At 39.9% G+C, this 72089-nt stretch overlaps 2 protein-coding genes across 4 annotated transcripts; both read left to right on the plus strand.

The window, feature by feature from the left end:
* Window positions 1–10209: 10209 nt before the first annotated feature.
* LOC131223212 (ABC transporter C family member 3-like) lies at window positions 10210–54716 on the plus strand. The gene is made up of 13 exons (XM_058218531.1): window positions 10210–11658; window position 12742; window positions 17605–18608; window positions 19178–19264; window positions 19366–20022; window positions 20139–20303; window positions 20566–20860; window positions 21310–21524; window positions 21885–22190; window positions 22294–22357; window positions 22543–22782; window positions 22879–23099; window positions 54543–54716. Exons 1-12 carry the CDS (start codon window positions 10279–10281, stop codon window positions 23001–23003), a joined length of 4539 nt encoding a protein of 1512 aa, XP_058074514.1. The 5' UTR covers window positions 10210–10278; the 3' UTR covers window positions 23004–23099; window positions 54543–54716.
* On the plus strand, window positions 47109–54716 carry LOC131223209 (ABC transporter C family member 3-like). Of its 3 annotated transcripts, none has more exons than XR_009160341.1 (11): window positions 47114–49651; window positions 50222–50308; window positions 50407–51063; window positions 51178–51342; window positions 51604–51898; window positions 52332–52546; window positions 52956–53261; window positions 53365–53428; window positions 53608–53847; window positions 53942–54162; window positions 54543–54716. XR_009160341.1 is itself a non-coding variant. In XM_058218529.1 (11 exons), exons 1-11 carry the CDS (start codon window positions 47297–47299, stop codon window positions 54553–54555), a joined length of 4485 nt encoding a protein of 1494 aa, XP_058074512.1. In that variant the 5' UTR covers window positions 47114–47296; the 3' UTR covers window positions 54556–54716. The 3 variants fall into 3 exon arrangements, 2 of the variants coding, with proteins under 2 accessions (XP_058074513.1, XP_058074512.1); XM_058218529.1 differs by having other exon boundaries at window positions 53942–54029; XM_058218530.1 differs by lacking the exons at window positions 52332–52546; window positions 53365–53428; window positions 53608–53847; window positions 53942–54162; window positions 54543–54716 and having other exon boundaries at window positions 47109–49651; window positions 52956–53231.
* Window positions 54717–72089: the final 17373 nt, after the last annotated feature.

Genomic DNA, 72089 nt, shown 5'->3' on the forward strand with positions numbered 1-72089 from the left:
TGTGTTAAGTAGAGAAAACCATATGAAAATAGAAATATAAGCAAACACAATAACACACTAGATGGCTGGCCTCATCTTGAATTAAAAGCATATTAGGCCGATGCTGCTATTTGGCAATTAGTCAATCTCCAAAGCTAAAGGACTATATGCAAGGCTATTACAATTCAAGTTCCTAAAAGAAGCACAGACTGAAGAGCTTCTGGCCCTCATAAATTCAAACACACAAACTTTTTGTTCAACTCAACATCGTTTATCATATACTTTTGTTGCACATGGACACTTATCTTAATTTAACTTAGTCTAGTTTAGCCTCTCCAATACTGTCGAGTGTAATATTGTAACCTGTTCAGATTGATTAGCATAGCTTTAATTTAGTCTTCTCACTTTTGTCTGGTGCATCGTTGTAGCAAGTCGGAATTGGTTTATTTCTTTGTCCACAACCCTACCATTGAATTCTAAATTCCCAAGTCCTTGGTGATTTCATAAGCTACAACTTATTGGCGAAACCACAAGACTCTTGACCATTCAAGTTTAGACAATTGTCAACCATCCCTAGTCACTTACTCGAATTGTTGTCGATAATTGCCTGCCTTATATACTTGTTTGTCAAATGTAATACTTTCTTATTTAAGATAATAAAATCAACACTTCGTATTTAATTTCTTACTTACTTGAGTTAATTTGTTGATTAATGCTACAAGCCATCACTGTGGTAACAAAATATTCTTGTTTTCATGGCAAAATAACTCAGCCGAAGAGCTAACCATTTCTTTACAAATCACCTGATGGTGGGGTAATCAAGCCAATCTTCAGAGATTTAGTATTAATCTAACTATTTTGGTGCCTAGAGTTATAAGGCGTTTGGTTCGATTTGAGTTATATATGACTCTAGTACACTTGGTACATACAAACAAACATGCAATTGTATCTCGATCGATTATTACACGTGTGGTAGAGTGCTGTCTAAACAGAAGCACAACAAAAGGATTTCATATGATGAACTGAGTGGATTTTTTAAAGACATGATAGTGGACTTGACATAGATGGCTATATAAAAGGCTTATTTTATAAAGGTTGTCCAACAAGTGATTAGAAATAATCCAAAAGTGAGAAAATAATTTAAATTAGATTGGAAATGCACATTCCCACACCTTCTTACGTTTTAAACTATCATAATAAATGGAATGAGGTTTTCAAGAAACCTATTTCTTTCCCCAGGCTTTCCACAAATCCAGCATTCAAAATTTTAAAATTTTTATTAATTTATAATACTCTTTAAACATTTTTATTTTAGTCAAGAAAAGGTCAAGATATAAAAACTCCCGTCCGATCGAGATTTGTGACGGTGATTCCCCACAGCAGAATCTACTCTCGAATCTGGATGCATTAAATGATTGATACTGGAGAATCACGTGGCCTGGACCGAGTATCTCTCTCATGCTGATTCTATGTATCACGCGTATGTGGACCATCGATATTAAAACATAGGCAAGGATCAACGATCGGTGAAGATCAGTCTATTGGGTGGTCTGGATCATCCGATCAAGAGCCTGGGACCGGATGGTGATGAAATAATAAGAGGGTCTACATGCATCAGCTAACGATCGGTTGATCCAGACGGTTGAGAATAACCAAACAAAGTAAACTTAAGGTATGGGCTAATTAAGGCCCACCATCACACGGTCCGAATCTATGATTGGATCATCCGTGCATACACTGAAGAAATTTTAGTCAAGCCAACCCAAGTCAATCAACTGCAAATGATGGCATGAAAAGTCCTCCAAGATGGCCCACCACAGGCGTCGTATTTGGAAGCGGATTTTTTTGAAGTTTGACCCAGGCAGCTTAGTGATATTCCCGTGCCAGGGCTGCGTGGGGTCTAGAAGGATGTCTGTGACAAATCCACTCCGTCCATCTGTTTTGTAAGGACACAGTAGAACAGAAATTTAAAAATCAGGCAGATCCAAAATTCATGTGGACCATACCACAAGAAACAGTGGGGATTGAACTCCTGGGGTGAAATAAGTTTTGTATCTGGACAATATTTTCGCCTACAGTTTATCTTGGTTCTAATAACCATATGAATGGTTTGGATTGCATATAAACATCATGTTTAGCTCCAGGAATGTTTCAACGGTGGAAGCTTCCGTTCAAACTGTTTCGTTTGTTGTGGTCCATTCAGTTTTTGATATGACTGATTTTTAGGATCCTCTACTAATGTAGTCTTTCAAAACAGATGAACGGAGTAGATTTATCAATGACATATCTTTGGATCCCACAAAGCCTCGGGTGCAGGGATATTAGTCTATTACTGTGCCCGTGGTGACAGGCAATCCCTTTCGTCGTATTTTCCACAGGGAGCGGATTACGTACAGCCCCGGCCTCACCCAAGACAGTGCGTACTTACCGTGGGGCCCACAATGATGTATTTATTCTATATCCACACCGTCCATCCGTTTTTCCAGATTACGCTAAGGTATAGTCTCAAAAATGAAACCAGATCCAAATCTAAGATGGACCATGCCATAGGAAACAGTTTTGTATAAAGCTGATATTTGTTTTTTTTTTTTTTTTATAAATAAACATTAATAAAACATTACTGTGAACCCTAGGAAGTTTTTATCGGTGAGGCATTCAATCACCAGGGTCCACCTGAGATTTGAATCTGCTTGGTTTTTGAATCATTTTCTGATCTGGAAAAAAGGATGGACGGTGTGGATATAGAATACAGATATCAAGGTGGGCCCACGGTAAGGGCTGCACCGTCTTGTGTGAGCCTAGGGCCGCACCTAATAGGCTCCCATTTTCCACCAAACGGATTGGCTACTCCCCCTGGAACTAGCCTGGTGGCTGGTGTCAGTGCTCTCCGTGGACTCATCATGATGTATGTATTTCATCCATTTTGTTCATCTATTTTTATAAATTATTTTAGGCTTGATCCAAAAAAATGAGAGGGATAAAAATCTCAGGTGGACTACACCACAGGAAAACAATAGCTATTGGATATCCACCATTAAAATCCTCCTAAAGCCCACTGTACTGTTTATTTGACATTCAATCTGTTGATTAGGTCATACGGACCCAGATGAAGGGAAAAAACAAAGATTGGCTTGATCCAAAACTTTTATGGCCTCTAAAAAGTTTTTAATAGTCAACTCTCATTCAACACTGTTTCATGTAATGTGGTCTACTTGAAATTTGGATATACCTCAGTTTTTGTCTCATACCATTAAATGATCTAAAAAAAAATATATGGACGATATGGATGAAACACATACATTATGGTGGGGCCCACAGGGCACCGACCATCAGCCATTGGCTGATGGCAGGGGAGTAGGCGACTAGCCAATCCGTTTCCCACGTTTCAGCGAAAGTACGCGATCCTCTGGCAGCGTAGTGTATGATGCTTAATACGCAGGTGAGTACAGGGAAATTGTACACATGGCATAGATAAATCAAATGAAACGGCTTAAATAGTGTAAACAACTATAGCCAGATTACGATCCGAAAGTCAGATTAGTTGATACTAACCTCTGATTGATGGACCCTTTTTATTTAAATGGGAACGAGGAATTAGTTTCATATCAACCGTTAAATTAAAATGTTCACCAACCTCATCATTTAATGATCGGATAAATGCAATTTTTGTTTATGATACATCTGAGATAGGACACATAAATTGAATAGTTGAGATTGAGGTTCTTATATGCCACATGTTCAATTTCTCAGTGACTGAGTAGGTTGGGAAGCAATATTCCAATGGCATGGGACGCTCGATTGCCGATATCGTCTCATCAGGAAGCCGATTGCCTATGCCCTCGGTCACACGAAGTTCCTGTAGTAGTAAGATGTGTGGGGCCCACGTGACATGACCACTCCTATCAGTTTTTCAAGACCACAGCCAAAAAACAGACAGATCCAAAGCCCATGTGTGCAGATCCACGCATTGGGTGGTGAGCCAAGCCAATACTCGAGCTCCAAGTTGTACGAACGGTTCAAAGGAGATCAAAGTTATATGGGTCCCACGTTGATGTATTTATTATATCCACACCGTTTATACGTTTCTCGAGATCATTTTAGAGCATTATACAAAAAATAAATCATATCTAAAGATCAAATGGACCACACCACAAATAGCATCGGAGATAATGATTTCACCGTTAAAAAATTCATAGGGCCTACCATAACGTTTGTTTTCCATCCACTCTATTCATAAAGTCACGGAAACCTGGATGAAGAGGAAAAATAAATTTCATATTGATCTAAAACTTCTGTGACCCCCAAAAGGGTTTCAATGGCAGACTTTTAATCCCCCCTTGCTTTTTGCAGTTTGCTCCACTTCATCGTTAGATATGTCTTAGTTTTAGTCTCAAGCCTTACTAACCGCTCGAAAAATGTATAGACGGTTTGGATATAACACATACCTCATGATGGGACTCACAACCAGTTGATGTCAATACACAAGCTATATGGCTGTGTGTGGTACACCACCCAATTCGCTTTCAACTAGAGTTGGGCATCGAGTCAAGTTGGACCGAGTTAGGGCTGACTCGACTTGATTCGGTTTTGAAATAGGTTTGACCTGAACTCGATTCAACTCAATACCGAGTCCAGCATGCCTGATTCGAGTTCAATCTAGCCTAGACTAATTCGGACCAAGTCTGATTCGATCAGAAGTACCAAGTTGGGTCGAGTTGGCTCCAAGTCAGATCGACAGATGAGGGAAGGAGAGATTAAGAGAGTGGAGAGGAGAGAGACAAGAGAGGGAGAGACTAAGAGAGTGGAGAGGAGAGAGAAGAGGAGGAGGGTGAAGGTGGTGGGTGGTTGTCGGACTTGGAAGATGAGGAGGATGAGGGAGGGAGAGAGAGATTTTGGGATCCGATCGGAGTGGGGTGGGGCGGGTAGGGTTAGAGAGTTGGGTTTTGGATGGAGTCGGGTCTAACCGGATTAAGTTTCGGGTCGAGTCGGGTCAAGCTACTAGATAACATGAACTCGACTCGGTTTGAGTTCGGATTGTGTGAAGCCTACTCGGTTCAAATTGACTCACCCATTCGGTTTGAATTGAGTTGAATTGGAACGAGTTGGATGAGTCGAGTTAGCCGGATCAAGTTGTCCGGTACCCACCTCTACTTCCAACAGGTTGAATAAAGTCGCTCACTTACTTAAGAGACGTCACCAAGTTCTATGACCCCATTATAATATATGGGTTATGTCCACACTGTTCATCCATTTGGAGAGACCAATTTAAAGTATGATCTAAAGAATGAGTTAGATCCAAATCAATTTAAGACATGATCTAAAGAATGAGTCAGATCTAAAGCTCGAGTGGACCCTGCCATAAAAAGCAGGAGTTTGAATGCTTACCATTAAAAGCTTTTAAAGGTCATGGTCATATAAAATTTTGATCACTTGTGTATCTTTCTTTCATGTTTGTGTTAACTCATGTACCGGTTAAATCTTAAATACGAGTTACAGTTAACCTTTAAAAAAATTCAATAAAATCTACTTTAGCTTTAAATTTATCTCAATTTTCATCTCATGCCTTAAAATAATCTTTCAAAGCGAATGGACAGCATTGATACATATATACAAATTGTTGGTGCTCACATAGCAGTGACTTTTGCTCCTCAACCTGTCATGCCCATTCCTATTTAATGCAGCTCTGTAATGGAAAGCAGTTTGGCTGGTGTGTCGAGGTCACCAGGTTTCATGAGTCTATCACGAGGTATTATTTATTATTTTTTCTGTCATTTATTTATTTATTATTTTTTTTTTAAAAAAAACTTTATCAATGGTAAATAAATATAATAATAGGTCAGGCAAAGGTTTCAACAAGGGGAATCATTATGCCCACTGAAGCCGATTGCGTCTGACCTTTGCTAGTACAATAAGCCGTCCAACCCCCACTCTTGTGGGGCCCACCGTGATGTGCTTATTTATCCACACCGTTCATTTATTTTCTTAGATCAGTTTAAAAAATGAGCTCAAATTTGAGTCATATTCAAAACTCAAGGGGAGCCCACCAAATACGATTTTTGCATTTAATGTAACCTAAGCTCATTATTTGGTGTGGTCTACTTAAGATTGGATCTGCCTTATTTTTGATCTCATACCTTAAAATTAGATGAGAAAATAAATGGATGGGTTGGATGAATAGTTATATCATGGTGGGACTCATAGGAGTGCTGGTTAGACATCTTATGGAGGTCGGACGCAATCAGCTTCCTACTCCCACGACTACCAGGGTTGCGGTCCACTTCAGCTCCTTATAGTCAAATGGACAGACTGAAGGGGTAGAAAATATATACATCACGGTGGGCCAACCCAACTTGGTGACATCAACACAGTATCAAGGTTAATGGTGTCGCTACAGGACAGTACGCCGTGGGCTCCGCAATGATTATGTATTTTATCTATGCCGTCCATTCATTTTAGATCATTATTTTAGGGCATAAACCTAAAAATGAGATTGATCGATAGACCACTTCGCAAGAAAACACTAGTAATTGAACGTCCACCATTAAAAACTTTCAAAGTTAGGTTCATTGTAATGTTTATTTATCATCTAAACCTGTAACTTGTGTGACAGAGACCTGGATGAAGGAAAGTACAAGTATCATCTTGATCCAAAACTTTTGTGGTCCACATAAGTTTTTAACAGTTTGTGTTTAATCATCGTGTTGTATGATTCACCTTAGAGTTTTATCTTTCTCATTTTTAGTCTCATGGCTCACCATAAGCTAAAAAAATAAATGGACAGTGTAAATATAACAAAAATATTATTGCGTCCATAGGCAATCTGCATCTTATCCGGTAACTCAGTTAGGACATGCTAACGTGGCAATGATAAACTACTCCAAGGGCGTGTTTGTTTTTGCAGGTTGGGTGAAATCACTGTAAAATAGTAATAATTATCATTTCGCGCGTTTGACTAATAGAAGGGCGGCGTGCAGATAGCAGGGGCGAATTCACGTTACATAGTCCGGGGATTCGCTGGGAAATATCGGCGTTCCGGGCAAGATTTGCTTCACGTCTCGCAGACAGGACGGAAGGGAGAGTGGTCCTCTGATTTGCGGTACATCAGCCAATCGTGGTGGGGTAATGTTGTAGTTGGTAACATCAATTTCAGTTTGGTTGAACGATATTAACCTCTAATTTGCAGACACATACTTTCTGAATAAGGATGGTCATCTATTTTGGAGCATTATCTTTGCGTGGGGTGATGAGCTTCATCACTACACGTCCACGGTAGAGATTTGGCAAGCGCATGGCCCAGTTTATACTGAATCTAGGGTAACTGATCAAATAGGTATGAACGTGTGGTTATCTCTATACATTCGAGCTATGTGGACCCACCAAGATGTCAGTTCTACGATGAATATGAGAAGTCCTTCAAGATTGACGGTTTGGATTGTACACATGTATCACAGGTGGGCCCATACAGCAGGCATGGTAATTGATATACTGTAAACATTCTCCTTTTCCTGATCGCTCGGTATGCCAACTAATAGATTTGTCAGGCATGTGTACGGCCCACCGTAATGTGTGAGTGCCATCCATCCCACTCATCCTAGTTAGAATGGCCTCATATGAACAGTCTAGATAGCATATAAACATCATGGTGGCCACAGGGTCAGTTTCCGACTGTTTTTGCTCATCTTTAAGATCATGTAAGATAGCTTGGAAACAAATGGACAGGTGAATTTTTCTCACACATCATGGCGGGTCGACGGAGCTTGGTAACGTAAACGTGTCAGTCGTCACTCTGACCGGAGGCGTATTGACTACTTCCCCTGCCACCAGCCCCGTGGCTGATGGTCGGTGCTCTGTGGGCTCCAGATGTACGTGTTTCATCCATTTTCACGTATCATTTTAAGGCTTGATACAAAAAATGATAGGGATATAAGTCTTAGGTGTGCCACACCACAGGAAAAAAATAATGAATGAATATTGACCGTGAAAATCCTCCTTGAGGCCTACTGTACGGTTTATTGGAAATCCAATCTGTTGATTTGGTCATAAAGACAGATGAAGGGAAACAATAAATATCAGCTTGATCCAAAACTCTAATAGCCCCCAATACGTTTTTAATGGTCAAAATTCATTCAACACTGATTCCTGTAATGTGATCCACTTGATATTGAGATATACTTCATTTTTTTCTCATATTATAAAATGATATATAAAAATAGATGGACGGCATGGATGACACACATACATCATAGTGGGCCCCACAGATCACCGTGCACCAGCCAATGGCTGGTGTCAGGGGTAGTAGCCAGTCCGTTCCCACTCTGGCCATTGCGGAATTGCAATTTCTCACTTTTTGCCAATTTTTCAAACGCGTGAAATCCAAATGATGACTGCCGACGGTTCGATTCTTACTTTTTTCAATGCTAAAACGAAGGATGTTGTGAAATATATGTGGAGCCCACTGTTATGTAGGTAGATTATCTGCACCATTCATCCGTTATACCAACTAAATTTAGGATATGATCCAAAAAATGAAGCAGATTCAAAGCTCAAGTGGACCACACTCCAAGAAAAAGTGAATCGAGCACCCACCGTTGAAAACTTCTTGGGGTATTGTTTACTTTAGCATGGGTGACTTGAATGTTGGATCTACCTAATTTTTCTGCTTATGCCTTAAAATGTTTCGATAAAATAGCGATAAAATGGATGGACGAGGCGGATACATGATATACATCATGGTGGGGTCCAAAAATTTAAGCACATCATTTAAGACCCTTTTTTGAAGAATAAATACTCACCTACTTTCAAACAAGTTGAAATTGTAATAATTGGTTATTTAAAGTGAATTTGGATAATCAAACCGGCCGTAAGATTTCCGAGATTAGGGTTGCTGATTCGGTGCAGCCATCACCTAGCCAAAGACCGTACAACTCTTACCGTGTAGGCCCCGTTTTGATGGATGTATTTTATATCTATAATGTCAATCTATTTTTTTAAACCATTTAAAAGTATGAGCCAATTCTCAGGTGGACATGGATGATACGATAGGAAACATTGGGCCTTAAAAAAGTTTTTAATAATAGGGTGTTCAATCACCATTTTTTCTTGTAATATGGTCTACTTGAGGTTTGGATCTCCTTCACTTTGGGGCAGGTTCCCTAAAGTGATCTGGAAAAACGTATGGACGGAGTGGATATAGAATAACTACATCAAGGTGGGCCATTGGTAATGGTCCCACAATCTTGGGTGAGGCTGGGGCGTACCTAATCCGCTCCCAAGTTCGCATGGTGTTGCCCGCCTATTTCTCTGTCAGCCTGGCTCGTATTTTGACTTCAACCTGGTGAGTTACACCTTGATTAACGGGTTTGATTAAAGATAAACTCCATGGTGGACCCCACACATCCAATTCTCATTGTTCCCTGTGGTGTGACCCTTATGAGTTATGTATAGAGCTGATTTTTTTTTTTTTTTACATTTATTTATTTTTTTTTAATTTTTTTATGTCCAAGAATTGAGAATAAAATCTGATGGACGGAGTGGATTTTACATACATGGTGGGCCTCACAAACTTGGGTGTTGCAATTGCTGCCTAAAATAGGTGCTGTAGAGGATTTCATGTGGTGTGTCCCACTTGAATTTTGTATCTACCTTATTTTTGGGCTTACGTACTAATTTGAGCAGTAGTAACTTATGGGCAGAGTAGATGTTAACACGGACATCTCGGTGGGCCCCACACAGCTTTGGGACATGGACAAGGGGTTACACGAAACTGGAGTCCGAAGAAATGGGCGGATATGAAAATTCGGAAGAGAACGCGACTTGGCTGCGACGCAAAACCAGGGATGTGGGAGGGAACCTGACCGTGGGCCCCACCACGATGTATGCCTTGTATATCCTCGCCGTCCATACATTTTGTCAGCTTATTTTAGAGGATGGTCCCAAAAATAAAGCAGATAAAAATATCAGGTGGACCACACCACAGTGTCATTCTTTCTCCCTGGGGCCCACCTCTATGCTGTCAAAATCGGGCCTTTCTTTCTACGCATGTAATCAGGCCCGTAAACGACAAACTCTCAATCTCCGTATCACTCTCATTCATGCGTATCCCACCCTTCTCGTAAAGGCGCCACCTCCCTCTCTATTCCCTTTATTTCACTGCACCCTTTTTCTTCTCCTTCCCTTCTCTCCCTTTAGCACCACGTTATCCTGCTTGCCTTTGACTTTCTGTCCTCTTATATACATAGTTTCCATCTTCACTCCAATATTTAAATCCAAGGCCACCCATCTCAGAGAAAACCCACATCAATGGCTACTTTCAATGCTCGAAACGATGGCATATTCATGCTCTTCTCACACCCATCTCCCTACATGCATAAAGCCATAGCTTTTCTCCAAAATCCCATCTTTCTACATGGCTTTTCAGCCTCCACCCATCTTGCTTTCATTCTTCTTCTATCCATGACATGGGTCTTTAAGGGATGTAACATGGGTGGCCATGGACATTCAAAAGAGAGGTTGAAAGACGGTAGCTTTTTATATTACAAACCCGCCCTTTTCTCTTCTTTGGGTCTGTCTCTGTTTCATCTCGTTCTTTGCATTCTCAACTACTTTGTTTGGTATCAATATGGTTGGTCTGATGAAAATCTCTCCACCCAATTGGATTTGACTCTTAGAACTCTTGCCTGGTTCATGAGCTCAGCCTACTTGCATTTCAAGTTCCGCAGTTCAGAAGAGGAGAAATTCCCAATCGTTCTGAGGATTTGGTGGTTATTCTACTTCTTCATGTGTTGTTCTTTCGTCGTTCTGGACCTGGTTTACTATCAGAAACCCGGAATTCTGCCCACACATATGTGGGTTTTGGATTTTGGGTCGGTTCTGGTCGGTTTGTCCCTTTGTTACGCTGGATTATTCGGAAAGAAGAACAGAGAAGAAGAGGCGCGCCTTCTTGAAGAGCCTCTTTTGAATGGGAATACCGTTGGTGGGTCTCGCAAGAAGAGTAAGAAGGATAATGTAACTCCATATGCAAATGCTAGTCTGTTTAGTCTTCTTACTTTCTCTTGGATGAGTCCGTTGCTTAAAGTCGGTTATAAGAAGACATTAGACATCGATGATGTTCCTCAGCTTGCTGATGACGATAGCGTTAATGGGGTCTTCCCTGTTTTCAAAAATAAGCTAGAAGAAGATAGTAGTAATGGAGTAGGAACACTAAAATTGGTGAAAGCATTGTTCTTCACTGTTTGGAAAGAAGTGCTGTGGACAGCTTTGTTTGCGCTCCTATACTCAGTTTCTTCTTATGTGGGTCCATACCTTATCGATGCCTTTGTTCAATACCTCAATGGCCATAGTGAATTTGCGAATGAAGGGTATTTTTTGGTTTCCACATTCTTCATTGCGAAGATTATCGAATGCCTTTCGCAGCGGGGTTGGTTCTTTAAGCTGCAGCAGGCTGGAATCCGGGGCCGAGCAGCTTTGGTCGCAAAGATTTATAAAAAGGGCCTGTCACTGTCAAGCCAGTCAAGGCAGGGCCATACCAGTGGAGAGATCATAAATTTCATGAGCATCGATGCGGAGAGGGTGGGGGATTTCAGTTGGTGTATGCATGAACTATGGACGATTCCCGTGCAAGTTATACTGGCTTTGCTGATCTTGTACAAGAATCTTGGGCTGGCTTCGATCGCGGCCTTTGTTGCAACTAGAGCTGTACACGAGCAGACTAAGGCTCGAGTACTCGCCCGACTCGACTCGGAATACTCGACTCGTCTGAGTTAGAGCCGAGTACGAACGGGGTTTCCACGACTCGTTTAGATTACGAGTCTAGAAGTACTCGACTCGGTACTCGACTCGGTACCTGTGTATAAAACTCCGCCCGAAGAAAAAAAAAGCCCTACCCGCCCGTCATTTTCCACAGCGCCCAAACCCTACCCCCACCGCCCCACGGCCCCACCCGTCCTTTTCAAGCAGCGCCCTAAACCCTTCCCTCCCAGCCAGCGTTAAAAAAAATCTCTCTCTCTCTCTCTCTCTCTCTCTCCTCTCCCTCTCCCAGCGGCCAGCGCCCGTCCGGCCGTCCCTCTTCTTCCCTCTCTCTCTCTCTCTCTCACTCGCCAGTCGCCCCTATCCCCTGTCCGGCGGTGCTTGGTTCGAAAAAAACTCTCTCTCTCTCTCCTCTCCCTCTCCCAACGCCCGGCCGGCGGTCCCTCTTCTTCGCTCTCTCTCTCTCACTCGCCCCTATCCCCTATCTGGCGGTGCCGCTCGTCCCTGTGGCCTATCCGGTGCCCCTGTCCGGTGACGGAGCTCGTCCCTGCCACTCGTCCCGTCGTCCGTCATCGCCCTGCCCTGCACGCAGCTGCCGGTCGTCCCTCTTCTGCTCGCCCGGTAAGGTGTGGCCGTATGGGGTTTATTTTTTTAATTTTTAATTGCTAATATATGTTAGAAATTGTTAATATAGTTTGAAATTAACCTGATATTTGTGTTTTCTCTTGATATCATGGTGAATTGCTAAGTTCAGTTTCCATTTGCATACATGTTGTATCATTGAGTGAATGTAAATATTTTGTAAATATTTATATTAAGTGAATGTGATCCGAGTTGAACTGATTTGAATCGAGTCAAGTTTGAGTCAAGTTCTAAGCCTACTCAAGTTCGAGTTAAGTTCTAAGCCGAGTCGAGTTGACCGAATTAACCAAGCTAACTCAGTTCACGTACAGCTCTAGCGTACAAATATAAAAGTGGGGCATTTTAAATTGACTGAAAATGGATCACAGATCTAAGGGTTAGGATTTTCCACGATAGAAGATGCTTGTGCATCCACCATTCATGTTTTAGCCATTAGATCAATTGTCTGAATCATGAACGTGGGACTCACTCCAAAAGCTCAGACAACGATGCACGTAGAGTTCATGCATACATGTTGTATCATTGACTGTATTGGTCTCATTGTTGATTTTCCTTTTCTCCAACTATAATTTACATTACATGTACTTGGTTTTCTATGGTACGAAATATATTGCAACAACCCCAGTTCATCGCGGTAGGCGGTAGCCCACTCTTGATTATCACCGTTCATCATTGTACACAGGGCAGGGCTGTGGATTTGAAAAGGTAAATTACAGTCCTATCACTTGATGTATGTGAGAGTGCAAACCCAGGACAGTCCGGATCCATACTGATAGGAATGCAGATTAAATGGTATTGAATTTCATTAGGTAGAATTAAAATTGTATATGAGTCAAACCAAGTTGGCCATCAAAATTCCTAGCCTGCCCTCGGTCTCAAATTGGCCATGTGGGCCCAGGTCAAAATATTCAATTTGATCCTGTATGGTCAAAATATAGTTTTGGGATTAACCTGATATGTTAATATAGAAATTGTTTAACATATGTTAGAAATTGTTAATATAGAAATTTTTTAATCAAAGGTGAACATCTCACTCCTAATTATTTACTTTAGTGTGTGGCCCACCTCAATTACAACTTACAAGTCATCATTTTGTTTGTTTGTTTATTTTTAAGCCTATCGTGGGTCTTCAATTAATATCATGGTGGGCCTATCAAAGTCAGAGTAGCTTTTGTTTATAAAGATCTTTAAATGTGATCCACTTAATAAGTGGATAGGGCTAACAATTAATGAAACTGTTAGTGTTGAATGCTACCACTTTAAGATGCCTTTGGTTTTTTATTTGACATTTTGTTATTAGTTAGCTAGATGATAAATGTCAATTTCAGCATGCTCCATTGTTTGCATAGATATGAATTATTTGTATTGTTTTAGTTGTAGACTTGTAGTATAAGATAATCGGTTGCCCATTTGAGGATTTCTATGTTGCCAGACATAGATTCAGTGTGTTCTTGGATGCATAGAAATTCTCAAATTGTCCCTTTTTGGACAATTCAGGGTTAGATAGATTGTAATGTCTTCATTTATTCCAATTTAAATGCATATGCCTGTTCTGGTTTCGTTTCTTCTTTTTCTCTCTGGATATATTTCATGTATTTATTTCCGTCGTCAAATGTCCACACTTTGTGTTGATGATTGACATGGGAATCAAATACAAGATTAATATATTCTGGAGAGATAAGGGGAGATGCTGCCGGAATTTCGGCATAGCATTTAAATTGAAAAATGAAGCATTATAATCTATCTAACTTTGAATGGGTGACTGATTTAGACAGTTAAGTAATTATGCCCGTCTAGCGGTTGGTCTAGCCATCTAGGACCCTAGCCCCTAGGTATAGCCGTATAACATATCGAGAACTTTATTTTATAAATGGCTAGTCAAGACGAAAGCCCAAATACCCCTGGAATGGGTGCATCGGCCACATCTCCTCTAATAGTAGAGGGTGACACAGACACGTCAATCGCATGCAAAGGGAAGAAGAAGAGATCAGCAGTGTGGGATGATTTCGAAGATGTGACAGTTAACGGTGTACAGAAGATAAAGTGTAATCACTGCAAAGGGTTATTCAGCAAGATTCCAGGAGGATCTACGACACATCTGATTAGACATTTGAAGACGTGTCCTAAGAAAGCAAGACTTCCTCCTCCCGGCCAACAGATACTGTCATTTACGAAGTCAGAAGGGGACGACTCCCAAGGCATAGTGTCCACTCATAAGTTTGACAAGGAGAAGTTGAATGAGTGGTTTGCTAGATTAGTGATTTTGGAAAAAAAAACCTTTCAGAATGATTGAAAGTAAAGGATTTAGGGCTTTCTGTCAATTCCTTAATCCTCGGGCCGAGAATGTTTCCCGCGTCACAGTGCAGAGAGAAAGCATGAAGATGTACGCAAAGGAGAGATGAAACTGAAAGAAGTTTTGGTTTCAGTGACTAGAATAGCTTTGACTTCTGATTTATGGACGGCGTCCAATCAAAGAAAAGGATACATTTCATTAACCGCTCACTATGTTGATAAAGATTGGAAACTATGCAAGAGAATTTTGAACTTCAAACACCTTCCTCCTCCACATACTGGTTTACTTATTTCAGATTGCATCTACAGTTGTCTAGAAGGCTGGGGCATTGAGAAGTAAATTTCAGCAATAACTTTAGACAATGCTTCAGCAAATGACAGTGTCATTTCATGCTTACGTAACCAGTTCAAGGCTACAGGAAATTTATTTTTTGAAGGAAAAATATTCCAGGTCAGATGTTGTGCCTATATTGTAAATTTGATTGTACAAGAAGGGCTGAAAGCAATTGACAACACTATAGAGAACATAAGAGAAAGTGTGAAATATATAAGGGGGTCACCATCGAGACTGAGTGATGGAATGACATCATCCAACGTTTGAATGTGCCATCTAAAAAAACGTTGAAGTTGGATATCTGTACACGTTGGAACTCGACCTATGAAATGTTAGATGCGGCAATGGAATTACAGCTTGCATTTCCTGAATACGCGGCACGTGACAGAATGTATTCTTGGTTGCCGAGCACAGATGATTGGGCCAAAGCACAACAAGTTCACACATTTCTCAAAGTTTTCTACGATTGCACGAAGATTTTTTCTGGGAATCAGTTTCCAACCGCGAATCTGTTTCTTCCGTCTCTTTGGAAGATTAAGGATGCTCTACAGAAAAATGCCAGTGCGGGTCCAGATTTCATATGCCAGATGACAGTTGGTATGAAGACGAAGTTCGATAAATACTGGGACGAATGTCATCTGTTGATGTCCTTGGCAGTTGTTCTTGATCCTCGTTGTAATATGGGGTTGGTTAGCTTTATTTTCATGAAGCTTTATCCTACTGAAAGAGCGGCAGCAGAGACGTCTAAGGTTCGTCAAGCTCTTGAAGATTTGTACAAATCGTATGTTAATACTTTACTTGCAGCGGGTGTTGAAGAAATTAGAGATGCGGATATTTTTGTACCTGGTAATCCGGATGTGCTAAATGAATACATATCATACTTGGCACAAGCACGAATGGGAGTTGATACTAAAGAATCAGAGTTAGAAATGTACCTCAAGGAGCCAATCGTAGTGCGATCCGAATTTGATGTGTTGGAATGGTGGAAGATGAGGGTTAGTGAATCAAAATACCCTACATTATCTGTGATGGCACGGGACATATTATCTACACCAATTTCAACAGTGGCATCAGAATCCGCATTCAGCACAGGGAGCAGGGTTGTGAGCAAGTATCGAAGCTCACTTTCGCCAAATACAGTTGAGGCGTTGATTTGTACGCAAGATTGGTTGCGCCTAATATGGGGAGGAGATATGAATGATGATGATGATGAAGACGAGGAGATTGAGATTCGTGACGAGTCTCTACCTACAGATCAGTAATTATTTTCGGTTTTGTAATTTTTTTTGGTTGAATGTTGAATGATCTGTAATATTATTTCACTGTAATTGCAAACACGAAAGTGTTGGTCCTTTTGGAATGTGGTTTGGAAAACTTTTAATCTTTGATATTTATTTACATATGCTTGTTCATTTGCTTTTATTTTTTACTTTTGATACATTTATATTGCTTTCTTTTGTTCCTATATCAAGTTCAATTTATTTATCAATATTCTGATTTTTAAATTAAAAATTGAATGTAGATATGTCATCATCTGAGCCATCGACAAACATTTGGGACTATGCTTCTCTAGTTGAATCACCACCAAGGTCTGGAAAAATAAAGATTAAGTGTGGTTTGTGTGGCGCAAAGTTTGTAAACAAGACTAATCACTTTCGCTTACACTTGTCATGTCGAGGTGGTGATGCAAAACCATGCCCCAATGCCCCTAAGGATGTCCAAATTCTTTTTCAAGCTCTGTTAGATTCGAATAGAAAACCTTTTACTCCATCCAAACTTTCTGCTTCTGGATCTAGTACACGAATGACATCCACAGAAGATGCAGAGGAGGAAGCCAGATTAAAAGGCTTGGAGGAAGAACAATTCCAACTTGCCTTAAAACGCAGTATGGAAGATGTTTCTAGACTTCAGCGATATTCGAGTCAAAGACAACATGATGTTGAAGCAGGGTCGAGTTACTCGAGTACGACAAACAAGAAGAAAAAAAAGAGTAACAAATTCAAATTCCTGACTCGTCTCGGTGAATTTTATAGGGCATTGGGTACTACATACAATTCTTCACATAAAGTAAGTTTAAAAAATCTAGTTCAAAGTGTAAAAGAGCACGAAGGAAAAATCTCTTCACCTTCTGACTCAGAGGAAGTGAACCAATTTGTATATGAAAAAATAGATAGCAGTTCCGATGGATCAGATGACAATACAGGAAGACACTCCTTTTATGGAGGTTATTAGTTATAAATTGTCATTTTAAAGTGAACAATGTAATGTAAATATGTTAATGTAATTATCAAAGTTTTTTAATCATAAATTATGTGCATTTTATATCTTTTATTGTTTAGTTTAACTTCGAATTCCAATTGACTCGAACTCGCCTCAAAAACTCGCACTCTACTCGACTCGATTTCTACTCGTACTCGAACTCGCCTCGAAAACTCGGACTCGACTCGACTCGTTTAATACTCGTACTCGGCTCGTACTCGGGCGAGTAGAGTACGAGCAGGGAGTCCATGCTCGTTGGCCGAGTAGAGCCGAGTACGAGCAGCACTCGGGCGTTAAGAGCCGAGTACGAGTAGGGCGATACTCGACTCGACTCGACTCGTGTACAGCTCTAGTTGCAACTATGGTTGTTATGTTGATGAATGTCCCATTAGGGAAGTTGCAAGAGAATTACCAGGGCAAGTTGATGAAATCGAAAGACGTACGGATGAAGGCGACGTCTGAGATCCTTCGGAACATGAGGATCCTCAAGCTCCAAGGGTGGGAGATGAAGTTCTTGTCCAAGATAGTCGAGCTAAGGAAAGATGAAACAAGCTGGTTGAAGAAATATGTCTACACCTCGGCCATGACGACATTTGTCTTCTGGGGTGCACCCACATTCGTGTCTGTGATTACGTTTGGAGCTTGTATACTTATGGGGATACCGCTAGAATCGGGAAAGATTCTATCTGCTCTTGCGACATTCAGGAAGTTGCAGGAGCCCATTTATGTTCTCCCTGATACGATTTCCATGGTTGCGCAGACAAAGGTTTCTCTTGATAGAATTTCGTCGTTCCTTCGCCTTGAAGACCTTCAGCCCGATGTTGTAGAGAGGCTTCCGGAAGGTAGTTCTGATGTTGCAGTTGAAATAAGCGATGGGAATTTCTCTTGGGATCTCTCTTCTGCGAATCCTACTTTGAAAGATTTGAATTTCCGAGTTTTGCATGGGATGAGGGTGGCTGTTTGTGGAACAGTTGGGTCGGGAAAGTCGAGCTTGCTTTCTTGCATCTTAGGAGAAGTGCCGAAGATATCTGGGACCATTAAATTGTGTGGGACCAAGGCCTATGTTGCTCAATCACCTTGGATACAGAGTGGGAAAATCGAAGAAAATATATTGTTTGGTAAGGAAATGGATAGGGAGAAGTATGAGCATGTTCTTGAAGCGTGTTCTCTGAAGAAAGACTTGGAGATTCTATCATTTGGTGATCAGACTGTCATTGGCGAGCGAGGAATCAACTTGAGTGGTGGCCAGAAGCAAAGAATACAGATTGCACGTGCTCTATACCAGGATGCAGACATTTATCTGTTTGATGATCCTTTTAGTGCTGTTGATGCTCATACAGGAACCCATCTATTTAAGGTATTTCTTATTTTTTTTCCTCTGGATTTTGTTATATTTTCACATGTTACATCCCTGAAATTAACAACTAGTCCAATATATTTGAGAACAAACTCTTCTCATTTGTAGTAATATCAAGTGATTTTCTTTGATCACAGCTCACAAACGACATGGTAAGCTATTCAACTAGCTAGTAGCTGCGAACATTAGTTTAAAAAACTGAATATGGAGACTTCGATTTGGTTTATTGTGCACACGAATCGGGATGGCTTAAATATCAGTTGGGTTGGTTCAAAGATTCAGCTGGGTATTTAAATAAACACGCATTCCTCTATCCCTATGAAAGGTTTTCAGGATAAACCCTGTTTTCCCTATTTAAAAACTGAGTTGGAAAAGTGGCCACGCCTCAAATTCAGCTGAGTTGAGTCGACCAGACTGAGTTTTGAGTTAAATCATCGATTTTTGGGACTACAGTTGCAAATTTAAACCCCACCCAAAGGACTCCTACTTATTGTTTTGCTTCTTTGAGCATTTGGGTAATTTTCATTTTTGAAGAGCTTTAATGCATGTATCCAACCTCTGAATGGCAGGAGTGTCTGCTCGGGATTTTAGGATCAAAGATGGTGATCTATGTTACCCATCAAGTAGAGTTTTTGCCTTCTGCTGACCTTATCCTGGTGTGCACTTCTCTGTTTCTTTACTTTGCATTGGTTCCACAACCCCGGATAAGTGCATCACCAATGCATAAGAAAAAAAAAACCTTTCTCTGGCTTGGCAGGTAATGAGAGATGGGAGGATTACACAAGCCGGAAAATACAATGACATTCTCAATTCGGGAACAGATTTTATGGAACTTGTCGGTGCGCATAAGCAAGCCTTGTCAGCCCTTGATGCTGTGGAGACAGAGCCTGACTCACAAGCAAGTAATAGTGTGGAAGATGGTTCGTGTGATGCTGGAAGCAGAAAACAATCTCCACACAAAGACGCAGAGAAGAGAGAGGATCAGAATGGTAAAATGGATGAAATAATCGGGCAGAAGGGGCAGCTAGTTCAAGAAGAAGAAAGGGAGAAAGGCAAGGTTGGCCTATCAGTCTATTGGAAATACATTACAATGGCTTCCGGAGGAGCCCTCGTACCATTTGTATTGCTGGCCCAGATTCTCTTTCAGGGTCTTCAGATTGGAAGCAATTACTGGATGGCTTGGGCAGCTCCTGTCTCAAAAGATACGAGAGCTCCAGTTGAAGGCTTGGTTCTCATTCTCGTCTACGTTGCTTTGGCCATTGGAAGCTCCATTTGTGTCTTTGTAAGATCGTTGCTTCTCGTTACAGCTGGATATAAGACGGCGACTCAATTGTTCAATAAGATGCATGTGTGTATATTCCGAGCTCCCATGTCATTCTTTGATTCCACTCCAAGCGGACAAATCCTCAATAGAGTAAGAGACCTATATACTTCTTTTCAGGATTCAAGCCATGGGACCGGACTTATTTGGTATTTTGAGGCCACTATGGCTATGCATCTCTTTATGTAAGCTGCCTTTTTCTTTTACAGGCATCGACTGATCAAAGTGCAGTAGATACAAGCATTCCCTTTCAAATGGGGTCAACTGCCAATGCAATCATTGGGCTGCTGGGAATCATTGCTGTAATGTCTCAGGTTGCATGGCAGGTTCTCATCGTTTTCATCCCTGTTATTGCAACCTGCATTTGGTATCAGGTAATGCCTGTAGCTGGTTCTTCTTCTTCTTGAATTTACAAATAATTAAAGGACTAGATACGAAATACAGACAGCTTCAGACATTTCTTTTTTGTTCCCTAATTTTTAGATTTAAAAATATTTGTAATGTTTGCTAATCTTCTAAGATATATATGTACACAATCTGATCATGGATCACTTCAATCCATAGTAGAATGATGCTGTAACATGATAAATCTTCAGGTAACTTCCTCCGACGTTGCTTACGTTTGTCATTCCACAGCAATATTACATACCAACTGCACGAGAGTTAGCACGTCTTGTTGGAGTTTGCAAGGCTCCCAACATACAGCACTTTGCTGAATCTTTATCAGGATCAACGACAATCAGGAGTTTCGATCAGGAATCAAGATTCATGGATATGAACATGTCTCTGATCGATGGGTATTCACGACCCAAGTTTCATACTGCTGGCGCAATGGAGTGGCTGTGCTTCCGCTTGGATATGTTATCATCCATCACATTCGCCTTTTGTTTGGTTTTCTTGATAACCATGCCAAAGGGTGTAATAGATCCAGGTATAACTTCATTCAAGAGGAATGGCATGATATGACATGATCCTCAACCTGAGGATATTCATAGCATCCTCATGTTTTCAGTTCATATATGTAGCATCCAGGATTCAGTGATCTAGTCTGTTGATCAGATGGGCCTTGCCTAAAACCTCCAAATTGGAAGATCCTAGCTGTTCAATCATTAGCCTATTTTCATTTGGATATGGACCATTATGGTTTCTATTCCTAAAAGTCTATTTTAGGCCACCCATGGAAAGGTTAGGATTGTCCCATTGAAGAGATTTGGACTGTTTCATTCACTGTGTGCTCATAATGCAAATGGTCTGGATCGTGGAAATGTGGGCCTCACTTGTATAAACTTAGAACCCGAGGGTACTATACATACCCTCAGATTGAGGATCCTCTATCCATATATTTGTGGAAATGGAATCTTACTCTATCTTCTTTTTCAGGCATTGCGGGCTTAGCAGTAACGTACGGACTTAATTTAAACATGGCGGCATTTTGGGTTGTATGGAATCTGTGCAATCTTGAGAACAAAATCATATCTGTTGAGAGAATATTTCAATACATGAGCCTTTCTAGTGAACCCCCTCTTGTCATAGAAACTAATAGGCCGGACCCTAACTGGCCAGCAGAAGGAGAACTTGATATTCATGATTTGCAGGTAATCTCAAGTCTCTTACTGCCAAAGCTTCTTTGTAATCGATGATACCACAAACTCCCATCTTTTAAGAAATTTGTTCTGTTTGATGCATTGAAACCGCTATGGGATATTCATTTAGTTTTGAAATTTTTTTTCTTAACAATTAGTTTTTTTTTTTCCCAAAGATGATGGATCACCTACAATTGATTGTAGGCTAACTTAACGTTCAACCATTGTTAGCATGCAAGGGATTATGGGTTGTGGGTGGTTGGTTCCTCTTTTTCTACATAGTTGCTTTTTTGTATCTTCTTATATAATCACACAAGTTTCTTACTTCTCTTTTAATAATTCATAACATCTATTTGAAAATATTGGATACAGGTCCGTTATGCCCCACATATGCCTCTTGTTTTGAGAGGTCTTACATGCACTTTCCCAGCCGGGATGAAGACTGGTATCGTTGGGAGGACAGGCAGTGGAAAATCCACCCTCATACAGACACTCTTCCGCATCGTTGATCCAGTTGCCGGTAAGATTCTGATAGATGGCCTTGACATTTCTACTATAGGACTGCATGATCTGCGATCCAGATTGAGCATCATCCCGCAAGACCCAACTATGTTTCAAGGGACTCTGCGAAGTAACCTTGACCCTCTTGAAGAGTATACAGATGAACAGATTTGGGAGGTGTGTTTGTTTTACTATCTGCATTGCTAACGTATGTTCAATATTTTATTCTTGGATTCCAAAGCACAACGATTTGCTGACATGCGATTCTTTCCTATTTTAGGCTCTAGATCGGTGCCAGCTAGGGGATGAAGTAAGGAGAAAGGAAGGAAAGCTTGACTCTACAGGTTTAGTTTCTTTTTGTTTAGCTGATATTTACTTCATCTGGCCTGCTAATTTTCAGAATATGATATAAACGCACTAGGTTTTTTTTTTTTTGGAGGGGGGGTTGGTGCCTTTTGAGACCTATAGCAGTGATTGTATCTGCTATTTACAATGTAGTACAGAGTCTAATGCCTGATGTGAATGGCAGTGGTTGAAAATGGAGAGAACTGGAGTATGGGTCAGAGGCAGCTGGTGTGTCTGGTACGGGTGATATTGAAGAAGAGCAAGGTCTTGGTACTCGACGAAGCAACCGCTTCAGTCGATACTGCGACCGACAACCTAATTCAGCAAACACTAAGGCAACAGTTCTTTGGCTGTACAGTCATCATGATTGCGCATCGGATAACATCCGCTCTAGATAGCGACATAGTTTTGCTTCTTGATAATGGTTGGCAACTTACCAATCCACCTTTCTTCTTCCATCTTTTTTATCCTTGTCAAAGCATTTGATTTTTTATTTTTATTTTTTTCTTTTACTGAACAGGCCTTATTGTGGAATACGACTCTCCCAAAAAACTGTTGGAAAACAAATCATCTTCATTCTCAAGACTTGTTGCTGAGTATACCATAAGGTCAAACTCTGGTTTTGAAAACTTAGCGAATCTATGAATGGCTGGCAATACTTGGGCTGCCATTAGTTGATATACAACCTGATTGATTATGATGATAATGGGTGTGAGTCCGTGACATCTTCTCTTTTGCGCTGTAAGTACATCAGCAGCATCATTTGCTATTGAACTGAAGGTTTAAAATCCTGTTTTGTGTATCTACAAGAACATTTACTAAATGGTATCAATCCGACAAACCCGTGGTACCCAAAAGAATGTCCACAGATTGAATGGTCAGAGAACAGCCACTTGGTGCAATTTTTTACCATTGTATCATCAACTAGTGGGCCATCATTTGGTTCTGATTGAGCTGCAGATTCGTCTATCTTATTCTATTCGCTAGGAGGTTGATAATGTTTCGTAAATGATATTGGATGCACTCTGGGTCTGTCATATATATCTGATGTTTTTCTTATGCTTTTTTTTTTTCCTGCAGATATTATTAGTCTCAAAGGCGGGTTGAGAATGCAAGGCAGAAGTGATTCACAAATGCTGTAGAAAATCTCACACAGTTCTGTTTTTGTGTGATTCCAATAATACTGTAACCTGAGTTTTGGATGTCTAGGAACTAGGTGTGCTTAAATAAAGCAATACAATTTTTGAGTTATGCGTTCAGGGCACATCATTTCTTGGCTTTGTTAATGAGCTTATGACCTGTTTGGGTGTTTACATTTTTTAGGGCAGATAGGATTTGCTCTTTTCAATTTCCCATTGGTATATCTCAAGTCTGACTTAAAGCCATTTATATGGCAATGTGGAGATAAGCATGCTTTGCAATCCCGCCAGCGGCTTAGTGAGAAATTGACGAAAACCCAATTGCATGCAAGAGGTCTGTGACTGGCTTTGCAGGATCAGGCACAAACCTCTAGGAAATTGGGGACATTATTTTTGGAAATTAAGGGACAAAACCTTTTAGAGCCCATTTGGGTGCCAATTAAAAGATGAGTTCATCTCATTTTTTTAGTTAACAGTAATTATGTATTAGAGCTCATGGTTCTAATAAATTATTGGTTATCAATATTGTCTTTTATCCTTATTGTAACTTCCAATATATAATTACTGTTAACTAAAATGAGATTAACTCATTTTTAAGCGGCACCAAACAAAGGTTTAAGAAATCAAATCAATCAATTATTCGTATAAAAAATGCAGTATTTCTTAATGTAAATAAATCCTAATATAATCCTAACCTTGTTTCATTTTTAATTCTAGCCATATTTTAATTAAACATAAAACTAACTAAATTATCTTCTAATCTGGCCACATTATTATATGACTCTAGTAAATTGACCTTAACTAAAAAGGCGTCGAAATCATATAATCTAGGCTTGTTGAAAAGGTAACTTAATAAGCTTTAAAATGGGACTAATTTTACAAACCTATTGTTTGGTAACTGAAAAGTAGGTTACAAGATAAGTGATAGTAGTAAGAGATTTGAATCCTATCTAGAAAACTAAAAACTAGGAGAAAATGTCTCCTATGGTCCATTTGGCCTGCATCATACAATTGTGTAAAATAGCTTTGCCTCTGGTGTTTGACAGTAAAACTACCTATATTTGGCCACAATCTCAAAAAATTAGACCAAACCAGAGAAAACAATGGAAACATGCCTATCTAAATTTGCATGGTGGGGCCACCTATTGGAGTTGTGCCTTGAAAATCAATCTAGATGTGATATTGATGATCTTGACTATGGATCATGGCGATTGTAGGTCAACAGACGGGTTACAATGCCATGATTAATATGTGGAGTGCCTGGAATGTATAGGACGCATGGGTTAAAGGAGAGATTCATCTGCTTGTCATTAGAGGTCGATCCAATTCTCAGGCGAACCACACCATCGGAAAACAGGGGTGATTGAACGTTCACCATTAAAAAATTCCTAAGGCCCACTGTAATGCATTGTATTCCTAATGGAACTCCACACGTGTGTATAGGTCCACCCATGTGTCAACATGTGATGCGTGTGCATGATCCAGGATGTACATAAGGTGGACCATCCTATCATCTGGTAGGCCACAATCTACAAAACAAATAGATGAAAAAAAAAAAACCCTTGGCCAAAACTTACTGGAGCAGTCCATGTGCCACGTGTATGGAGCCTAGTTGTCGGGCGGCTGTAGGGGGGTGGAAGTATCATGGGTCCAGAGAGCGAGAGAGGTCAAGATGGTCCCGAAAAGCAATGGGAAGAAAACGCGTAGTTGTCGGGCGGCTGTAGGGGGGTGGAAGTATCATGGGTCCAGAGAGCGAGAGAGGTCGAGATGGTCCCGAAAGCAATGGGTAGAAAACGCGTAAGAGCAAATCGTTTTCAACTTCCAATGAGATTGAGAAAAAGCATGCATGAAATAGATTTTGGCTGGAAACCGCGTGAGAGCCAGTCATTTTCAACTTCCAATGACATTAGAAAAAAGTTCGCTCCAATCTCAATTCCAAGGGCGCGGATTAGCTGCTGACAGGTTGAGTAGCGAGAGTCGCTGATGAAGTGACGTCACCAAGTTCCGTGGGCCCCGCCACGATGTACGTTTTGTATCCACACTGTCCATCCATTTGGAGAGATAATACCAGGGCACGATCCAAAGAATGATTCATATCCAAAACTCCAGTAGACCCCACCACGGAAAACAGTAGGTTAAGGGCCACAAAAGTTTTTGATCAAGCTGATTTTATGCCTGTTATAACTTATGAACAAGTTGGATTTCAAATAACGATCATGGTGGACCTTAGGAAAGTTACAATGATGGGTTTCACTCTCACAGCTGTTTTTTTACGGTGCGGTTCACTACTACTCGGGATATATATATGAATATATATATCATGGTCAGCTTCACAAGACTTGCCGACGTCACTAGGATAGCAATATGGCTATTCAACCTGTCAGTAGCTAATCCGTGTCTGGCTGGCTTACCTTGTCTAAGCAAGTGTACGGATGCACAAAATCATTCAATGACATGGATAATTATAATGATTATATTTTCTAATACTAATCACTGATAAATTAATAATTAAAAATAAAAATAAAAACTTTTGACTATCTTATATATAAATTCCCTGCTCTTTATTTAGCTTCTACCTAATAAAAAATAAAAAATCTGGCTGATTCAAACCTTAAGTAAGCCACTATAAAATATTATTACTGAGATCTCTAAATTCACGTGGTATGGCTCATGAGGAGTGGATTAGGTATTTTTCAGGTATTACCCCAACCATGCAAGGCCCACCATGATGAATTTGTTGTATATGTAACTATGTTTGTTCATCTATTTTTCCATCTCATTTCAGGGCGCAATCCCAAAACTTAAGGAGATCCAAATTTTAGGTGGACCATACTTTTGGAAACAGTGGTGAATCACCATTAAAAACTTTTTGTGGTCCACGAATATTTTGGATCAAGCTGATCTTTGTATTCTCCCTTCATCCATATGGCTTTGGATTCATGAAAGTTAACCTGCAAGAGAGACATTAGCCCAGTTCTTACCAACTAGGTGGTATATTCATATAACAAGTGAAAATCTCATTTTTATTCAAATGAGTGAAAATAGTATTTCTCATTAGACAAAGTTCACCTCGAGTCCGTACAAGTGTGAATAGGTCTAGATTATTAATGGAATGGAGTACACAGTTTTCTTTGTAATTCAAGGAGCAAATTTCAATAATTTCATTTTGACAAGAATGGTGAAAAAGGAAATTACATTTTGATAATTTCCACATTTTGAAATCGAAAATTGCATTTCAATTTGAGAATGCATCGAAACCAACATTACTGAGCAGATTTCGGAATATAGTGTTATCTTATGGACCACACCAGCACGTCAGGTAGCTATAAAGACAGCCTTACTTAGTCAACAAAGCAGTTGATGGCGACTTTCTTGGAAGAAGAAGAGACTGCTATGTTAATCTTCCCAACAAAAAACAGTGGTGATTCATCCTCTCACATGCAGCCCGGTCACGCACAATGTTTTTATGCCATCCAACCTATTTATAAAATCACATAGACTTGCCTGAAAGGAAAGCATAAATTTCGGCTGGAACCAAAATTTCTGTGATTCCAAGAAGTTTTCAATGGTAAGCTTTCAATTCTCACTACTTTCCCTAGTGTGATATACATAAGCCTCGATTTGCTTTCTTTTTGAGCTCATGCACTAAAATGATATGTCAAAATGAATGGACGTCATGAATAAAATATATAGATCACAATGACCCCCACAAATCCCCTGACACGACCATCCATCTTTAGGTAGCCCTCGTGGGATAGTACCCAATCTGCATGGGGAAAATTTAAAGGAGCGTGCTCATATGGTACTTGTCCCACCACAACTCGCGATGGTACTGGGCTACAATGGGGCCATGTCAACGGTTCATCTAATACACCACACCTATTGTTTAGGCCATCGAGACAAAAATCATCCCAATCCATAAAGCCGCATCGCAAGGAACACTTGAGAGAGTACACCCAAAACTTAGACTGGCTGGCTTGCCTTGGCCAAGCAAGTGTTGAGATGCACAAAACCATTCGGCAAACAATTATAATGATTATATTTTCTAATACTATTCACTAATGAATCAATAATAATAAAGAATAAACACTTTTGAATACGTATAAACTTATTAGAGTTACTTTTTCTAACACAGGGAAATGACTTAACATTACCCACTCCCTCTATTAGGGTGTTGAGGGTCAAATATTGCATATTAGACCCCATTTATTATCTAGATTTACGAGTATGATACTGTTTAATGTCCTGTTTTAATCATGTTTGTGATGCAGGGTGTATTTAGGAGTCTGGACTACAAAAGGGTGCTAAAAGCATGAAATTAACACTTTGATGAAGCCAAGGCAAGGGACGGACTCCAGGGGAGCAAGATAGATGGATTTACACGCCAGAGATCTGAGAAAATCGATAAACTGAAGCTCAAGTGGCCTGAAAATCGTCTAGAATGCGAGATCACGGGGTCTTCACCATCCGTTCGGTTCAAAACTTCATACATAACCTGAGGACTATAAATTAACCATATATATCGAATTTCATCCATTGGATCCGTGTAGAAGTAGCCCAACAGGCATATCAGCCCATAAATCTCTAAACTAGGGCCCACCTGAGATCTGGATATGCTTCAAATTTGGTTTTAACCCCTTATATGAGGTGACACAACATATGGTCGGAGCGGATTTCTCCAAAACATCGCAAGCGGACCCAACTGGCGGTGCCAGTGCACAGTGCTCAAGTGCACTCAACGTGCATTAGGCTAAACCATGTGGTCAAAGTCGATTTGACCGACTTTCCAAAAGCGAGAGAGGATTTCTCTCTCTGCCGTTCGTCCGTCCGCAAGTCATCCTGCTGGGATGTGTGGCCCATCTTCATCCCCTGGACGGATGATCCGAACCATCCAATGCACTCAGAAGATAAATTCGACCGCAACTTGAGCGATTCCAGGCTTCTATGCACACGTTCAAGACTGCAGTAGTAAGGAAAACACTGCTGCGTCTATTGATGGTGTGGTCCATCTGAATCACAGATTCACTCCAAATTTGAGCCCGTGATCAGGCATGAATACAGAAGCTCGAATACTAGATTTAACGCACTATAAAGTTAGTCTAAGTGGACCCCACTGACCTCATCCATGGAAACAGAAGTTTCCATTTTCCTTCCGCGCAGCTGCTGTGCGCACGGAGCGCGTCCGCAAGTTCCGGACGATCCGGGAAGTAGTGGACCACCACCGTTGATTGGATGGCCAATCCGGACCATCCAAATGAAGCTTAAGCAAGAAACAACCCTAGTCATGGAGCTAGGCTACAATGTGAAGCCGTGCACTGTCCTAAAAATCAGGCCAACGCAACTGTCCATGCGTTTTCGCTGCGTGCGCAGTTCGGTTCCGCTGCAAACTGCGGAAATAGTGTCGGTTCTACCGACTCTTGCTGCATAACTGATTCCACTACCCCTGACACCTATAAAACAGAGAGAGAGAGAGAGAGAGAGAGAGAGAGAGAGAGAGAGAGAGAGAGCGTGAGAAGGATCTTATCTTGGCTTGGACGTGAAGCACAGAAGGGTTGGAGAGAGAGTAGAGTTGTTTCTTTTTCTTTTTATTTTTCTTTTGTTTATTTTATTTTTTGTTTAAGGGATTTAGCCTAATCATGTTGCTAGGCTAAACCTCTCAGATAGGGCTAAGAGGTGAAGCTTGTAGCGTGATTGGGGTGTTAGTTTTGCTTTGATTCATGGTTATTGAACTCTTATGGATTCTAGTTTGATTATTAAGGAATACTTTTAGTTTTTAATAGTTTATTGTGACTCAAATTACAATAGATTTGTAATAGTTTTGAGTATGTTCTTTTCATTATGAGATTGTGAACTTAGGAGGCCCTGTTGTTTGCCATAGTTTCCTAGGCATGGTTAGGTGATGGTTAGGTGACAGAATCACTTTCAAATCTTCACTAATCTTATCTGTTGATGATTAGATTCATGAGAAGTTCAAAGATCTGACAAATCTCTTGTTACCAACTGGATAAGATAAGACTCTGATTCCAGTTGTGTCCATGAATCAGTGTAAGGTAACTTCTCAATTACTACAAGTGGATCCTTGGCACCCTAGTTTCCTACCTTTGAATTTTACAAATTTTAGTTTCCTATTTCACCATTATTTCTTCAAATTACAGTCGATTTAGATTTCATCTTAGTCTAGTTCTAGTTCTACTTAATTTCAGATTACGTACAAGTTTTAGTCCCTTGGGATTCGACCTCGGTCTCACCGAGTTTATTACTACATCACAACCTTATACTTGGGGAGTGAACATAGGGCATGTTTGGATGCCTGTAAGTTGGGTAAGTGGGAAGTGACTTACAGGTGATGTTTGGGGGAGAAAATTCACCTATAAGTAACTTACAACCTATAAATCACATACAAGCAAATCTACTAAAAAACTACTGGGGAATGGGGGTAAGAAGTCACTTCCCTGTAAGTGACTTTCACCTGTAAGTAACTTACAACTTAAAATAACTTACATGTACCCAAACAGGCCCTCAGGTACAACATTCCTTATCTGGCTAGCTTTTACTTGCAAAATCATAGTGACTCAGCACTCACGTCAGCCACTTTTAAAAAAATTATTCCTAAAACCTTTAAATTTACATAGTATGGTTCGCTCAACCATTGGAATACTATGATTTTTGGGTAACCTTTTATGTTGATGAGGTCTATGAGTTGAATGGGATGGATGGCTTACAAATAGCCGAGCAGGCTCCATACAAAAGTAATGGTCGGTGTTCCATCTCAACCTTTTTTAATGAAATGGGCATTGAAAGTTTTGGATGGTCATGTCTCTCATGCGTCTTGGTTTTTAGATTGAAAATGAGGTGGTTCACTTGATAGGTTGGCTCCCAAGGAAGTTTCACCCACATGGCTTTGGGTTCGTGAGACCTACAGGAGAGACATTAGCCTAGCTCTAATTACCAACAACAGTACATTTAGATTAAAATGTTCATCTCAAATATATAATAAATATAAATCTTGATTATTAATAGAATATAGGGTTTTCTTTACGATTCAAATAACAGCAAACGTCAAATCAATTAATTTAAAGATTGTATTTTGTTAAGGTAATTGCATTTTGATAATTTCCACATGTTCAAAATCAATCATTGCAATTCAATTCGAGAATGCATCCAAACATGCAACATCGAGCAGATTTCAGAATATAGTGTTATATCTAATTATAGACCACACCAGCATATGTCGGGTAGCTATAAGGACCGCGTTATTTAGTCAATAAAGCAGTCACGCGAGTGGTGATGACTTCGTGGAAGAAGACCCGACTTCTGTTTTAGTCTATGGTGACTCGTCCTCTCACATACAGCTCGGTAATGTAGAAGGTTTTTAAGACTCGAACTCAGTCATGGTGTGATTTTATGTTTGCTGAGTCATGGCCCACCTAAGTTTTTTATTGGCATGATTTTATTTTATTTTACTTTATTTATCTAATGTGAACTTGAGGGATAGAACACGATGGACGGTGTGGATCAGAGGCATAGATCTATAAAAAGAGATTAACGGCGTGGATAAAATATTAAAATGATCTGTAAAAAGATATTAACGGCATGGATAAAACACTTACATAACTGTGGACCCCACAGAGCCCTGCCCAGACGGATTGCCGTCCAGGCGGGGGTAGGACGCAATCCGCGTCCTTAAGTAGAGGGGTGGTTGCACGCAATTCACGCTAACTGAACCTGTTCAAGGGATTGTCGGACATTAAAGTATGGTGACGGTTGCCTGACCGTATATGGGACCCACCGTGATGTCTGTGAAAATCCAAGGATGGCCCCAGGATATTTTAATTCATTTTTTGTCCTGTGCTGTAAAATGATATGAAAAAACAGATGGAAGGATCCGATAGCTACAGTTATCTAATCAAATTAAGATAATTAAACCGGTTAGACACTCAGCTATGCATCGAGCCGAGTCGAGTCGAGGTGGGCCAAGCTTGGCTTGGCTTGTCGTGATCTTCTCGAGTTTGAGCTGAAGCTTGAGCTTGGCCTCGAGCTTACTATTGAAGCTTGGCTTGTTTGCTAAAAATTTCGAGTTGAGCTCGAGGCGAGCTAATGGATTGAGTCGAGGCGAGCTTACCTCAAGTTGAGTCGAGCTTGCTCCCAACCTGACCCAACCCATAACCTGCACCTGACTTAACTCAGCAACCCGACCCAACCGACCCAACCCCCAAATCAAATATTTAATTAATAATAACACACACACATATATAATATTAGATAAAACCATAAATGGTACTTTGTTGTTGATACTGAGAGGGAGAGAAAGAGAGAGAAGAGAGCTTAAGTGAGTGTAGGCTGTACGGCTGAGACAAGCCGGGTAGACGTTGAGTCAAGCTCAAGCGAGAGAGAGAGAGAGAGAGAGAGAGAGAGAGAGAGTGGCGGGTTAGGTAAGGAAAGGAAATGGTATAAGAGAGACGGACGAGTATGATAGGGTTTATGTTTTAATTTTTAAAAATTTTAAATATAATATAATATACATTAATAATAATAATAATATATTTGAGTCGAGCCGAGCTCGAGCTCGAGCTTCGAGCCAAGTCGAGTTCGAGTCGAGTCGAGCAAAACCCTACACTATGTTTTTTAATTTTTAATTTTTTTAACACATGCACACACACCCCACACAATCATGTTGGTGAAATTTCACTACCTATGTTTGAACTTGGCTTGTTTTCAAAACGAGCTGAGTCATATAAAGCTTAGCTCGCTTGATTCATTATTCAAGTCAAGTCAAGTCGAGGTAAATCGAGCCAAGCCGAGCAAGCTTTTCAAGCTAGCTTGGCTCGTGCACCGCCCTAGTTAGACGGTTTAATTTTAGACGGTGTATGTTGCATGTACGATGTCTTTAGTGGTCCACAGCCGCGGATTAGATACTGACTAGTTCAGTAGCCAATCTAGCTACCGAAGTGATGCCACCAGTTTTTGTAGGCCCCATTATGATGTATGTGTTGTATCCACACCGTCCATTCATTTGGAGAGATCCTTTTATGGCATGAATTAAAAATCGAAACAGATCCAAAGCTCAAGTGAACCCCCCTATAAAAAACAGTGGAGATAGTGGTGCCTACCGTTAATTCATTCTTAGGCTCACCATGATGTTTATTTGATGTAAAACCTGTCTATGAGTTAATACAGACATGGTTGAAGGGAAAACACAAATATCGACTTGATCGAAAAACTTTTTGCCCCCGAGAAATTTTTAATCGTAGACTTTCAATCCCCACTGTTTTCTGTGGTGGGGTCCACTTGAGCTTCGGATCTGCCTCTGTCTTTGAATCATGATCTAAAATGGTCTCTCGAAATGGATAGACGGTGTGGATACTACCATACATCATGGTGGGGCCCAAAAAATCTGATGACGTCACTTCAGTAGCGAGATTGCTACTCAACCAGTGAGTAGCTAATCCGCGTCCGTGGTCCACATGAGATTTAGATCTGCCTGAAATTGGACTGCGTACTGGGTAGCTGTTATGTTACTGAGTAAATTCAGTTGGCCCTACAGTGAATGTATGTGGGTTATCCACGTCATCCATATATTTTTTTCAGATCATTTTAGTGGTTAAGTCCAAAATAGAAGTATGTCCAATGCCCAAGTGGACCACACCACAGAAAACAAATGGAATAATGACTTCACCGTTGAAACCTTTCTAAAGCACATATTGATGTTTATTTGTCATCCAACCTATTCATAAGATCACAGAGACATGGATGAAGGGACAATATGGATGTCAGCTTAATTCAAAACTTCTGTGGCCCTCAAGATATTTTCAACGGTATAATTTCAATTCATACTCTTTCCCTCGGTGAGGTCCATTTGAAAATTAGACATACTTCGTTTTTGGGCTCAAGCCCTGAAGTTATATGTTAAAATGGATGGACGGAGTAGATAAAATATTTAAATTACGATGGACCCCACAGAGTTTACTCAGTGCGCAATCCGCTTCCGATCTGCCTGTGGCGTGTGCTGTGTGATCTACTGGGGCGGATTCGTTAGTTGGACATAACCTGTTATACAATGTAGGAGCAGACTAGTAGCTCTGGGCACCTTAAAAAATGGTGGAGGCTCTGCAAGACTGCAACCATGCGCATGGCATAGCTATAAATAGACGGTCCAAAAACTAGACTCAGCTATGGATTGAGCATAATCAACCTAAAAATCAATCACAAGTTAGTATTACCTTTTTAATTTTCCCTTTGAACTACTCACTGTTTTACCCTTAACAATCCGCCATTAATTGAATGGCTATAAATGCTTAATCAGAGTGATTTTAGGGATGTCATTCATCCACAATGGCACCACATTTTGACCCATTGTAATTGCAGCACATCAGTGCCATGTATGAGGATGATAAGTCATTTCCAACTTTTAAAATGTGAAAACACTAATGGAAGAGTATAACACAGGCCATGAGTTATGAAGACTTATATAATCATACCTAGGCAGCAGCGTGTGACCTTGATATGCAGGAAATTCTGCATGTGGCATACATTATCCCAAATGTGTATGTTTTACATGTGATGTTCATCTAGTTTAGATAATTATTTTAAGGCATGAGACAACGAATGAAGCGGATTGAAATCTTAAGTGAACCATACCATAGGAAACAGTGGTGATTGAAAGCCTACCATTGACAACTGGCCGACCGAGTGGAGATACCTCATTTCAACACTTGAGGTCTTGGTATCGATCCCTAGTGGGGGCGGCTAGCATGGAGTGTGTGTCCTGACATTGGTGTGTACTAACAAGCTAACCCATAAAAAAAAAAAAAAAAAAAAGCTAGCCTACCATTGAAAACTTCCTACAACATGCTGTAATATTTATTTGCCATCCAGCTTATTGTTTAGGTCATTCGGACCTAGATGAAGTGAGATATAAATATCAGCTTGGCCCAAAACTTTCGTAGCGCCCAAGAAGTTTTTAATTGTGGGCATTTAATCATTAATGTTTATTGTTGTGTGGTCCACTTTGGATTTAGGTCTGTCTCATTTTTTGAATGATCTAAAATGAGCTGAAAAAATGGATGGACAATGTGAATAAAACATATGCATTATGATAGGCCCACAGAGCACCATTCAGACTGGCAACATCAGTATACAGTATGTGTTCGATGCTGAGACGATCTTGTGGACCCCTCGTATCTTCAAGCGTACTCATCACAATAGATCCAAATATCAAGTGAACCATGCTGCATAAAGCATGGGGATTGGACGTCTGCCATTGAAACCTTTCAAAAGTTTTAGAACAACTTGATATTTGTTTTTTCTTTTCATGTGTGACCTCATGAGCAAATTGGATGGAAGATAAATATAATAGTAGGCCCTATGAATGTTTTAACGGTAAGAATCATTTTCCCAATGCTATTTTTAGTGTGGTCCACTTGAGCTTTGAATATGACTCATTTTTAGGTAATGCTTTATTGTCCTACTGCTATTTTTTGTGCCGTTCACCTGAGCTTTTAATATAACTCATTTTTGGGGAAAGCTCTGAAATGAGTAATGCCGCAAATGGATTGACAATGTAGATATAATAAATATATCATTGTGGGGCCCACTTAACTTTGATCTATATCCCGACACTCTCCCCCTCGCAAGCCACGTACACACACTAACCAAGTTGGTAGTGTGTGACACACCATGCAATCCGCTTCCGCTCCGGTGGACCCCTCCATGCGTCCTCATGGTGCTTGGCCTGAAACAGTGGCAAAATGGCAAAATGAGAGGGCAGTGTCCCAGTATCGCTCTCATCGTACTAAGTAAATTCTGTTGGGCCCACCGTGAATGTATCTGGTCTATCCACGCCATCCATCCGTTTTTCCATCTTATTTTAAGGGTTGAGACCAACATTTAAGCATACCCAAAGATCAAGTGGATTATACCATAGGAAACAGTTAGAATAATGACTTCCACCATTTTAACATTTCTAAGGCCCACAGTTATGTTTATTTCTCATCCAACCTGTTAATAAGATCACACAGACATGGATTAAGGGAAAACACAAATACAAGCTTGATCAAAACTTCTGTGACCCCCAAGAAATTTTCAACGGTAGATGTTCAATTCACACTGTTTACTATGGTGTGGACCACTTGAGGTTTGGATATACTTAATTTTTAGGCTCAAGCCCTAAAATTATCTGGTAAAATGGATGGACGGAGTGGATAAAATACATAAGTCATGGTGGACCTCACATAGTTTACTCAATACGCTCATCGTAATGAGTTACTTAGTACGCAATCCGCTTCCCCTCATTTGGCATAAAAATCAATGGTGATTGAGTGTCCTACCATTAAAAATTCCAAAGGACCCATCCTAAGATTTCTGCAATATTTATTTGCAATCCAAGCCATTGATAATGTCAAAATGATCTGGATAAAGGGAAAATAAAAAGATCAACTTGATCCAAATCTTATGTGGCCTCAAAAGTTTTTAATAGTCATTCATCACTGTTTCTAGAGGTATGGTCTACCTGAGATTTGGATATTCTTAAGGTTCGGGATCACTTTTTAATATGAGATGAAAAAATAGATGGACGATCTGGATATAAAATTTTAAAAAATAAAAAAAAAATAAAATAAAATACATCAAGGAGGGTAACACTCACCGAGTAACAGCTAAACTGCTCCCAATGTATACAGCCAACCAAAGGTAAAACTGACTTTTCTGCTGTTAATGGCCCAACCAGCTAAGCAAGCGCTGGTGTAGGCAGCCTGCAGGATGTATGTGAAATGGATAGATGGATTTTGAAAAGTAGGTTAAAAGCAAGAGATTCATGGTCCATAGATAAAAAGGTAAGCGGTAGTAGAAAAACCCCTTTTAAGGGGGGAGCGGTGGTCCATAGAAGCTTGAGAGAAGATACAATGGTCACTAGCTAAGGGAGAGTACACCACAATATGGTCCATGTATTTTGGTACCATGTTATACCCTCACCACGTATCAAGTTACAAGATAAACATATGTGGTTATCTTATGTAAGGGGATTAATGACGAGTACACCACATTTGCGTTAATGGATCGACGTTAAATTTCTCAACCAAGAGACTCATTATGCCTTGACTATGATTGACTTAAAAATACATCAATCTGATTAACCCTTAGATATGAAGATGTATACAAATAAAAAATAAAAAATCAAGGTCTTAATTACATGTGCTTTGAAGCAGTTTATGACATCATCATATGACTAATAAAAGTAGGTGTAGATTACTTGGCCCTTAGATCCTAGTTGCCAGATCTTCTAACCATATGCAGATTACTTGGCCCATTTTCATCTTTTGAATTCATGAGTCTTGTTCATGTAAGGAGAACAGAGAAACTTGGGCGCACGGCTGGGTTGAGGTTCAACCTGGGATGGCCTGATCTCAAGAGAACCCAACCCACAGCTAAAGCCGGCCTAAGTTCTTGGGTGGGGATCAACCATGTTGTGTATATGGCATCCAACCCATGCATAATAAAATCCCGTTCATGGTCATGGGATACCCAACAAAGGCCCATATAAACTATCTGAGCATTGTCATAGAAAACAATGTACAACTATTCAAAAACGTCTAAATTCATGCAGTGGCTATATGATAGTTGGATCAACTTAATTATTTAGGCGTCCGACTTTCATGATGTCTCACCTAATGTACAAGTTGGATAGTGCTTGCATCTTTCATGATGGGGTTCAGTAGTATTGAGCATGTACATCTTCCATGATGGAGCATCTAATTCATGATTCCAACACACGCTGCATATGTAGGACTGAATGGGCCACGTGCCATTGGAGCATCTAATTCATGATGGAGCATCTAATTCATGCATCTAATTCATGATGGAGCATCTAATTCATGATGCCACACGATTAATGTATGGTTACCCGATGCCATGGGATCTGAATGGGCCACGTGCCATTGGAATAAATGCGGCTCACACAAAGCAAGTTTGAAAGTTGTGTTGGTAGAGTACATACATGACAGTTTAAATCGCACCACATCGGGGCAGGGTATATATACTTCTTCCAAAGAAAGAGGCCAGTTCCTCTACAAATATTGTAAAACGTATTTATACTACAATACGGTGTGTGGGGTCCAACATGATGGAGGGCCTACATCTACTCCATTCATAAGGTGTGGCCTTTCAAATTCACCTTATTCCAAAAAATCAGACTGATACAACATATAGGTGAGTCACACCATAAGGAACAATTGGAATGGGAATGCACATCATTAGAATCTACCATGCATATTGTATGTGGGGCCCATAGTATTTTGTATAAATCATTCAATCTATTCATACGACGAGCCTAGCCAGGACTAGTGTGTTTACACTCAACCTGTAGCAGTTAGCTCCAATAAATAAGATGTCGCCACGTGTTAACATGCCTGTATGAAACACCAAAAAAAGACATCCACGGAGCGCAGAGAGATCATGAAGATCTGAAAGACACCTCTGCCGAATATGAGTATTACGCTAAAAGTGTTATAGCTCCAGAGATGTATATATAATTGAAACCCTAGAGGCAATCATCCTTCTAGTGACTTATGGGCAGAAGATGTAAGCCACACATCCGTAGAAGAGTACACATAACTTAGTGTAACGCTAAGGCAGTGATATATAGTGACATATGGCTAAAAATGATTGGCTAGGGACATGCAAAACTTGTTAACGATGTGTTAAGTAGAGAAAATACCCAAAAAATAGAAATATAAGCAAACACAATAATACACTAGATGGCTAGCCTCATCTTGATTTAAAAGAATATTAGGCCGATGCTGCTATCTGTCAATTAGTCAATCTCAAAAGCTAAGGGAGCATACGCAAGGCCACTGCAATTCAAATTTATAAAATAAGCATAGACTGAAGAGCTTCTGGCCCTTACAAATTCAAAAACACAAACTTTTTGTTAAGCTCAACATCATCTATCAAATCCTTTCATTGCACGTGGACACTTATCTTAGTTTAACTTAGCCTAGTTTAGCCTCTCCAATTTTGTCGAGTGTAATGTTGTAACTTGTTCAAATCAATTAGCATAGCTTTATTTTAGTCTTCTCACTTTTGTCTAACGTATCGTTGTAACAAGTCAGAATTGGTTTGTTTCATTGTCCACGACCCTGCCATTGGATTCTAAATTCCCAAGTCCTTAGTGATTTCATAAGCTATAACTTGTTGTTGAAACCACATGTCTCTGGACCATCTAAGTTTAGACAATTGTCAACCATCTGTAGTCACTTACTCGAATTGTTGTCAATAATTGCTTGTCTTATTTACTTGTTTGTCAATTGTAATACTTTCTTGTTCAAGATAATAAAATCGACACTTAGTATTTAATTTCTTAGTTCTTTGAGTTTAATTTGTTGATAAATGCTACAAGCTATCACCATGGTAATAAAATATTCTTGTTTCAAGGTAAAATAACTCATCTGAAGAGCTAAGTACCATTTCCTTTACAAATCACAATGGCGGGGTAATTAAGCCAATCTTCTTAGATTTAGTATTAATCTAGTTATTTTGGTGCCTAGAGTCACGAGGTGTTCAGTTCAATTCAAGTTATATATGACTCTAGCACACTTGGTACATACCGACAAACACGAAATTTTATGAACTCCTTTTGTTGAGCTTCCATTTTGACAACACTCTACTACACGTGGTAGAGTGTTCTTTAAATGGAAGCTCAACAAAAGGAGTTCATAAGATGAACTTTTAAAGACATGATAGTGGACTTGACACACAATATGGCTACATAAAAGGCTTACTTTGTAGAGGTTGTCCAACAAGTGATTAGAAATAATCCAAAAGTGAGAAAATAATTTAGAGTGGTTTGGAAATGCACGTTCCCACACTTTGTTGTGTTTTAAACTATCACAAGAGATGGAATGAGGTTTTCAAGAAACCTATTTCTTTTTCTAGGTTTTCCACAAATTCAATATTCAAATATTTAAAAATTTTATTAATTTATAATACTTTTTAAAACATTTTTTATTTTAGCCATGAAAAGGTCAAGATATAAACACTGCCATCAGATCGACATTTGTGATGGTGATTCCCCACCGCAGAATTTGCTCTCGATGCATTAAATGATGAATATTGGAGAATCACATGGCCTGGACCGAGTATCTCTCTCATGCTGATTCTATGCATCACGCGCATGTGGACCATCGAGATCAAAACATAGGCAAAGGATCAACGATCGCGGAAGATCCGTCTATTGGGTGGTCTGGATCATCCGATCAAGAGCCTGGGAACAGATGGTGATGAAATAATAAGAGGTTCTACATGCATCAACTAAAAATCCGTTGATCCAGACCGTTGAGAACAACCAAACAGAGTAAATTAAGGGCCCACCATCACACGGTCCAAATCTATGATTGGATCATCCGTACATACACTGAAGAAATTTTAGTCAAGCCAACCTGAGTCAATCAACTGCAAATGATGGCATGAAAAATCCTCCAAGATGGCCCACCACATTCGTCGTATTTGGAAGCGGATTGCCTTGCCTTTGACCCCAGTGAGTGCAGTGATAATATTGCTGTGCCAGGGCTGTGTGGGGCCCAGAAGGATGTCTGTGACAAATCGACTCCGTCCATCTGTCTTGTAAGAACACAATAGAACATAAATTTAAAAATCAGGCAGCGACAAAACTCACGTGGACCATCCCACAAGAAACAGTGGGGATTGAACTCCAGGGGTGACAGAACTTTTGTATCAGGACAATATTTTCGCCTACAGTTTATATGCGTTCTAATAACCATATGAACGGTTTGGATTGCATATAAACATCATGTTCAGCTCCAGGAATGTTTCAACGGTGGAAGTTTCCGTTCCAACTGTTTCGCCTCGGGTGCAGGGATATCACTGTGCCCGCTGTGACAGGTAATCCCTTTCGTCGTATTTTCCACAGGGAGCGGATTACGTGCAGCCCCGGCCTCACCCCAGACAGTACGTACTTACCGTGGGGCCCACCGTGATGTATTTATTCTGTATCCACACCGTCCATCCGTTTTTCAGATTACGCTAAGCTATAATCTCAAAAATGAAACCAGATCCAAATCTAAGGTGGACCATACCATAGGAAACAGTTTTGGATAAAGCTGATATTTGTTTTTTTTTTAATAAACATTAATAAAACATTACTGTAAACCCTAGGAAGTTTTTATCGGTGAGGCATTCAATCACCTAGGTCCACCCGAGATTTGAATCTGCTTGGTTTTTGATATCATTCGATTCGATTTTGAAATAGGTCCGGACTCGATATCGAGTCCAGCCTGGCCTGGACTGATCCGGACCGAGTCTGATTTGGTCGGAAGTACCAAGTCCGGTCGAGTTGGCTCTGAGCCGGACTGAGAGATGAGGGAGAGAGAGACCGAGAGAGTGGAGAAGAGAGAGAAGAGGAAGGTCGAGGCTGAGAGAGTGGAGAGGAGAGAGAAGAGGAGGGTGAAGGTGGTGGGTGGTTGTCGGGCTTGGAAGATGAGGAGGATGAAGGAGGGAGAGAGATTTTGGGATCGGGTCAGGGTGGGATGCGGCGGGTAGGGTTAGAGAGTTGGGTTTCGGATCGAGTCGGGTCTAACCGGATTGAGTTTCGGGTTAAGTCGGGTAAAGTTACTAGGTAACATGAACTTGACTCAGTTTGAGTTCGGATTTGGCGAAGCGTACTCGGTTCAAATCGACTCACCCATTCGGTTTGAATCGAGTCGGACGAGTCGAGTTAGCCGCATCAAGTTGTCCGGTACCCACCTCTACTTCCAATAGGTTGAATAAAGTCACTCGCTTACTTAAGAGACGTCACCAATTTCTATGACCCCATTGTAATATATGGGTTATATCCACACTATTCATCCATTCGGAGAGACCAATTTAAAGCATGATCTAAAGAATGAGTTAGATCCAAATCAATTTAAGACATGATCTAAAGAATGAGTAAGATCTAAAGCTCGAGTGGACCCTGCCATAAAAAGCAGGAGTTTGAATGCCTACCATTAAAAACTTGTACAGGTCATGGTCATATAAATTTTTGATCAAGTTGATATTTGTGTTTCTTTCTTTCATGTCCGTGTTAACTTATGTATAGGTTAAATCTTAAATAAGCATTACGGTTAACCTTTTAAAAAATTCAATCAAATTTACTCTAGCTTTAAATTTATCTCAATTTTCATCTCATGCCTTCAAATAATCTTCCAAAATGAATGGACAACATGGACACAATACATATAAATTGTTGGTGCTCACATAGCGGAGCCTTTTGCTCCTCAACCTGTCATGCCCATACCCATTTAATGGGGTACTATAATGGAAAGCAGTTTGGCTGGTGTGTTGAGGTTATCAAGTTCTATGAGTCTATCATGAGGTGTATGTTATATACCTGTATCTAAACTGTATTGCCCGCTGGATCAATTTGATATTGTTGGGTTCCAATCCTTGTCCGAGTGGAAGACTCCGAGGAGTTTCAACACAAGGTCTTCGGTTCAAAACCCATAGGTGGTGAAATCCCACTATGGCGTGCGTGAGTGTGTGGCGGGTGCGTGTGTAAAAAAAATAAAATAAATAAATTGATATTGTTTATTATTATTATTTTATTTGTTCCTGTCATTTTGGTTTTTTTTTTTTTACTTTATCTATAAATTGGATGGTAAATAAATATAGTAATAGGTCAGGCAAAGGTTTCAACAATGGGAATCATTGTGCCCAGTGCCCACTGAAGCCGATTGCATCTGACCTTTGCTAGTACAATAAGCCGTACAACCCCCACTCTTGTGGGGCCAACCGTGATGTGTTTATTTATCTACGCTGTTCATTTATTTTCTTAGATCAGTTTAAAGAATGAGCTCAAATTTGAGTCATATCCAAAACTCAAGTGGAGCCCACCAAATTAGATTCTTGCATTTAATGTAACTTGTTATTTGGTGTGGTCTACTTAAGAGTTGGATGACCTGGATGAACAGATATACCATGGTGGCCCTCATAGGAGTGCTGGTCGGCCGGTTTATTGTCAAGTGGAGGTCGGACACAATTAGCTTCCTATTCCCAAGACTACATGGGTTACGGTCCACTTCAGCTCCTTATAGTCAAATGGACTGACTGAAGGGATAAAAAGTATATACATCATTGTGCCCAACTTGGTGACATCAACGCAGTACCAAGGTTAATGGTGTCGCTACTGGATAGTACTCCGCGGACTCCATAATTATTATGTATTTTATCTATGCCGTGTTAGGACTTGTGTTGCGGTATCACACAGATATGAATCTAGGATAGCAATCCAAGAGCGTCAAGCAATCACAAGAGAAACACAAAGATTTAATGTGGAAAACCCTTTCGGGAAAAAAATCATGGCACAAAGCGATAAAAATTCACTATGAAAATATAAATTACAAAGAAAGAGGACTTACCCGATTCAAACAACATCGAATCTTACCATTGCTACACCCTTTGATAATCCTAAAACTTTTTTAGAAATCTTTGAAATACTTTTAGAAAGTCTTAAAATACATTAGAAAGGTCCTAAAGACCTCTATTTATAGTTTAGGAAACTCCACTTACGCACCGACCTTAGAAAAGTTCAGAAATCGCCTTAAATTTACGCAATCCGCGCGCAGTTAGTTGAGCCAAGGCTTCAACTGGTCAAATGACCCTTCAATTGATCAAACTTGTCCATCGACTGGTTGAGCGATCCGAAAATCCAAATAGATTGTTGCTGGAATTCGAGTCAAACGGGCTTCGACCAGTCAAAGGGACCTTCGACTAGTCGAGTCAGTCCCTCGACCGGTCGAGCAACATGGACTAGACAAATTTAAGACATGTTTTTAACAACATGCTGTCCATTCATTTTAGATCATTATTTTAGGGCATAAACCTAAAAAATGAGATTGATACATAAACCACGTCATAGGAAAACAGTGGTAATTGAACGTCAACCATTAAAAACTTCCTAAGTTAGGTTCATTGTAATGTTTATTTATCATCTAAACCTGTTGATTGTGTGACAGAGACCTGGATGAAGGAAAGTACAAGTATCAACTTGATCCAAAACTTTTGTGGTCCTAAGAAGTTTTTAAAGTTGTGTTTAATCATCCATAGTTTACTTTAGACTTTGATCTTTCTCATTTTTTGGTCTCATGGCTTACCATAAGTTAAAAATTAAAATAAATGCACATTGTAGATATAACAAAAATATTATTGCAGCCCAAAGGGCACTGTCCAGCAGGCAATCTGCATCTCTATTATCGGATAACTTTGATAGGACACGCTAACGTGGGCAATGAGAAACTACACTAAAAGGCATGTTTGATTTCCTGAAGTAAATGTAAATGCACGGTATATGAGTAATAATTATTTACCCTTTCGCTGATTGATTTAACTCGGCTTGTTTGATTTTCCAATGAGGTGGTAAATGCACTGTAAATGACTAAATGATTATTTACCGCACTCTTCCCTGTATTTTATTTTGACCGCTAAATTTTTGGATGCAAAAATGAAAAAGACTTGCAAAATAATTGTGAGTCCCACTGTGATGCATGTCATTTATCCAAACCGTTCATCCATTATGCCTGCTAAATTAATGGTATGAGCCAAAAAAAATGAGGCATATACAAAGCTTTAGTGGACCATGCTACAGAAAAAAGCGAATAAAACACTTACTGTTAAAAACTTCTAAGGGCCACTGTTTCTTTTGGTGTGGGCCACTTAAGTGTTGGATCTACATAATTTTTTAGCTAATGTCTCAAAACGTTGTGGTAAAACGGATGAACAGAGTAGATATTTCATATATATCACCGTGAGGTCCAAAAATTTTAACTAGCACTTTTGAACCGGTTTGTCGGGCAAGAATTTTCAAAATTTTCCAAATGCGTGAAAGTGCGGTAATTACCGGTACTTACGCTTGCATTGAAAAATCAAAGGACCCTTACTGTTTTCAATGCTAAAAACGGATGATGTTGCCAAATATATGTGGGGACCACTGTGATGTATGTGGATTATCCACACTATCCATCCTTTATGCCAACTAAATTTAGGGCATGAGCCAAAAAAGGAGGTAGATTCAAAGCTCCGGTGAACCACACCCCAAGAAAAAGGGAATCGAGCAAACAGTGTTGAAAACTTCTTAGGGCCACTGTTTACTTCAGCATGGGTCACTTGATTGTTGGATCTATCTAATTTTTCGTGCTCATGCCTCAAAATGTTATGGTAAAATAGATGGACAATGTGGATATGTAATATACATCACGGTGGAGCCCACAATTTTAAGCATATCGTTTTGGACCTTTTTTTGAAGCATAAATACTTACCTATTTTCAAAGTGAAATTGTAATAATTGGTTATTTAGAGTGAGTTTGGAACCGTAGGATTTCGGTGTAGGGTTGCGGATTCGGTGCAGCCCTAGGCTTACCAAAGTCTGTGCGACTCTTACCATGTAGGCCCACTTTGATGTATGTATTTATATCTATACTGTTTATCTATTTTTTAAAACCATTTTAAGTCATGAGCCAAAATTAGATCCAATTCTCGGGTGGATGTGGATGATAACGTGGGAAACAGTGGGCCTTAAAAAGTTTTTAATAATAGGATGTTCAATCACCACTGTTTCTTATAATATGGTCTACTGGAGATTTGGATCTCCTTCACTTTTGGGCTAGTTCCCTAAAGTGATCTGGAAAAACGTATGGACAGATTGGATATAGAATAACTACATCAAGGTGGGCCATTGGTAGTGGTCCCAAGTCTTGGGTGACTGGTGAGGCTGGGGCGTAACTAACCCGCTCCCAAGTTCGCATGGTGTTGCCCTCCTATATCTCTATCAGCCTGACTTGTATTTTGATCGTCAACCTGGTGAGTTACACCTTGATTAACGGGTTTGATGAAAGATAAACTCCATGGTGGACCCCACACATCCTATTCCCATTGTTCCCTGTGGTGTGACCCTTATGAGTTGTGTATGGAGCTGATTTTTTTCCTCTGTCCAAGAATTGAGAATAAAATCTGATGGACGGAGTGGATTTTACATACATGGTGGGCCTCACAAACTTGGGTGTTGCAATTGCCGCTTAAAATAGGTGCTGTAGAGGATTTCGTGTGGTATGTCCCACTTGAATTTTGTATCTACCTTATTTTTGGGCTCATATTCTAACTTAATCAGTAGTAACTTATGAACGGAGTAGATGTTAACATGGACATCTAGGTGGGCCCCACAAACTTTGGGACATATACAAGGGGTTACACGAAACTGGAGTCCTAAGAAACGGGTGGATGTTAAAATTGGGAGGAGAACGCGACTTGGCTGCGACCCAAAACCAGCGATGTGGGTGGGAACCTGACCGTGGGCGCAACCACGATGTATGCATTGTATATCCTAGCCGTCCATATATTTTGTCAGCTTATTTTAGAGGATGGTCCCAAAAATAAAGCAAATAAAAATATCAGGTGGACCACACCACAGTGTCATTCTTTCTCCGTGGGCCCACCTCTATGCGGTCAAAATTGGGCCTTTCTTTCTCCGCAAGTAATCAGGCCCGTAAACGACAAACTCTCAATCTCCGTATCACTGGCAGGTCGAGCAGCAAGACTAGCTAGCCAATGGACGTCACCAAGTTATGTGGCCCCATCATGATGTATGTTTTGTATCCACACCAACCATACATTTTTAGAGATCATTTTACGACATGATGGGCCCACAGAAGTTGGTGACGTAACTTCAGTTGCAAATCTCGCTGCTCAACTTGTCAGTATCTAATCCTCGTGCCATCCATGCGTGTCCCGGACGCGGATTAGATACTGACAAGGTCAGTAGCTAAATTGATAGTGAAGTGACGTCACTAAGCTGTGGACCACACCATGATGCAGGTGTAGTATCCATACCGTCCAACCATTTATAGAGATCATTTTTACGGCACAGGAAAAAGGAAATAAATCTAAAGTTCCAAGTGGACCCATCACAGGTGAGAGCAGTAACACCCACCGTTGAAACATTTATAGGGCCTACCATGATGTATTTTTGAAATCCAACCTATTTATAAGTTAACATATATATATATATATCATCTTGACCGGAAACTTTTGTGGCGCGTAAGAAGTTTTGAAGTGTGGATGTCACTGTCCCTACTGTTATACACAATGGGTCCATTTAAACTTTAGATCTATCTTATTCTTTTCTCGTGCCATAAAACGATCTCTCCACATGGATGAACAGTCTGAATGTAACAAATGCATTGGATATAATACATGCATCGTGGTAGGGTCCACTGAGCTATCGTAAGTATCTATATACCAGACTTCTCGTAAAGGCGCTACCTCTCTCTCTCTTCCTTTGTATTTCATAGCACCCTTTGTCTTTCTCCCCACTGTTTTCTGTGGTAGGGTCGACTAGAGCTTTGGATCCGACTCATACTTTGTATCATGCAGGATCCGACTCATACTTTGTATCATGCATTAATATGATCTCTCCAAATGGATGAACGGGTTGGATACAAAACATACATCATGATGGTGTCACATAAGTTGGTGACGTCACTTCAGTAGCGAATCTCACCCTAGACGTGCCACCTCTCTCTCTCTTTCTCCATATATATATTCCTTTGTATTTTCACAGCACCCTTTGTCTTCTCCTTCCCTTCTCTCCCATGCGCACCACGTTATCCTGCACCCTCCAAGAAAGCCGCCTCCTTTGCCTTTGACTCTCTCTCCTCTTATATACATAGCTTTCATCTTCATTCCGATTTTCAAATCCAAGGCCACCCATTTCAGAGAAAACCCACATCAATGGCTACTTTCAATGCTTGAAACGATGGCATGTTCATGCTCTTCTCACACCCATCCCCCTACATGCATAAAGCCATTGCTTTTCTCCAAAATCCCATCTTTCAACATGGCTTTTCAGCCTCCACCCATCTTGCTTTCATTCTTCTTCTATCCATGACATGGGTCATTAAGGGATGTTACATGGGTGTCCATGGACATTCAAAAGAGAGGCTGAAAGACGGTAGCTTTTCATATTACAAACCTGCCCTTTTCTCTTCTTTGGGTCTGTCTCTGTTTCATCTCGTTATTTGCATTCTCAACTACTTTGTTTGGTATCAATATGGTTGGTCTGATGAAAATCTCTCCACCCAATTGGATTTGGCTCTTAGAACTCTTGCTTGGTTCATGATCTCAGCCTACTTGCATTTCGAGTTCCGCAGTTCAGAAGAGGAGAAATTCCCAATCGTTCTGAGGATTTGGTGGTTCTTCAACTTCTTTATGTGTTGTTCTTTCGTTGTTCTGGACCTGGTTTACTATCAGAAACCCGGAATTCTGCCCACACATATGTGGGTTTTGGATTTTGGGTCGGTTCTGGTCGGTTTGTTCCTTTGTTACGCTGGATTATTCGGAAAGAAGAACGGAGAAGAAGAGGCGCGCCTTCTTGAAGAGCCTCTTTTGGATGGGAATAGCATTGGTGGGTCTCGCAAGAAGAGTAAAAAGGATAATGTAACTCCATATGCAAATGCTAGTCTGTTTAGTCTTCTTACTTTCTCTTGGATGAGTCCATTGCTTAAAGTCGGTTATAAGAAGACATTAGACATCGATGATGTTCCTCAGCTTGCTGATGACGATAGCGTTAATGGGCTCTTGCCTGTTTTCAAAAATAAGCTAGAAGAAGATAATAGTAATGGAGTAGGAACACTAAAATTGGTGAAAGCGTTGTTCTTCACTGTTTGGAAAGAAGTGCTGTGGACAGCTTTGTTCGCGCTTGTATACACAGTGTCTTCTTATGTGGGTCCCTACCTTATCGATGCCTTTGTTCAATACCTCAATGGCCGTAGTAAATTCGCGAATGAAGGGTATGTTTTGGTTTCCACATTCTTCATTGCGAAGATTATCGAATGCCTTTCGCAGCGGCGTTGGTCCTTTAAGCTGCAGCAGGCTGGAATCCGGGGCCGAGCAGTTTTGGTCGCAATGATTTATAGGAAGGGTCTGTCACTGTCAAGCCAGCCAAGGCAGGGCCATACCAGTGGAGAGATCATAAATTTCATGAGCGTTGATGCCGAAAGGGTGGGGGATTTCAGTTGGTGTATGCATGATCTATGGATGGTTCCTGTGCAAGTTACACTGGCTTTGCTGATCTTGTACAAGAATCTTGGGCTGGCTTCAATACCGGCTTTTGTTGCAACTGTGGTTGTTATGTTGATGAATGTCCCGTTGGGGAAGTTGCAAGAGAATTACCAGGGCAAGTTAATGAAATCTAAAGATGTACGGATGAAGGTGACGTCTGAGATCCTTCGAAACATGAGGATCTTCAAGCTCCAAGGGTGGGAGATGAAGTTCTTGTCTAAGATAGTCGAGCTAAGGAAAGATGAAACAAGCTGGTTGAAGAAATATGTCTACACCTCGGCCATGACAGCATTTGTCTTCTGGAGTGCACCCACATTCGTGTCGGTGATTACGTTTGGAGCTTGTATGCTTATGGAGATACCACTAGAATCGGGAAAGATTCTATCTGCTCTTGCGACATTCAGGATATTGCAGAAGCCCATTTATAATCTCCCCGATACGATTTCCATGGTTGCGCAGACAAAGGTTTCTCTTGATAGAATTTCGTCGTTCCTTCGCCTGGAAGACCTTCAGCCCGATGTTGTAGAGAGGCTTCTGGAAGGTAGTTCTGAAGTTGCAGTTGAAATAAGCGATGGGAATTTCTCTTGGGATCTCTCTTCTGCGAATCCTACTTTGAAAGATTTGAATTTCCGAGTTTTGCATGGGATGAGGGTGGCTGTTTGTGGAACAGTTGGGTCGGGAAAGTCGAGCTTGCTTTCTTGCATCTTAGGAGAAGTGCCGAAGATATCTGGGACCATTAAATTGTGTGGGACCAAGGCCTATGTTGCTCAATCACCTTGGATACAGAGTGGGAAAATCGAAGAAAATATATTGTTTGGTAAGGAAATGGATAGGGAGAAGTATGAGCATGTTCTTGAAGCGTGTTCTCTGAAGAAAGACTTGGAGATTCTATCATTTGGCGATCAGACTGTCATTGGCGAGCGAGGAATCAACTTGAGTGGTGGCCAGAAGCAAAGAATACAGATCGCACGTGCTCTATACCAGGATGCAGACATTTATCTGTTTGATGATCCTTATAGTGCTGTCGATGCTCATACAGGAACCCATCTATTTAAGGTATGTCTTATTTTTTTCCTCTGGATTTTGTTATATTTTCACATGTTACATCCCTGAAATTAACAACTAGTCCAATATATTTGAGAACAAACTGTTCTCATTTGTAGTAATATCAAGTGATTTTGTTTGATCACAGCTCACAAACGACATGGTAAGCTATTCACATAGCTAGTAGTTACGAACATTAGTTTAAAAAAACTGAATATGGAGACCTCGATTTGGTTTATTGTGCACATGAATCGGGATGGCTTAAATATCGGTTGGGTTGGCTCAAAGATTCAGCTGGGTATTTAAATAAACACGCATTCCTCTATCCCTATGAAAGGTTTTCAGGATAAACCCTGTTTTCCCCATTTAAAAACTGAGTTGGAAAAGTGGCCACTCCTCAAAATTCAGCTGAGTTGAGTCGACCAGACTGAGTTTTGAGTTAAATCGTCGGTTTTTGGAACTACAGTTGCAAATTTAAACCCCACCCAAAGGACTCCTACTTATTGTTTTGCTTCTTTGAGCATTTGGGTAATTTTCATTTTTGAAGAGCTTTAATACATGTAACCAACCTCTGAATGACAGGAGTGTCTGCTCAGGATTTTAGGATCGAAGACGGTGATCTATGTTACCCATCAAGTCGATTTTTTGCCTTCCGCTGACCTTATCCTGGTGAGCACTTCTCTGTTTCTTTACTTTGCATTGGTTCCACAACCCCGGATAAGTGCATCACCAATGCATAAGGAAAAAACCTTTCTCTGGCTTGGCAGGTAATGAGAGATGGGAGGATTACACAAGCTGGAAAATACAATGACATTCTTAATTCAGGAACAGATTTTATGGAACTTGTCGGTGCACATAAGCAAGCCTTGTCAGCCCTTGATTCTGTGGAGACGGAGCCTGACTCACAGGTAAGTAATAGTGCGGAAGATGGTTTGTGTGATGCTGGAAACAGAAAACAATCCCAACACAGAGACACAGAGAAGAGAGAGGATCAGAATGGTAAAATGGATGAAATCGTCGGGCAAAAGGGGCAGCTAGTTCAAGAAGAAGAAAGGGAGAAAGGCAAGGTCAGCCTATCGGTCTATTGGAAATACATTACAACGGCTTATGGAGGAGCTCTCGTACCATTTGTATTGCTGGCCCAGATTCTCTTTCAGGGTCTTCAGATTGGAAGCAATTACTGGATGGCTTGGGCGGCTCCTGTCTCGAAAGATACGAGAGCTCCAGTTGAAGGCTTGGTTCTTATTCTCGTCTATGTTGCTTTGGCCATTGGAAGCTCCATTTGTATCTTTGTAAGATCGTTGCTTCTCGTTACAGCTGGATATAAGACGGCGACTCAATTGTTCAATAAGATGCATATGTGTATATTCCGAGCTCCCATGTCATTCCTTGATTCCACTCCAAGCGGACGAATCCTCAATAGAGTAAGAGACCTATATACTTCTTTTCAGGATTCAAGCCATGGGACCAGACTTATTTGTTATTTTGAGGCCACTATGGCTATGCATCTTTATGTAAGCTGCCTTTTTCTTTTACAGGCATCGACTGATCAAAGTGCAGTAGATACAAGCATTCCCTTTCAAATTGGGGGAACTGCCAATGCAATCATTCAGCTGCTGGGAATCATTGCTGTAATGTCTCAGGTTGCGTGGCAGGTTCTCATCGTTTTCATCCCTGTTATTGCAACCTGCATTTGGTATCAGGTAATGCCTGTAGCTGGGTCTTCTTCTCCTTGAATTTACAAAGAATTAAAGGACTAGATACAAAATGCAGACAGCTTAAGACATTTCTTTTTGTTCTCTAATTTTTAGTTTTTTAAAATATTTTTAAAGTTTGCTAATCTTCTAAGATACATATGTACACAATCTGATCATGGATCACTTCAATCCATAATAGAATGATGCTGTAGCACGATAAACTTCAGGTAACTTCCTCTTATTTTTCTTACGTTTGTCATTCCACAGCAATATTACATACCGACAGCACGAGAGTTAGCACGTCTTGTTGGAGTCTGCAAGGCTCCCAACATACAGCACTTTGCTGAATCTTTATCAGGATCGACGACAATCAGGAGTTTCGATCAGGAATCAAGATTCATGGATACGAACCTGTGTCTGATCGATGGGTATTCACGACCCAAGTTTCATACTGCTGGCGCAATGGAGTGGCTGTGCTTCCGCTTGGATATGTTATCATCCATCACATTCGCCTTTTGTTTGGTTTTCTTGATAACCATGCCAAAGGGTGTAATAGATCCAGGTATAACTTCATTCAAGAAGAATGACATGATATGACATGATCCTCAACCTGAGGGTAGCATCCTCATGTTTTCAGTTCATATATGTAGCATCCAGGATTCAGTGATCTAGCCTGTTGATCAGATGGGCCTTGCCTAAAACCTCCAGATTGGAAGATCCTAGCTGTTCAATCTTTAGCCTATTTTCATTTGGATATGGACCATTATGGTTTCTATTCCTAACAGTCTATTTTAGGCCACCCATGGAAAGGTTAAACATGCAACTGGTCTGGATCGTGGAAACGTGGGCCCCACTTGTATAAACTTGGAACCCGAGGGTACTATACACACCCTCAGAATGAGGATCTTCTATCCATATATTTGTGGAATGACCTCTGACTTCTCATTGATGACAGGCATGTGGAAGTGGAATCTTACTCTTATCTTCTTTTTCAGGCATTGCGGGCTTAGCAGTAATGTACGGACTTAATTTAAACATGATCGCTGCTTGGGTTGTATGGAATCTGTGCAATCTTGAGAACAAAATCATATCTGTTGAGAGAATATTTCAATACATGAGCATTTCTAGTGAACCCCCTCTTGTCATAGAAACCAATAGGCTGGACCCTAACTGGCCAGCGGAAGGAGAAGTTGATATTCATGATTTGCAGGTAATCTCAAGTCTCTTACTGTCAAAGCTTCTTTGTAATCGATGATACCACAAACTCCCATCTTTTAAGAAATTCGTTCTGTTGGATGCATTGAAACCGCTACAGGATATTCATTTAGTTTTGATTTTTTTTCCTTAATAATTATTAATTTTTTCCCCAAAGATGATGGATCACCTACAATTGATTGTAGGCTAACTTAACCTACAACTGTTGTTAGCATGCAAGGGATTATGGGTAATCCCCTAATTAGTTGGTATAAGGCTTAGATGATGATGATGATGACATTGGATGGGTGGCCGGTTCCTCTTTTTCTACATAGTTGCTTTTATGTATCTTCTTATATAATCACACAATTTTCTTCCTTCTCTTTTAATAATTCATGACATCTATTTGAAAATATTGGATACAGGTCCGTTATGCCCCACATATGCCTCTTGTTTTGAGAGGTCTTACATGCACTTTCCCAGCCGGGATGAAAACTGGTATCGTTGGGAGGACAGGCAGTGGAAAATCCACTCTCATACAGACACTTTTCCGCATCGTTGATCCAGTTGCCGGTAAGATTCTGATAGATGGCCTTGACATTTCTACTATAGGACTGCATGATCTGCGATCCAGATTGAGCATCATCCCGCAAGACCCGACTATGTTTGAAGGGACTGTGCGAAGTAACCTTGACCCTCTTGAAGAGTATACAGATGAACAGATTTGGGAGGTGTGTTTGTTTTACTATCTGCATTGCTAACGTATTTACAATATCTTTTCCATGGATTCCAAAGCACAACGATTTGCTGACGTGCAATTCTTTCCTATTTTAGGCTCTAGATCAGTGCCAGCTAGGGGACGAAGTACGGAGAAAGGAAGGAAAGCTTGACTCTACAGGTTTAGTTTCTTTTTGTTTAGCCGATATTTGCTTCATCTGGCCCACTAATTTTCAGAATATGATATATACGCACTAGGGTTTTTTTTTTTTTTTTTGGTGGGGGGGTTCCTTTTGAAACCTATATTGTATCTGCTATTTACAATGTATTACGGAGTCTAATGCCTGATGTGAATGGCAGTGGTTGAAAATGGAGAGAACTGGAGCATGGGTCAGAGGCAGCTGGTGTGTCTGGGACGGGTGATATTGAAGAAGAGCAAGGTCTTGGTACTCGACGAAGCAACCGCTTCAGTCGATACTGCGACCGACAACCTAATTCAGCAAACACTAAGGCAACAGTTCTTTGGCTGTACAGTCATCACAATTGCACATCGGATAACATCCGTTCTAGATAGCAACATGGTCTTGCTTCTTGATAATGGTTGGCAACTTACCAATCCACCTGTCTTCTTCCATCTTTTTTATCCTTTTCAAAGCATTTGATTATTTATTTTTATTTTTCTTTTACTGAACAGGCCTTATTGTGGAATACGACTCACCCAAAAAACTGTTGGCAAACAAATCATCTTCATTCTCAAGACTTGTTGCCGAGTATACCGTAAGGTCAAACTCTAGTTTTGAAAACTTAGCGAATCTATGAATGGCTGGCAATACTTGGGCTGCCATTAGTTGATATACAACCTGATTGATTATGATGATAATGGGTGTGAGTCTGTGACATCTTCTCTTTTGCGCTGTAAGTACATCAGCAATATCTTTTGCTATTTAACTGAAGGTTGAAAATCCCGTTTTGTGTATCTACAATAACATTTACTAAATGGTATCAATCCGACAAACCCGTGGTTCCCAAAAGAATGTCCACAGATAATGGTCAGAGAACAGCCACTTGGTGCAATTTTTTTACCATTGTATCATCAACAAGGTGGGCCATCATTTGGTTCTGGTTGAGCTGCAGATTCGTCTATCTTATTCTATGCGCCAGGAGGTTGATAATGTTTAGTAAATGATATTGGATGCACACTGGTCATGTCCTCATATTATTTATATATATATATATATATATATATATATATATATATCTGATGTTTTTCTTATGCGTTTTTTCTTCTTCTGCAGATCTCATGATTAATCTCAATGACGGGTTGAGAATACATGGCAGGAGTGATTCACAAATGCTGTAGAAAATCTCACGTAGTTCTGTTTTTGTGTGATTCTGATAATACTGTAACCCAAGTTTTGGATGTCTAGGAACTAGGTTTGCTTAAATAAAGCAATACAATTTTTGAGTTATGAGTGAAGGGCAAATCATTTCTTGGCTTTGCTAATGAGCTTATGACCTGTTTGGGTGTTTAAATTTTTTTAGGGCAGATAGGATTTGCTCTTTTCAATTTCCCATTGGGATATCTCAAGTCTGATTTAAAGCCATTTATATGGCAGATGTGGGGATAAGCATGCTTTGCAATCCCGCCAGCGTCTTAGTGAGAAATTGACGAAAACCCAATTACAAGAGATCTGTGAGTGGCTTTGCAGGATCAGCCACAAACCTCTAGGAAATTGGGCACATTATTTTTGGAAATTTAGGGACAAAACCTTTTAGAGCCCATTTGGGTGCCAATTAGAAGATGAGTTCATCTCAATTTTTAGTTAATATTAATTATGTATTAGAGATCATAGTTCATTGAACTTATTTTTTTTAGTTCTTAGTAATTATGTGTTAGAGTTCATGGTTCATATAAATTATTGGTTATCAAGATTGTCTTTTATCCTTATTTGTAACTTCCAGTATATAATTACTGTTAATTAAAATGAGATGAACTCATTTTTAAGCGGCACTAAACAGAGGTTTAAGAAATCAAAATCAATCAATAATTCATATAAAAAATGCAATATTTCTTAATGTAAATAAATTCTAATATAATACTAACCTTGTTTCATAATTCTAGCCATATTTTAATTTAGTATGCCAAAGTTGTGGATTTGCGACGGAATATGACCATCGCAAAAATTGCCTAATTTAACAACGAATTAATCCGTCACTAATGGAAGAGGTCCATTGCCAATCCCTGCGAAAATCTGTAGTTCGTGGAATTTTGCGACAGATCAAAATCCATCGCTAAAATCAGATTTACGACGGATGTGGTCCGTCGTAAAATGGCGACGGACTATATTCGTCACAAGTTTTGAATTTGCAACGGAACAATCAGTTGCAAATTCCCGTCCAAAATAGCAATTAGCAACTATTTTTAGTTGCTTTTAGGACGGATCATGGTCCATTGTAAAAGGACTTTCGCCTTGGAACATTTTTTTTTTCCATTTTTTTTTAGAATATGGTGGAAAATTGTTTTTTTGTTGTCTAATAATTGTTTTTTAATAGAATTTCAATGGCTTAATTGTACATCTTTGTATCTAATATTATTTTATAACAATTGATTGAATGCAAAGAATTTTTTATTTTATTTTTATATCAAATGAGTGGAAAAGAAAAACCGTGATTTAATAAAAATCTATTTTTTGGGGGAAAAAAAAAGAATATTGATTAAAGTTGATAATTTTGAAAAAAAAAAATTGATTCCGAGAAAAAAATAATATCCTGAAAAAGAAAATTAAAAGATTAAAAAAATGTGAAAAGTTTGACAATGAAAAATGAAAATATTTTGAAAAAGAGAATGAGAATGTATATTGAAAAATAAAATAAAATTGAGAAGTTCGATAAAAATTGACAAGTTTGAAAAAAAATGCTTTAAAAAAATGGAGAAGTTCGAAAGAAGAGAAAATTTGAAGATAAAACAATATTAAAAAATTGATACTTTAACAAAAAACAAACATTTTGAAAAGGAAAAATAAAGAAGTTGAAAGTTTTAAGATATTGAAAAATAATTGAAAATGTTCAAAAATTGAAATAAAAGAAAAAGTTATTTATAAAAACACTGAGATTTTGAAAAAAAATAAAATAAATCATTTTAAAAAATAAAATCGAAAAGTTGAAAATAAAATGGTGCTTTAAAAGAAAAAAATTGGTATTTTGAAATTTTTGAGAAAAAACAATAATTTGAGAAAATATTTGAGATTTTGAAAATAAAAATTCAAAATTTGTATTTTAATTTTTTTTGAAATATTTGATAATAAAAATGATATTTTGTTAAAAGTTTTCAAAGAAAAATTAAGAGAAAAAATATACATTTTGAAAAAATTATAATTTTTAAATGGAAATTGAAATTTATCCGTGAAAAAAAAAAAAAAAAACATTTTTTACTAAATTATTAGGCACATCCACTAATTGAACCTTTAACCATTTTTTGACAATCTAATCAGTCCAGATTGTAGAGTAAATAACTTCAGATGTTTAAATCAAATTTCACTCAAATTGTTGATCAATCTTGTATGTCCAATATCTTTCTCATATGTAGTCTGATCGGGGCAAGTTACTAGTCAAATTGAGGGTATTTATCAGTAAAATAGAGTGAATGGACCAGATATGTAAAATGGGCCAAATATTCTGGTCAAAATTGTGACCCAACTTATTGACATCGTGAAAACTTAAGAATTGATGTTAGTAAGTTTTGTGAGGCCATCATGATGTGTGTCAAACATCAACACCGTGCATTTGATGTGTCCCCTTTAGTTTATGAGATATCTCAAAAATCATCCGTATACGAAACTCAGGTGGGCCATACCATCTAAAGCTATGTGAAGACATCCTAAAAAATATAAAAGCACTTGGTGGGGCCCACATGAGTTTTGGATGCGGCTGAAACTTGGTCTGACCCCTCATCCAAGTGGGACACACTAATGAATGGGCTGGATCTGTGCCCAATATATGATTATGAATGTTTTAATGGGAGGGTAATCCCTCTCAACTATAGTATGTGGTGTAGCCCACCCAAGTCATGGATTGACTTTATATTTTAATCTCGTAGCCCACCATGGAATGTTGCATCTGATTGATGGGGCAGATCTAAATTTCAAGTGAACCCCACCATGTAAAAGAATGGGATAGTAACACCAACCGATGAAACCTTCTTAAGGCCCACCTGATGTTTATTTGAGATCCAACTAGTTATAAGTTAATACGGACATGGAATAATTGAAAATGATTTTAGAGATCATTTTATAATATGAGCACAAAAGTGATTCATATCCTAAGCTCAACTAGACCACACAAACAATTGCAATGGGAAAATGATTCTCACCATTATAGCATTCTCACCATTAAAATGTTACATTCAAAAATTCTTTCATTTTTAATAGAAATTCAGTGCCTTAATTGTATTTATTTGTATTTAAGATTATTTTTGTATCAATTAATTGAATGTAATGTTTTTTTTTTTAATCAATTGAATGGAAACTATTATTATTATTATTATTATTATTATTATTTTGCTTTAAAAATGATATTTAAATGCTTTGCAATATTACTCAAAAAATCCCTATACATCCTTTGTATTTTAGGAAATAAAGTTCGAAAAAAATTATGATTAAAATAAATCAATATTTTGATATATAATTGACATTTTGAAAAAGAAAATTGTGAGGTTTAAAAAAATTATGATTTTGAAAACATTCATTGAGAAATTAAATAATAATAATAATAATAAATAAATAAAAATTAACAATGTTTGAGAAAACTGTGATTTAATAAAAATCAAGATTTTGAAAAAAAATTAAGAAAATTGAATAATTTTGAAAAAATAAAATTGAAAAGATTAAAAAATTTGTGAAAAATTTGACAACTTTGAAAAAAAATATATTTTGAAAAAGAAATTGAAATTGTGTTTTGAAAAAAAAAATTGAGAAGTTTCGGAAAAAAAATATTTTTAAAAAGAAAATGGGGAAGCTAAAAGAATAGAAATTTTGAAGATAAAAAATGAGATTAAAAAATTGAGATTTTGACCAAAAACTGAAATTTTGAAAAGGAAATTTGAGAAGTTAAAAAAATTGTGAATTTGAAAAAAATAATAATAAAAATGTTCTAGAAATATTGACATGTTAAAAAAAGAGATTTTTTTTAAAAAAAAAAAAAAAAAAAAAACACTAAGATTTTTATAAAAAATTATCATTTTGAAAAAGAAAATTGAAAACTTGAAAACAAAATGGTGCTTTTGAAAAAAAAAATGGCATCTTGAAATTTTTGAGAAGTTTGAATAAATTGTATAGTTTGATTTATTATTATTTTTTTTATAAAAAGAACAAGATTTTGGGAAATTTTGAGATTTTGAAAATAAAAATTCGGAACTTGTATTTAGAAAAAAAAAAATGAAAAATTTGATATAAAAATGAGATTTTGTTAAATTTTTTGGAAAAAAACTTAAGATTAAAAAAAAGGACATTTTGAAGGAAAAAAATGAGATTTAAAAAAAGAAAAAAGAAAAAAGAAATTGATATTTATCTGTGAAAAAATAAGATTTTTTTACTAAATTACCAGGGACATCCGCTAATTGAACCTCTAACAATTTATAGAAACATTCACTTGTGAAAAAATGATAGCCCAAATATAATGAAGTATAATTGCAAGATTAACTTGTAATGATGAGATTGATGGATTCTAAGATCGAGTCATCCTAAGGTTAATTTCAACGGTCAGATATGTTTGAAATGTGCTAATTAAGATAGAGAATGAAAATCAGCTCAATATGACCTTAAATGAATTAGATCCATCTAAAACACTCTTTAAATGGGCATGATCAGTTTGTCTAGATTTAAACTGATTTTGGACAATCTGATCAATCCAAATTAAAGAGTAAATATAACTTTAGATGTTTTGATTACATTTCACTAAAATCTAATGTCAGATCGCAAGATATGGCCCATCATCTTGTTGATCAATCTTGTCTGTCTAGTATCTTTCGCCCAATATCATTCTCATCTAAAGCTTGACCGAGATGAGTAACTTGTCAAATCGAAGCTCTTGATTAGTATAGTAGAGTGAATGGATCATAATTTTAAATTGAATTTCTTATGGGCTGCTTAAGTTTTATTTGTGTTTTCCCTTGTGTATTTGTTTGTTTTTTTTTTTTTTTTTTGGGGGGTTTGATTAGTATAGTAGAGTGAATGGATCATAATTTTAAATTGAATTTCTTATGGGCTGCTTAAGTTTTATTTGTGTTTTCCCTTGTGTATTTGTTTGTTTGGTTTTTTTTTTTTTTTATGGGGGGGGGGGGGGGAGGGGGGGGTGGTTAGCTTGTTAGTACACACACTCTATCTATGTATTTGTTAACTTAACCAGCTCATGTCTAAAATAAACATTATAATAGGCTCCATCATGATGTGTGTAGAACATAAATACCGTGCATTTGATGTGTCCCCTTTAGGTTATGGGATATCCCAAAAATCAACCGTACATGAAACTCAAGTGGGCCATAGCGTTTAAAATTATGTGAAGACATCCTAAAACATATAAAGGCACTTGGTGGGGCCCACATGAGTTTTGGATGCGGCCGAAACTTGGTTTGACCCCGCATCTAAGTGGGAAACACATAATGAATTGGTTGGATCTGTGAATCACATCTAGGTGGGCCCAATATATGATTATGAATGTTTTACTAGGAGGATAACCCCTCCCAACTATAGTATGTGGTGTGGCACACCTAAGTCTTGGATTGACTCTATTTTTAAGCCCATTGCTCACCATGGAATGGTACATCTGACTGATGGGACAGATCTAAAGTTCAAGGGGACCCCACCATAGAAAAGAGTGGGATAGTAATCGAAAACTTCCATGGCCCGAAGAAGTTTTTAATGGTAGGTGTACAATCCTCACTGTTTTCTGGTGGGGTGTCACGCCCCAAACTCGGAAACCGGGCTCACAAAATTCCCGATTACCGAATCCAATGCTGACAGCCTCCGTAGTACCCCATTCTCGGCTCCCAGCACGCATGCGCCAGATTCCGATCCTGGGATCCTACAAGGAGGATTTTCAGTATGATTTTTTTTTGTATGGAGCATAACCACAAGTTTACCTAAATCACAAAGGCAACATCATCATCATATATCCACTAATATAAATATTTGAATACAATGTTGAAAGGGAAATACATATGTCAAAAATCAAAACTCCAGAAGACCACTACACGCTCCAAACTCAACGCTGCAACAACTTAACGCCACCTGCACGCATCTATTATGCATAAGCTTATAGAAAGCTTAGAGGGTGGTGAAAGTGTGTGTAAGGTAAGTGCCAAGTATATAATAAAGCCCATAAATCATACAATGTCAGAAATATTGACAAGATCATGAATCATACGATAACAGAGTAAGCGGAAATATTCACAAGCTCATAATTCATATAATATCAGAGTAATGCGAAAACATATTAATAGGCCCATAAATACCATCAGCCTTATTCGGACTATGCGATGCAGAAATATAGTAAAAACAATATCATATAGTAATGAAGGAATGTATATCAGCTATGCAATGCGGAGACAGTAAGCTAAACATCAGATGCCGATAATGCAATGCAATATGCAAATCCTGATGAGTCCACGAATACCGTCAGTCGTATCTAGACCATATAAATGCAAAAACACAGTAACCCAAAATGCCATATGTTACGAAGTAATGTAATATGCAGTGTGATTGGAATGATCATGCTGGAGTATGAAGTCGGGATGATAGTATGTAGTATCGCAGGCTATGGGGTCCTTCACAAGGGACTTCTATCCAAACCAGTCCCATACCTAAATTTGGATAGTCCGACTCAATGTGGTGAACTCCTGATCTCAGGTTAGTTGCGCGCCCAACCGAAATCCTGGCCATTCGAAGGTACACGTGACAAATAGTTACGCACCACCAGCCCGAGTGGATAGTGAATGAATGAATGAATGGATATGTTATTCCTGCTCAATAAGTCCACATATTAGTGCGGTTGCTCTCTGGGGAAATCACCGGGGTCTATTACACTCCACTCCGATTGCCTCCTCCCTAGCTGCACAGCCCAGTGAGTGGAAGAGACCTCACTATCAGCCCGCCAATATCAGGCCCGGCTCGTCGATAGCGGACCCATTTACGAGCTAGTCATATTCAGCCTAGCTTATAGCCCCCTCACTCGGGTGGATAAGGCCACACCCCCTTCCAACCAACCACGACACAGTGGGAGACACGACCTCATGGTATAGGCACCGACGCACATATTCCACTCGGTCTAAACGTTGGAGCATCTCTTGGTACCAAGGAGGTTCTGAGATTTTCACCTACGGACATCCTACGTGCCCATAGTGCTAGAACCAAGCATTTTCGGTGTCCCATCTGGCCATCCACAATGTGTCTGTGGAGGTCACGGCCCTGATGTCACTAGGGCGTACAATGATCAAGTCACATATATGTGAGATGCATGAGTCACATTATCCAGTTATGCAACAACCCTGCGCATACGACGCGATAATGTGGGCACTCCATCTCATAAGGAGTCCCGTAAATAGTCTGCCCAATGACGTATGCTATGATCAAACATTTCTCATATCAGGCATACATATGATGCGGATGGGCATGAATCATGGAGTTATACTAAGCATTTTATATGGTGATGAACTATCCTCACAACGAAGATGGGCCTTGATGGCCTACACACAAGTATGAGTTTATCAATAGCCCCTAGGGAGAGTTATAATACGAACATTTAACCAACATTTTCTTACAATGTGGACATCAAACCAACATTGCTCCCAAGGCATAGCCCGCCATAAATATCATTACATAAACCATGGTGGAATCATATTCAATGGGCCTCATGTATATCCCATTGGGCCTCGACCCATGGGCCTCCAATACATCAAATGGGCCTCATAAATATCAAGGTGGGCCTCAACAACAAGCCACAAATACATCAAGGTGGGCCTCCTCAAATGGGCCTTAACCCATGGGCTCCAAATACATCACAATGGGCTTCAACCCATGAGCCCTAATACATCACAATGGGCCTTCACCCATGGTCTCCAAATACATTACAATGGGTTTTGCCAAATGGGTTGGAAATACATCACAATAAGCCTCAACCCATGGGCCCTAAATACATGACAGGTGGGCCCTGCACCTGGGCCTCCAAAACACGCAACAGGTAGGGTCAAAGATACATCCTGATGAGTCACATGTATATCAAAGTGGGCCTCTCGATTGGGCCACAAAAATACATTAAAGTGGGCCTGACGAATGACCACAAAGTACATCAAGGTGGGCCTCACAGATGGCCATAAATCATATCAAAGGTGTGCCTCACAGATGGGCCATAAACAAATCAAAGGTGTGCCTCAATAACGAGCCTTGAATACATTATAAAAGGGCCTTACTAAATGGGCCGAAAATATATCACAATGGCCTCTACCCATGGGCTCCAAATACATCACAATGGGCCTTAACCCATGGGCCCCAAATACATCACAATGGGCCTTATAACATGGGCCTTACATTCACATCAAGGTGGGCCTCAACAATGGGCCATAAATATGACAAGATGGGCTTAATCACTTGGGCCTTATATATACCAAGGTAGGGTCTACTTAAACTATAGATCTGTCTTATTTTTACCACAAGCCTTAAAATAAGTTTTCAAAATGGTTGAACAGATTGGAGGCAACACATGCATTAGGGTGGGGGTCCACATAAAGGCCCACCATCATGTATATATTATATATAATGTAATATATAATCTATATATAATATATATAATATTATAATATATATGTGTGTGTGTGTGTGTGTGTGTGTGTGTGTGTATACACACACATTGCAGCCCCACCCGTGGGGTGGGTCCCACCGTCCAGTGTGGACGGTGCGGATAAAACACATAAATCAGGGTGGGTGCCACTGTCCACGGTCAGTGGACGGTGTGAATGAAACACATACATCGCTGTGGGTCCCACGTGAGGCCCACTATAATGCTTATTTGCAATCCAAACCATTGGTAAGGTCACATGAACCTAAATGAAAAGGGAAAATAAGTTTCATCTTGATCCAAAGCTCCTGTAACCCAGAAAAAGGGTTTCAATGGCAGCCGTTTAATCTCATTGTTTCCTATGATGTGGGCCACCTGAGTCTCAGATAGGGCTGATTTTTGGGGATGGCCCACAGTCCTAAGAGGCCCACAGAATGGACGGAGTGGATATACAACACACATAAGGGTGGGGCCCACGGCTGGGACCGTGGGTCCCTGCTCGTCCGCCCACCCGCCAGCGCAGCAGGTGCTGCCTGCGCCTCTGACAGCAGCAACGTTAGCTGCTGCATGTTTTATTTTTAATTTATTTTTCTTGTTTCCTGTGGTTTTTCATAGGTGGGGCCCACATCAGGGAAATCTAATCTCGTTTTTGATCCCCATAGCTCAAGACAAGCCAAACGAGCCCAATATTCAATATATTTTGGGGTACAGAAACGTCACGGTGAATTCCAAAGGTCATGCCACTGTTTGCTATGCTATGGCCCGCCAGAAACTCAGATTGGCCCCATTTTTCGACTCAACGCCTAAAATGAGCTGGGGAACAGAATAGACGGCGTGGATTTGATCAACGCAACAAGGGGGGGGGGGGGGGCTGTGTGAGCAGTCCACCTAAAAGCCTTAAAATCCCTTTTCTTTTTCTTTTTTTTTGCTGCAGTCAGTACACCCACCATCTGTTCACATTTTCACTTTGCATTTTGCAACCACGTCCAATGTCCAGGGACGCTGAACGGTTTGCATACAATTAAAGTGGGTCCCATAGGGACGTGGCCCACTTAGATCAATTTGATATTTGTCTTTTCCACTCTTATATGGTAGGGCCCACATGACTTGGACGGTTTGGATAAAACATACATCAAGGTGGGGCACATCCGGGTGGGCCATACAATCACATCATCACACACAAAACAAATGAAAAAGAGAGGGAGAGAGAGAGAGAGAGGGACATGTGATGATGGAGGGACCCCGGTACTATGGGCCCTCCCTTCCATGATCTACAATATACATCAAGTGGGTCCCATTACATGTGGGACCACCGATTAAAATCAACGGTGGAGATCCTTTCTCCACCAAAATGCAATGGTCAGGATGACCTATTCATGTAAGGAAACAAATATCATGATGGGGTCTATGGAGAATGGCCTCATCATGGAATGATCATAAGGATCGAGGTGGGCCATCGATCATATCTTAGGGTCCAAAGTGAGATCCATACCATCAAACGATAGGCCTCACTTAGCCCATCATAAAAACATGAAAATCTAGCCTATAGAAGCACCCACCATTCGATCTTCTTAGTCCATTGGAACGCCGGTCCCCTTGTGCTTCACTTTGATGGAAGGTGATGAAAGGTGAATGGCTAAGATGAAGGATTTTAGGGTGAGAAGTGGGCCACACAAAACCACTTTTCTCTCTTAAGAAAGGCTTGGACGTGAGCTCATTTTGGTGCTTGGAAAATGTGAAGAGAGAGAGGGAGAGAGGGTGGTTGTAAGAGAGGTGATGTGTGATGGAGTGATGGGAAGTGAGCGATGGGGTGATGGGCATGTACTTGACATGTATGGGTGTATAAGAGAGAGAGGGAGAGAGTTGACTTTGGGGTTGCTTTTGGGGATGAGACATGTACTTGACATGTGAGGTGATTGATTGGATTGATTTGACATGTCATAGAGATTCTCTTGGGATTGCAAACGCGCGGTGTTTCTTCGAAATAAACGTCGGCCCGCATCTTCTGGTCAGGGTATCAGATCGGTGCATAAGATGCGATGTTGGAATTGCGGCGACAGTGCGGTCGGAATGGTATAAGTCTTGGATTAAGCCAACTCAAATCTACAGGGAGTGGGATAGTAATCGAAAACTTCCATGGCCTGAAGAAGTTTTTAATGGTAGGTGTACAATCCTCACTGTTTTCTGTGGTGGGGTCCACTTGAACTTTGGATCAGCCTCATATTTTGGTTCATGCTCTAAAATTTTGTGGTAAAATAGATGGATGGAGTGGATAAAACCCGAGCATACATAGTGGACCCCACAAAGTTAATCATACCCTATGCATACTTAGAGGCTGGCTACGCATGCCAGATGCTCAGCAGATTGCGAAGTAACTCACTATGCTTATGGTACTGAGTGGGGTCGGGACGGGCAATTTTCTTCGGCTCGAAATTGAGTTCGGGCCGAGTTCGGATAGGTTTCAGTTCGGCTCGACTCGGCCTGTGTGTGTGTGTGTGTGTGTGTGTGTGTGTGTGTGTGTGTGTATTCCTAAATTCTTACCCAGTTGCGCTAACCATTTACAGTAATCCAGGCCGTTCAAGTTACTTGCCAAAGCTCTTCCCATGGAGTAGTTGGAGCAGAGTCAAAAAATCAAGGCCGTCCAAATCATGGGTCTGAAACTGGCCCGAACTCGCCTGATTGCTGACCGGGCCGGGTTCGGGCTGGACATGTTGGGCGGTGACCGGGCTGGGCCGGGTTCGGGCTGGTTTGGCTGGTGACCGGGCCGGGCCGGGTTGAGCCCAGTTCGACTCGGTTCGGGCCGATGTACACCCCTAGTATTGAGTAATGTGAGTTCCACCATGATTTATGTATTCTATCTGCTCTGTCCATCCATTTTACCGGATAATTTTATCCCTTGAGCCCAAAAATGAAGCATATACAGTGTTCAAATGGACCACACCACAGGTAACAGTTGAATTGAATGTTTACTATTGAAAATTTCTTGGGGCCACCGAAGTTTTGGATCAAGCTTACTTTTGTGTTTTCCCTTCATCCATTTCCGTATGATCTTATTTAACAAAGTCAATGACAAATAAACACTCTCACCGGGCCTAACAAGGTTTCAATGAGGAAATCATTATCCCCACTATTTCCGATCCAATTTAATCATTTGATACGCTCAATTTTTTGCCTTAACCCTTTAAATTAGATTTGGTACCTACCGACGACATTTATAAACCACATACATTCAAAGGCCCAACCGAGTTTACTGGTAGATAAGAGCGTACCGGTAAATCAGTATGCAATCCGATTTCGACGCGGATATAGCATCGTTACTATATGTATGGATGATCCAATCATAGATTTGGACCGTGTGATGGTGGGCCTTTAGTTTGCCCGTATCTCAAGTTTACTTTGTTTGGTTTTTCTCAACCGTCGGATCAACGGATCATTAGTTGATGCATGTGGGCCCTCTTATTATTTCATCACGATCCATTTGCAGGCTCTTGATCAGATGATCCAGACCACACGATAAACGGATCTTTGGCGATCGTTGATCCTTGCCTATGTTTTGATCTTGATCATTCACATGCGCGTGACACTTAGAATCGGCATGGGAGACATATGCGGTCAATGCCACGTGATTCTACAATATCGACCATTTAATGCGCTGAAAGCAGCTTCTGCGGAAGGAACCGCAGTCAGATTTTCATATCTTAACATTTTTTACACTCAGATCCGTACCTCAACTGGCAGACTGCTGTGTTTGGACGCGTGAGTTACGGGGACGCGGATTTCCTGCGAAAGCCTTTCGCAGGAAGTTCCTGCGCAAGATTTTGTGTGGGGCCCACTACGACGTTTTTGAGAAATCCACTCGGTCCATCCGTTTTTAGACTTCATTTCAGGACATGCGACCAAAATTGAGGAGGATCAGAGACTCAATTGGGCCACACGAGAGGAAACTGTAGGGATTTAGTGACCACCGTTGAAGCACTTATATGGCCACAAAAGTTCTGTATCGGTTTAATTTCTTGGCTTTTTCACTTCATCTCAGTGAAAATGACCTTATAAACGGTTTGGATGGAATATAAACATCAAGGTGGATCCTGGGAAGGTTTCAACGGTAGGAATTCCTTTCCACACTGTTTCATTTAGTATGGCCTACTTGAGTTTTGGATCCTAATAATTTTCGGTCTCATGTCCTAAAATGAGTTCAAAAAACGGATGGACGGGTTGGATTTCTAACAAGCTTCACAGTGGGCCCCATCCAGAATCCTTGCGCAGGAACTTCCTGCGAAAGGCTTTCGCAGGAAATCCGCGTCCGAGTTACGGGGAGTTGACACGTGATACGGTGGATGGGATTCGTCGATCTATGATGTGATTAACGAGAGCGTGTTTGGAACGCCACCGTCTCTCCACGTGGTAAGACCGATTGAATGCACTGAGAGTTGGGAATGTAGTTGGTAGGATTTCGAAATCTCTACTGGACCGTACCAGAGGAAATGGGAATAATGATTCCCACCGTTGGTTTCTTCGTAGGTCCCACGCAAGAGATTTATTTGTCATCCGACGTTTTCCTAAGTTCTCGAAGACGTAGATGAAGGAAAAACAACCAATATCAGATTGATGAAAAAATATAGGTACCTCAGAAAACGTACTCCACACAGGAGTTCAATTGATACTGTATCCTGTTGTGTGGTCCACTTGATCTTTTGGGTGTGCTACGAGTTTTGATTGAACACATATATGTATTTACTAAAATGGATGGATGGTGCTGATTGAACACAAACTTTACTATTGGTCCCACATATCAGCCGTAAAGTAAGTTGGAGAGGCGTCCGAATCCCATATGCAGTTGAATCCCATCGGGTATTTAAACAAGTATTTTTTGAAATCCAATGATGGTGGCAATCCCAAAAAAACCAAACAGGGCCTGGCGGCGCATGGAATACAGATTTACGCCACAATCCGCGGACAGTACCCTGCCATAAATGCACGAGGTGTTCGTAACTCCATCGCATATAATCCGCATAGCTTACGCGCCCAAACACCGCCTAGACTGTTTGTTTTGTCAAAACAACGGGAAATACCCCGTAAATAGTAATTATTACGATTTCATCCTTATTGAAAATTCATAGGAATCGTAAGCTAATGTATATGATATATCCATTCCGTCTATCAGTTTTGTTACAATATTTTGGAGCATAAGACAAAAAATGAAGCAGATCCAACACACAGGTGGCTCACGCCAAAAGAAAAAGTGTCCCCACAGTTTTAAACGATTAGTATTCGATTCTTTTTTAGTATGACGTGGTCCACTTGGGTATTGGATATGCAAAATGCATCAGAGAGGGATAAGCGAAATGCATCACAGAGGGGCCACTTATTCAAGTGGAATAATGGAAGAACGACATGGATAAGCGAAATGCATCACATGTAGGGAGTCACAGATAGTTTGTAATATTCTTGTACATTCAAGGGGAAATAGTTATTACTTTTGTACACGGCATTTATCAGTCAAACACGTGTTAGGTCGAGGAAACTTCCTGCGAAAAGGCTATCCCAGGAAATCGGCGTCCGCTTAATTGGCAGGTGCGTGTACCGAAATGGAAATAGACCGGCTACTAGGGCTGTTTACGAGTTAAGCTAGCTCGGAAAACTGGATCGACACGGATCGAGTTAGCTTGGGTTGTCTTGGCTCAAATGGCGAGCCAAGTCAAGCTAATTATTTAAAACTTGAGTTGAGTTTGAGCCAAGTTCAACCAGGAAGCATTTCAACTTGAGCTCGACTCGACTCAATTAATAAATATATTAAATACTTTATATATATATATATATATATATATATATATAAAATAAATCCTAGAGTCTTTATTTGACCGCATGCACTTCCTTTTTCTTTCCTTTTCTCTTTCTTCTCTTTCTGTATCTACTATTAGCCGCATGCCTACCTGGCCACCACCACCAGTTTTCATTTTAGCTCTATAATAGTATATTTTAATTTCTTGAGATTTATTTATTGGGCGAGAAACTCAAGAAATTCGAGATGGATTATTCTCAGATTTGTTAAAGCTTCGAGGAAATCCAATAATCTGATTAGCTAAAACTCTTTACTTGGATTTTTGATCTGTGTTCTGCTCTGTTTCTTTTTTAGTACTTAGATTACTACTGGTGGAAGAAGATCAAGAACATATCGGTTCTTACAGATTTCTTTATCCGATTCGAAGCTTTGTTTGGTTTTTTCATCGGATTTTACTTTGATTCTCTTAAGATTTTTGAATTTTTCATCAATAGAGGAGGATCAAGAACATAATCCATTACTCTTTCAGCCAACAAACTTGAGCTCGACTCGAGGTAAACTCAACTCAACTCGAACCACTAGCTCGACTTGAACTTGACTCGACAGCTTTGACAAACAAGCCAAGCTTCAATGTTGAGCTCGAAGCCAAGCTCAAGCTCGAACCCGAGTACAACATGGACAAGTCAAGCCAAGCTTAGCCCACCTCGACTGGACTCGGCTTGATGCCCACCTCTATTAGCTACTCCCCCTACCACCAGCCAATCGGTACTCTATGGGCTCCACCATGATGTATGTGTCTCATCCATTTTATCCATCTATTTTTATAGATCATTTTATTGAAGGAGAGATAAAAAATTAGGTATATCCCAAACTTAAGTGGACCACATTACAGGAAACAGTGTTAAATGAATTTCGACCATTAAAAACTTTTTGGGGGGCATAAAAGTTTTGGATCAAGCTGATCTTTGTTTTTTCCCTTCGTCTGGGTATGTATGACTTAATCAACATATTGGATGTCAAATAAACAATACAGTGGGCCTAAGGTGGATTTCAATGGCGGATATCCAGATACTATTGTTTTCGTATGGTGTGGTCCACCTGAGATTTACATTCTTATCATTTTATACATCGAGCCCTAAAATGATATGTAAAATCAATGAACGGAATGGATGAAGCATATACGTCATGGTGGGGCCCACAAAGTACCGACCATCAGCCACGGGGCGGTGGCCGGGGGAGCAGCCAATCCGTTCCCGACGGAAATAGTACGCGTGGCATTTATAAATTCAAATGGAATAGTTTAAATGGAGGAAAGAGGGAGATTTTCATATCAGCCGTTCAATTAAAATGTTCACCAACCTCATCGTTTTATGATCGGATGAATGTAATTTTTGTTTACGATACATCTGATCTGGGACACATAAATCCACGTCCGTTTTATGCATCTCCATAATCGGGATTGCGTACTGACACTTCATGATCGCTACTGGACGGTACTCTTTGGCCCCACAATGATATATACGTTTATCCATGCCATCCATCCATTTTATACGTTTATCCATGCCATCCATCCATTTTAGATCATTATTTTAGAGTATGAGCCCAAAAATAAGGTTGATCCGAATCTAAGGCGAACCACGCGGTCGGAAAAAAGCGGTAATTGAACGTTTACCATTAAAAAATTCTTAAGGCCCGCTGTAATGCATTTTATATCCTCTCTGTCATCCTTTTTGTCGGCTTATTCTAAGGCATGTCCCAAAAATTTCAGGTGAACCACACCACATGAAACAGTAGTCATTCTTTCTCTGTGGGGCCCACCTCTATGCTGCCCAGATTGGGCCTCTCTCTCTCCTTCCTCATATGCATAGCTTCCACCTCCACTCCAACATTCAGCAAACGACTCAATACGAGGAGCTCACTGTATAACAGACGCATGTGCATATATATATATATATATATATATATATATATATATATATATATATATATATATATATATATATATAGGACATCAGAACCGTCTATCGAGTGGGGGCTTAATGTATAGATCATCTGGCCAAAACTTGAGGTCAGTCAACTCTCTAATAACTTCAATCTTCAATCAGAAAGATTGATGGAAAAACTGCATTCCTAATGGGACTCCACACGTGTGTATAGGTCCACTCATGTGTCAACATGTGATGTGTGGACGTGATCCAAGATGTCCATAAGGTGGACCATCCGATCATCAGGTAGGCCACAATCTACAAAACAAATAGATGAAAAGAAAAAAAAATCCTTAGCCAAACTTACTGGAGCAGTCCATGTGCCACGTGTATGGATCATAGTTGTTGGGCGGCCGTATGGGGTGGAAGTATCCAAGATGGTCACGAAACCGATGGCTGGAAAACGCGCAAGAGCAAATCGTTTTCAACTTCCAATGAGATCGAGAAAAAGCATGCATGAAATAGACTTTGGCTAGAAAACGCGTGAGAGCGAGTCATTTTCAACTTCCAATGACATTAGAAAAAGCTCGGACGCCCGTCACCAACCTTTGTAAGCCGGAAACGGATTGGCTACTCCCCCTCCCACCAGCCAATGGCTGATGGTCGGTGCTATGTGGCCCCCACCATGATGTATGTGTTTCATCCATTCTGTCCATCTATTTTTCTAGATCATTTCATGGTATTATAAAAAGAATGAGGTAAATCCCAATATTAAGAGGACCACATTACAGGAAACAGTGTTGAATGAACGTCGACAGTTAAAAACTTTTTAGGGGCCATAAAAGTATTGGATCAAGTTGATCTTTATTTTTCCCTTCATCTGGGTCTTTATGACATAATCAACAGATTGGATGTCAAATAAACAGTACAATGGGCCTTAGGAGGATTTAAATGATGGATATCCAATCACTATTGTTTTCCTGTGGTGTGGTCCACTTGAGATTTATATCCCTCTCAGTTTTGAGATAAATTCCTAAAATGATCTTTAAAAATGGATGAACGGAATATATAAAACATATACATCATGGTGGGGCCCACACAGCACCGACCACCAGCCGCGGGATGGTGTGGGGGGAGTAGCCAATATGTTTCCTTGTAAGCCCCACCATGATGGGAATTAGATTCGGATTAGATACTGACAGGTTGAGGGGGAGACTCGCTACTATTTTCCGTGGTGAGATCCACTGAAGCATTATATGTGACTCATTCCTTGGATATTACCTTATAATGATCTCTCCAAGTGAATGGAT

This window comes from Magnolia sinica, chromosome 13 (genome assembly GCF_029962835.1).
Source record: "Magnolia sinica isolate HGM2019 chromosome 13, MsV1, whole genome shotgun sequence".
NCBI lineage: Eukaryota > Viridiplantae > Streptophyta > Magnoliopsida > Magnoliales > Magnoliaceae > Magnolia > Magnolia sinica.

What these genes read in the sequence shown, in the direction of transcription:
- LOC131223212 (XM_058218531.1), top strand. Translation starts at nt 10,279, where the DNA reads ATGGCTACTTTCAATGCTCGAAACGATGGCATATTCATGCTCTTCTCA. An exon ending in CAGGAACCCATCTATTTAAG is followed by an intron (nt 18,609 to 19,177) that starts GTATTTCTTATT and finishes TCTGAATGGCAG; the next exon opens with GAGTGTCTGCTCGGGATTTT. An exon ending in AGTTTTGCTTCTTGATAATG is followed by an intron (nt 22,783 to 22,878) that starts GTTGGCAACTTA and finishes TTTACTGAACAG; the next exon opens with GCCTTATTGTGGAATACGAC.
- LOC131223209 (XM_058218529.1), top strand. Translation starts at nt 47,297, where the DNA reads ATGTTCATGCTCTTCTCACACCCATCCCCCTACATGCATAAAGCCATT. An exon ending in GCGGACGAATCCTCAATAGA is followed by an intron (nt 51,064 to 51,177) that starts GTAAGAGACCTA and finishes TTTCTTTTACAG; the next exon opens with GCATCGACTGATCAAAGTGC. An exon ending in GGTCTTGCTTCTTGATAATG is followed by an intron (nt 53,848 to 53,941) that starts GTTGGCAACTTA and finishes TTTACTGAACAG; the next exon opens with GCCTTATTGTGGAATACGAC.